The following is a 72089-nucleotide window of genomic DNA, read 5'->3' on the forward strand; positions in this document are numbered from 1 at the left end:
CTGATTAAGGAGATTTTCTTTTCTTTGATCTCCTCCTAAGTGAGAAGACTCTCTATGATAACTCTCCCCCTATTTTCTTGAGGGGTTGCCTTTTCTACTTTTCCCCCCCAAAGCATTATATGCATAATATCATTTTTATCATCAGGCTTAATTTCTCCTCCTTTTGGCATCAACATAAAGGAAAAGGAACAGGGGAAATTATTCATATACATCATAGATCAAAACTTATCAAGGCAAATTATTAACCACATATGAACAAATAACTATTAAGCACAAACCTGGGGGATCCACAAAACCATTTCATCAAAACCAACTCGTGGGCAAGTGAGGCCCATGGATATTTCATTAAAAACACATCATTTTTACAAGAAAACACATAGCTATGTTCAATCATTCCCTTCTCCCTTCTGATATTAGTAAATGCTTCAGCACCGATTGATTTGGTAAATATATTGGCTAGTTTATGCTTTGAATCAAGAAATACCAGCTTAATGTTTCCTCTTTGGATGTGATCCCTGATAAAATGATGTTTAATTTCAATATGTTTAGTTCTTGAATGTTGTATAGGGTTCTTGGATAGGTTTATTGCACTAGTATTATCACAATTAAAGGATAATTGTTTTTTCCTGATAGTAAAAGAATAAAACTTTATTAAAATAAAAAGAGGAGATGAATACAATCAACAACAGGTGTTAAGGCAACACCTGAACCAACCACACCCTAGACACTAGTCATCACCAAAATAAAAAGAAAAGAAGGTGAAAATTACACAAAATCCTTGATAAAATTCAAATGCCTTCACTGAGTTTCTATTTGAAAGATGCACAGACAGAACGACGACCCCACCCCTTCACTCAACAGAAACTTTAATCATCTCCCAAACGCTTCTCCCTACCTGTCTCCTTCCTTGTTCCACTTCTATCCTCCTTCCCCTACTATGATCTTCTTCAATCTTTCCTCCTCACTCTCTTCAAAAACTTCAGAACACTTTTTTAGCAACCTTCTCTCCACCCCAAAAGAACATACCTGAAGTCTTGCCAACTTTTACATCCCTGTCAATCAAACTCTCAAATTCCACAGCTCCTCCCTTCTCCTCTTTGCTAACTGAAAGAACCACAACTTGTCTCTTCTCTATAAAGCATCCATCCCCCTCTTCATTGTCCTCTAACCCAGCAATTTCTTCTGCAATTTTCTCATATGCAACAGATGATTGAGACTTCGCCCTACATGAAACTTTAAACCTGACGCTCCTCTTGATAATCTCCTTATTCTGACCTTTGATTTTTCTATCCCTGTTTCTTGAACACTCTTTTGTATTTGTTTGTGGACCATCCCCAACCAGGCCTTTAATAACATGGACTACCGACTGCACTCCACCCTGCCGTTTCAGTTCTTCCCTCGGCTTGCACACTTGATTCAACTTGAAACTCAAAATTGTCAGATCTTCAACCTTCTTCAGCGCTGTCTCGACCAACCTCTTTCTTCCGGTACTGTTGAATTTAGCGACCACCCGAACCCGCTTCTCACCCTTTCCTTTTTGAGCTTTGGAAAAAAACTCTTCTTCTCAAGTCTCAAACTTGAAGCCTTGACCTTAAAACCCCCACCCTTAACAACCTTCGTCTTCTTTAAATAATCACCTCTTTTATTATTCCAAAACTTCAACTTTAGGAAGTCATCCCCACTCCCAATACCCTTCTCAATTAAAGTAGTATGTGTCTCTTCGACAACCTCCTTTGACCACCCATCCTTATTAATTCAAGATTCCAGATCTCCCTCACCTTCTTCCACGTGTCTCCCTAAAAAAAGCCTCCTTCCCACCCGAAATTACCTCCATACCCCTTGCCTACCCCCCTCATCATCTTCAACCTCCGAACAACCTTTCATCTTCTCCAACTAAACAGAATTGTGAAAACGAGACACCATCCTCCTCTTGGCTTTCTGTTCTCCTCTACTTCTCTCCTATCAATACTCTTCTCTGCCCTAAAGAAAGCATGTTCCTCTCCCTCTACAAATATCCTCAAATCGTATTCTTCTCCTGCAAAGACAAACACCACCGAACTCAGATAACAGAAATATCTTCTATTTCCAAGAAAATTCTTGCAATATTATTTTCTCTCATATCCTATTCCTATCGTCAAAACTCAGAAACTTACCACACAAGTCCCCAATTGCTTTAAAAGTAAAGAAAGGTATTCCCAGAACCCCAATCGACATCGCTCTCCTTTTCTGCCCTTTCTTCATCAGACCTAATGCCAGAAACCACCAACTTAACCTTAAATTACTTATCTTACTCTTCTTTTCTTCTATCTCCAAAACCCACTCAGTATCTTTTCTGCTATGAAACATAAACAAGAATAAACCTCCATTCAACTTTCTGACACCCAGAACTCTTTCTTACCCCACTCAAATGTCACTCACTCTTCCACTTTCTCCTCTTCCAAATCCACTCCAACCTTCCAACCAGATTCACATTGAGAGCCCTCATTCGCTTGTCCATATTCCTCTGCTGCCTCGCACCAACCTGCAGTCTTTCCTTCTCAATCCTCAGTGTGTATTCAGACACTGGTGGTATCAAAGAACAAAGTTTAAATGAAAGCACAAAACACCAAATCCATCCTCATTGTGTATCAGACGCTAGTGGTATCAAAGAACAGAGTTTGCGTGAAAGCACAAAACACTAAACAATTCAAGTAAACCCAAAAAAAGGGTAATTGTTTTGAATAGCCTTGGGCCATGCAGTATCGATGGATGATCATTGGTCTTCTCAGGACTTCCCAATTTCAGTATACTATTTTATCATGTTTAAGTTTATTCCAATGTACCCCAGTGACATATCCATGATATATCCAACCTTCTCTATGAATGAATTATCCAAGAATATTAGAGTTTTTTATCCAACTCAAACTCATACGAAGTAGTTGCAGGTGGCCCTCAAATCTAGGATACATTTCCCTTGCTAAGTCTGAAGGCTTACACCTTCAAATCCCCAAATGAAACAATCTAAGGATCAGAAATATTTAAGTGGGAAAAAATACCTTTATGATGTGCATGAATTTTCTCATAGCTGTGATCCATGCTTGAAAATATATCATCATGACTGTTAGGGGATGTAAAATTGTGCCAAGCAGACAATTTCATTAAAACAATTATAATACAACAAAAATAATGGAAGATGCATGATCATATATTTCAACAAGTCAGTAAATTAAATTGTGCAGAATGGCAGTTAGTAACAATAACATCATAACCCTTCCAATATCCTGACTCTGTGCAGAAGAAAGATCATGTGCACCTATTAGATATACTGCTCCGGAATGTTCATCCTTAATTTTAACATTTGAAGAACCTGAAATCAAGTGCAACCCAATCAAGAAAAGCTATTTTTAGAATCCAAACAAGCATCCAGAAAACAAAATATTCTATTTCCTTTTTCCTTCATTAACTTAATAAAAGAACTAAGCCCTGAAATGCACAATTTACATGATACTTACAGTTGTACTCAGTCCACCCAATAGTCTGATTTTCAAGGTCATACAAAACTAGCTTGTTTGATAAAACTAAATCTGCAAGAAAAAACATGGGAATAAAGTGGCTGAATAAATAAATAAGTTAACTAAATTTCTTTTTCATTTTTCCCTGTTGAGTAGTTATGAGTTGAGTGTAAACTTTGGCTTTTTGTCATTAATCATAACCTACGGCAGATTAGCCTTTCTTTTCTCTTTATATTACATCAGTATTTAACAGAGTGGAGCATGCCTCCCAAGACATTTTCTTCTCTTTCTCCTTTCCTTCTTCGATGTCACTCTATTTTCTTTGAATTCAATCACAATCTCTAAACCTATTCGGTATCAAGCAGTACCGAAGATTCCCAAGGCCTGATATACCTCTCAAGATAGTATTGACATCACTGGCTAAATGGATGACTGTCTGTAGCGGTATGGTTGACTGTCCATCCCATCTAAAAACCCCAAATCCTAGTAGAGGATGATTTTAGTGTAACTTCCATGCATGATTCAATCCTTTTTCAAGACATATTACAATTACTTTTTATTTTATAGTGAAAAAATCAGAAAACCATAAATATGGTTCTTGTTGCCACAGCTACAAGGTTGATGATCTATGAATGGGACTTGTTTTATTTGATTCAAAACATATTTGTAGAGATAGGGAAAGTGGTCTAAGATCTAATTGGATGCCTGGAGAATATTTGGTGAAACCTTTTATAAGTATATATCGCCACCTAGCTCTATTTTTTACTGTTCATGTTTGAATTGTTATTGTAGACGACATAAGGTTTAAAATGTCAACAGTGGAAACAACAGCCATCCAAATATAGGAAACATATTTGGAATGTCAGATCAGAAACATTGAATAGGAAATATTCTAAAATTATAGACATGGTAAAAACACTGTGAAATATGCAAAACCATAGACTGCTAGATTCATCTGACGAAACGTTCAAACGTTCAGGATATTTTAATGTTTTGAAGATTCTTTTCCTGCTGTTCAAATGAATTTCTTCGAACGAAGGAGACAATTAATACAAACCATACTTATTTATCAATAAAACAATACTCTGAATGTTACAAGCTTTAAGCAGCCAACTAACAGAACTTCTGGACGTACTCATAAAAATCCTCCTCCAGTTTTTAAATTTCTGTAATTTACAAATTCTGAAGTGATCGATGGGAATAAATTTGTTTCAATTTTTCTTCTTTCTAGTTTCACGAGGTCTTTACCTTCGTAAAAGTCACTAATGGAATAAGAATGTTAATAAGCTGTTCAAGAAAATGCAGAACCTCAAAAGTATCAAAGCTTTATGATTTTTTCTTCCACATACCTCCCAAAAGGGTCATGTCCTTTCCATCTTTTGACTGTGCCCCACTATTTTGCCAACCAATACACCATATATCTTCCTGTGAAGATGCCAAAGAATGTCAAATAAAATAACTAAGTGAACCATGGTTACAAAGAACTTAACCAAACCGTGAAGATAGATCAAAAAGATTATTTTATAATTAACATTTTTGCAATCTGAAGACTTAAAACTCAATGTGCAGAACTTAAAGAATTAACCATTAAACCATATAGAGGAAAGGAATTGAAGACAAGGATGGCTTATGGCATATGCAATCTGAGGTGTTATTACTGGCAAGTTTATGCATCTTATCCCATTGCATGTCGAAAGGGATAATGACCACTAAAGTTTATTTCATTGCAAGCTCTTGCTTTAAGGTGGTTAATAGGGATAGGGTCAGATTTTGGAATGAAAGGTGATAGGAACTAGGAAGTACATAAACCACAAACAAAAAAAATCCCCAAAATGAAAATAAAAAATATATATATAAATAAATATTTATACTCCAGGTTACTTACACGAAGTTGGAACAGATAGTCATGAGGATAAACTACCAATGAAAGGGAGTTTTCAAAATGAAAAGTAACAACTGGAAATCCATCGTCCACACTGCAATTTTGATAAAGAGAAAATAGAATATTAGTAAGATGATTGTCTTCACTGCAATTTTGAGTAAGCTTTCTAATATTGTAGCAGAAAAGTTGGTATTTAATAGTAATAATCTGGGCAGGAATAGAAAAGACTGGCTCAGCAAAAACTATACATTACTTATGCTGAAAATTAGTGAAGAGCTACTACTGACATCCAAAAACTTGTATAACTTTGCAAAGCTAACTTATGGTTAATACAATAAGATATTTCTGGAATCACATGGAAAAGCTGAGGGTGACAAACATCCCAAAATATAATAAGAAGTTTCAACATCAAGTTCTTCAAAAAATAAAGTCCTTTTCCACAGTCCTGCATAGAAAGAAAGGGACACATTTCTAAAGAAAATAAGTGCTACATTTTACCTTTATTGTGTTTCTTTATTTATTTTCTTATCAGTGAAGAAAGTCCACCCAAGCGGCCAATCACATACTACACAAACAACAAACAACCCACTGGACCCAGCTCCCCAGCCCAACAGAACACAAGACAGAAACCCCATGAAAAAGCCACCAAAAATGCATGAAGAGCCTCAATGGAACACTTATATTAACTAAAATGCTTAACTTAAAAGGACCTAGTAAAGACCAACCACACCTCCCCATTTGCTTCTACTTACATCTTGAATTTCTCCCCCTTCCCTAGAAGTTCTAGTCCATGCCCCTAGACCAACATCTACAGTAAAGTTTACTCATCACTACACTTGGGCCCTGCTTATTTTTCAGGGCCCTACATTCCCGGGCAAGTGCACTTATCCATGTTCCTTTTTGTTTTATTTAATCGGGTAAATGTACCTTGTGGGGGAATTTTTTACCATTTTATTTTTTTTTTCATTTACCCTCTACTTGGGAAGCTCAACTTATCCAAATCTGAGAAGGGTATCACTAACCCGGGTATAAGTGGTACCTGGGAAAATCAATTTTTCCATGGGTCCCACATGTTTCTGAAATAAGAACATGGGTAAGTTGGTCAATGGGAACCACAATCCCATTGACCAACTCCCCCCCCCCCTTCAAAATCCCAAAAACAAATGGAGCCTTGATCTGAATTTTTATATTCACATTCACCTTCCTTTGGCTTGTCTGAAGCATTTTTTATCTTGATCCAAGACTACTTACCAGATGTGCTCATCACTATGGACAATTCAACATTAAGCTAAATCTTCAATTTTTATAGATCATGATTGGAAAGATTAAGATTCTGGAATTTTGGTGTGCCAAAGTCTCTCATAATTGATTGATTTAAGGACAACGTCTAATGAAAGCTGATAAAACCAAAACCAGTCTCCCTTTACCCTCAATTTATTAATCATGAATGCGTTACAGTCTGATTTGCAATGAAGACAGTACTCACCAAGTTGCAGGAGTTATGAGCAAAAGAATAGCATGAATTATTGTGGATTTTAAAATGTTAATCAAAATTAATTTCACATTTCACATTGGTTCAGAATTCAATAGCCTCTTGTAGAGACCCAGTTATCACATCAATAAATGCATGAATTTTGTTAAGAGGAAAGAAGTGATGAACGATAGTATGTCTTTAGGTGTGGTCATTGAAGGTGGAGGAAAGATTGTAGAATGACTACAGTTGTTAAGGGCTTGCTTAGTTGATAGATTCGTAAGATCAGATCCTGATGTTAGCGACGTTTACAAATGGGCTTCAATTGAATGGAACAGTTTGGTTTCGATAAAGTGAGAAGGTTAACCACAGGCTTCTTCCTTTACAAGGTGATCCTTTATGGTGTTCTCACTCTCTCTTTTCCATTTTAATAAAATTTTATCTTTGCTATTAAAAAAAGAAACAATGTTTGACCTATTTTGTAAAGCATTAAATATGAAACCTAACAATAGAATAATATAAATATAGAAATAGAATTGATTGAAATATCATACCTTTCTATGTAGTGGAAACAGGAAAATTGATCATCAACCATATGAAATGTCAGACCAGGCTGTTGAGAAGTTATCTGATAAAATAACAAACTAAATGTGTAAGAATTTTTCATAAATGTTCTAATTGAAAGAGTTCCAAGAACATTTCATACCTGAGTAATTAATGGGCTGTAAACCAGTTCTGGAAGATATGCCAAAGTTGTGCCACTATCAATTATTGTCCCCTTCCTGTCTCCGGTATCAAATACATCTGTTGGAAGTTGTAGAACAGCACCACCTACCTCAATTGCCTTTAAATTCACATTGTAATGTGGCCTAAGATAATGGAAAATCTATAAATACATTGATCTTAATAAACTAAGATCTATCCTGATTATAAAAGAAGGAAAGAAACTAAGGCCATGAAGAGAACATGCATGATGGTGCAGGAAGCAGAACAATTTGCATAATACTTTTCATTCTTAAGCAAGGGAATCAAGATATATTGAAGAAATCTGGTTTTAGTTATTTATAGCTTCCATTTTAGTTTGTAGTAATAATGTCATGGCAGTACATGCCCTAATTGTCACTTTTATATTTACATCTCTTATTATGCAATTAGAGCATCCAGTCCATCTGAACCCAAATGGAACAACTTCAATAGACATTCCAAAGGAAAGAGATCTCTCCGTAGAGAGAAGCTCTCAAGAATATCTTGAATATAAAAAACTTTGAAATGAAATGAAGGCCTCCAAACATTGATTGAGGGAAAGAGAAACGATGGGGGATTTCTCACTAGCTAGAAATAGGAGGAAGTTTCTAAGGACAAAGACAAAGATGTTTGTTTTGGAAGAAGTCGGGACAAGAAGAGTAACTGTCTTGAAGATCATAGAATTAAGGAAAGCTTCTCTGATACTAGCCGGAAGAGCTGTTTCATCATTTCATGGTTTCCAAGAATACTGGAAGGAGCAAAAGATGCAGAACCTAGGAAGCAGTGGAAGCACTGTCACAATGAAGAAGGTAGAAAATATTATGCAAAAAGCAAAGAAAACAGAAAGGCCAATTCATAGGTATTTATTAGTATTTTGGAGAAGGACTAACACAACAAACCTACTTTCCAGAAGGAAGAGATGCCTCTGGTTGAATGCTGTTACCAAAGGTGGTACAGGAATACTCAGACCAATTTAGTAATGCAAAACGATACAAAGAAGACATAAGGGCAATGGAGGCAGCAATTAGTACTGATTCTACTGAGAAGGCAAGGTTGCAAGAGGAGTTCAAGAAGGATATTTAGTGTGTGTTAAGCATAATGGCACCGAAAGCTTGGATTAATGGCTCTAAAGAAATCTAGCAAAATAGATTGATGATCTAGGTGCAAAAAGGGAGTCAAGGACTGGCAATTTGGTAGCAGAAATTAAAGGAGCTTTGAAGAGCTCAGGAGACTTAGAGATTGTTCCCTTCGAGACTAACAAGGCACTATTGATTCTCCTGAAGATTCCATTGGCGTTTGCTGCAACATCGGTGGAGACAAATCAGGGTTGGGTTACAACTCAACGATGGGGCTTGTCAAGAAATAAAAAGTCTCTGGAATCAACAATCCCTGTTGACCTAAGAATAGTGAGGCTTCAATTCCATCTCTGATCGGAAGAGGTTTTCTTTAAGACTTTAAAGTTTTGAGGAGATTAAATGGCTTCCTTCGATGCCTCAGACCTTCAAGCAGCTCATATGAAATTGGTAGAAGCTAAAACAGAGATGATACCGCATATGATAGAGGTATTCTCCAATGGAATTGCCTTCAAAGTGTGGATTGCTTCCTCCATTAAAGCTCAATGGTGGAGGGAAGGGAGTGCAGGTGGAGAAGAAGAACCTAATAGGGAAGGAAAAAGTACATGTGATGTGACATGAAAGGAGGAGTGGCAAGGAAAATCAAGTAGCATTTAAAGTGTCACGTGGATAGCAAGATTAAGGCAGGCGGCGCCGCGGCGGACAAACTGGTAGGGGTTGCATGGAGTCTTCTTTCGAACAGACCCAAGTTAGTTCAGGGCCGGCTCAACAACTTTTAGTTGGGCAAGAGAGCTTAAAAGATCCAAGGTCACGTGCCATTTAAGTGAGCATGTGACTTCTAAGAAGAGAGTAGGTGTGATAGACCAAAACTTAGGTCTTGAAGAAAACATTAAAAGACAATTTTGGGAAAACTTAGAAGGATTAATCCATGAAATTCCAAATGAAAAGAATATTTTTATAGGAGGAGACTTAAATGGGTATGTAGGGAAAAGAAGTGTAAGATATGATATGGTGCATGGAGGATTTGGGTTTAGGAAGAGGAATGAATCAGGAAGTACAATACTAGATTTTGCAGTAGCTTATGATATGGCAATTTTAAACACCTTTTTCCAAAAACAAAAATTATGAACCCTTAATAACATTTAAAAGTGGGTCAAACATAAGTCAAATAGATTTTTTCCTTACGAGGAGAACAGAGCAAATGATGTGTAAAGATTGCAAAGTTATTCCAGGAGAAAGCTTAATAACACAGCATAGACTAGTGGTAGTAGAGCACATTAGGAAATAGAAAAGAAGTAGGGTAGAAAATGTGTTCAAGAATTAGGTGGAAAAACCTGAAGGAGGAAAAACTAGATCAATTTAGTAACAGATTGATAATAGAAGGGAATTGGAATTAATATGGAAAGATTAATGATACTTGGATTGAAATGGCAAACAATATAAAGAAAGTAGCAAAGGATTTCTCAAGAGAATATAAGTGGCTAGGTACTAAAGAAACTTGGTCGAATGAAGAGGTTTAAAATATAATTAGATTAAAACGAGCATGCTACTAAGAATGGAAAAATGCTAGAGATGTAGAAAACTGGGAAAATATAAAACCATAAGAAAGAAAGTTGAAATGAAAGTGAATGAGTTAAATGTAAGGCTTATGATGAGCATTATTATAAATTAGGCACTAAAGAGAGAGAAAAAAGAATGTATAAACTAGCAAAGCTGAGAAAAAGATAAGGATTTAAACCACGTTAGGTACATTAAAGATGAAGATCAAAGAGTCCTAGAAAAAGATGAGAAAATCAAATAAAGATGGAAAAACTACTTTGAATTAAATGAACAGAAAGAAGAGACTGCTAATGGAAGAGAATCTAGCAATACTAGTAGTGTTAAAAAACACATACCTCCTTATTAGGCCTACTGAAGTAAAAGAGACATTAAATAAGATGGAGAAGGGAAAGGCATTATGACCTTATGGGATTCCATTATAAGTATGGAAAGGTATGGGAGAGGTAACAGTCCTTCACTTGCCGTTTGAAAAAGATTTCTGCGGGAGACAAAGGTTGGAAGACGCTCACTCCAAACAAGAAGCAGAACTACCAAATAAAGTTCACTACATTGCATGACAAAAACAAGTGAAGGACTGTTTCTTCCTCCAAGTTGTATAAGTAACAGTAGCTTGACAAATGTAAACCCCTAGACTTCAGGTGATCAGTAGTAAGATGTTGTCATGTGCTACCAGCCAAGCAAAGGCTTCTACCCTTGGGAGTAACAGTAGCTTGACAAATGTAAACCCCTAGACTTCAGGTGATCAGTAGTAAGATGTTGTCATGTGCTACCAGCCAAGCAAAGGCTTCTACCCTTGGGAGTACTGGGTTTCCCCACACACCTTTTATCTGATCTGCCTCCATACCTTCTCTTACTATTGCCTTGTAGAATGACTTCACTGAGAATCTTCCTTCTCTGCATTCTTTCCACCATAAGTCATGTTCTGTGGACCTAGAGATGCTGATGCCTTCTAACTTTTCCGGTAGCAAGATGCATTCTTCCACTTCTTGGTCAAGTAAAGGTCTTCTGAATTTCGGATTCCAAATCAACTGCTCCCCTCTCCACTCGTAGCACTGGTCAATAGTGATTTGGTGTTCAGTCAGCCCGTATAAATTTGGGCAGACATCACAAAGTTTCCCTATCCCAAGCCACTCATCTTCCCAAAACCTAACTCTGGAGCCATCTCCCACTTTGAACCTGACCAAACTCCTAAACTCCTCATTAAAACTCATGATTCCTTTCCAAACACTTACCCCATAAGAACTTCTTACATCCTTTAAACACTCACCATGAACCTCTCATTCTTACACTCCTTCCACCACAGTTCATCCCTTGAAGAACTTGACACATTTGAATTTTCCAAGACTTCCAACAACCTAACACATTCCTCCACGGCTCCACCTCCCATTCCCAAAGAGGCTTCCTGAGTTTAGGGCTCTAAATCACCTTATCCCCCCTCATCTCATAGCATTGGATAATGGAAACATCATGGTCAACCAATCTATACAATCTTGGACATATCACATTCGACCTACCCACTCCACACTAGTAGTCATTCTCCCAGAATTTTATTCTAGCTTCATCCCCAACCAAGAAACAAGTAAGATTTTTAAATTCTCAGTTAAACTTCATGATTCCTTTCCATACCCTCATCCCAAATGAAGTCGAGACTTCTCTTGATTCCCACCCAAATCCAACCAGCACCGTCCTCCATAAAGATTCCCTCCTGTTCTCTAAGCCAAACCTCCACAACCATTTAACCAGCAATGCCCTATTGAAAGTTCTCAATCTTCTAATCCTCAAGCCCCCATTCTTCTTCGGCCTACAAACCAATTCCCATCTCACTAGATGAAACTTCTTAGACACCCCCAATCCTTCCCACAAGAAATCCCTTTGTGATCTTTCAATCTTCTCAGCCACTTCAGCTGGAATTTTTAGAAGAGAGATGTAGACATGTAGTGTGTCAACAAACTAGAAAGGGCACTCTTTCAATAATTCTGCCTCCCAATGGCAATATTAGCCTTCCACCCATCAAGTTTTTTCTCCACACTTTCAATGATTGGCTTCCAAATAGAAACTGCAGAGGCCTTAGCCCCAACCAGCAAATCCAAGTACTGAAAAAGGGAGCTCTCCAACCTAACATTCAAATACTGAAGCACAGCTCCCCGAAATTTCTCTGCAAACTCCCCCAACTCCAGTAATGGTACTTTTTGCTAGGTAATCCTTTAAGTCTATCAACATCTCGAAATTGGCCAGAATAGCTCTCAGATTAAATACTTGGTCCACTGAGGCATCCAAAAAAATTAAGGTATCATCAGCATACCATAAATGAGAGATACAAGGACCTTCAACCCCTACTTTGAAGCCCTCAATCAGCCTAATCTGCACTCACTTACCAAGCAACAAGTCAAGGGTTTCCTTTACCAACACAACAGGCAGAGGAGAAATACGGTCTCCCTGCCTCAAACCCCTGGAGGCTTGAATAGATCTGATAAGACTTCATTCATCAGAATTGAAAATGAAACACAGGACACACACGCACAAATCCAACTTCTCCACTTTTTTCCCAAGCCCCATCAATCTCTAGATCTCCTCCATAAAGCCCCACTCCACATGGTCATAAGCCTTCTCAATATCAATCTTACAAACCAGACTCGGCTTCCCAGACCTAATTCTTGAATCTATACATTTTTTTATAAGTAAAAGAAAAAAATTATTAGAGGGAAAATAAAAATAAAAAAAAGATTACAAATGATGCAGGTGTTAAGATAACATCCCACAAGTCCCCCTTTAAGACCTCCAACCAAACTAAACAACAAACTTCAAAAGACAAGCTCAGAAGAAAAAAGATGGCACTTATACTCATATGCACAAAGTGGCATTGGAGCGCAATTACTCTTAAACTCTCCAAACTCTTCACAGCTTCCGTCCTCGTCCCAATTTTCTCCTTCAAGAACATCTGCAATTCTCCTTGCATTTTCTTTTTTCCGCTTCCTTTCAAAGGCTTCAAATGCTTTCCTAACACGAATTTCCCCTCCCAAGAAGAATAAGCCTAGTGACTTACCAATTTCCACTTCTCTATCAACTAAGCTCTTCAAATCCACGCTTCCTCTCTTTTTCTTCTCCATCTCCACATTTGACGACTCAATGCTCTTATTTTCATTCGAGCACACCAAACTCTGTTCCAAACCAAACTTTCTCAGACCCTTATCTTGGGAGATTTCTGAAAGAATCATGCTCCCGTCTTCCAAACCAAACTATACATTCACTTGCAACAAGAACACCATCCAAGATTTGTCTACCTTCAACAAATTCCATTAGAGTCTCTCCCACCACTTCATGAATCACCCCTCTCAACCTTCTCGATAAAACTTTTGCAACCAGCTTATAAGGGCTGCAAATCAAACTTATAGGACAGAAGTCCATAATGTCAAGAGCCCTATCCTTTTTAGGGTGAAGGTTATCTATTTACACTGATCATAGATGAATTGACTAAACATATTCAGAAGGAAGTTCCATGGTGCACATTGTTTGCTGATGACATTTTTTTTAATTGATGAAACTAATGAAGGATTTAATGCAAAATTAAGCTTATGGACAAATGCCTTAGAAACAAGAGGTTTTAAAGTAAGTAGGACTAAAACAAAGTATATGACATGTACAATTAGTAATAATAGAAATGTAAATCAAGACACTCTTGGGATTGGAGACCAAGAGATAACTCAATGTGACCATTTCCAGTACCTTGGTTCGAATCATTCAGTAATTCATAACAAGGGAGAGATTGAGGAGGATGTCACCCAAAGAATTAGAGCAGGATGGGAAAAATGGAGGGGTGCATCTGGAAAGAACAAGACCTGCATAGATGGAAGTAAGGAGATAGATAGGATGGGCAAAATGGAAGGATGAAGCTAAACCTAGGAGAGAGAAAGAGATTCAAAACCCAATCTTCAGCAAAAATCAAGGGATATGTAAGGAGATAGACAAGGATCTCCAAAGGCCAAACATTAACATATAGAGCAGGGGCGAACAAAAGAGGTATGGAAGTAATTAGCAGTTTACTGATAACATGGAAACTTCACTTAAAGACTACCCAAAAGGTCTGGAATATTGCCTATAGAAAGTCGAATCTCCCCATGGAAGGCCACCAATGCAATCTTACCATTGTTCCTCCCTCATATCAGGTACAATCTCTGTGGTGGTAATTGTATAAAATTTTGGGAGCACGTATGGTAGGGGACTTCCTCGCGAAAGGATCAATTTCCTTCCTTATAAGCCTTAACAAGCTTTAAAAATGAGCCAATCTCCAAGTTTCTTGTCCCATCAACTTCAAGTAATGGTGTTAGTTGGGAATTGGGCTTCCAAAGGGGTCTAAGAGATTCTGAACTTCAAAGTGTGGTTAATCTACTTCCAATTTTGGAAGGACTTTTCCTTGAACCATCTAAGCCAGATAACCGAATTTGGACTTGCACCTCTCCTGGTTTTTTCTCTTGTGCTTCCTTTTTCAAAGCCTTGTTACAACCCTCCATTAGCTCTCTGCCTTCTTTTTCCAGTGAAAAAGGTGTGCTGCAAGCCTATTCCTCCAAGGGTTGCAATCTTTTGTTGGGAAGTTGTACATGGAAAGATTAACACATGTGATCTTCAAAGAAAATTACCAAATTGATGTTTATCCCCTCATTGGTGTGTATTATGTAAGGCTGATGGTGAGAGTTGCTATCACTTACTTATTTCTTCTCCTTTTATTACTTCTATTTTGAAATGGTGTCTCTCTTTTTTGGGTGCAGATGGAATCCTCTGATGGATGTACAAAGCATGTTTGCTCCAACTACAATTTGGACAATACGGGAGGAGAGGAATTCAAGACTATTTCTGGAAAAAGAAAGAAATAAGGAAGACTTAGTGGAGTTAATAATGATTAAATGGTGCATTGGCTGAAATCCTTGGAAGGTTTCTCATGAGTATTAACAAATGAAGCGGCGAGTTCTTCTACAAACAAGACTGTCTTCAATCATCAAAGGTCTCCACCGGAAAGAGGGTTCATCATACTAAATTTTGATGGTAGCAGCTTGGGAAAGCCAGTACCATTAGGAATCGGAGGTGTCTTTAGAGATGAGGAGGGTATAATCATTGCTTTATACTCAGGACCATCTGGGGAGGGAGATTCTCTTAGAGCAGAAGTGATGACAGTGTTGGAAGGCATACAAAGAATGAAGTCACTGAACCTTCGTAAACTAATCATGTAGGGAGTTTAAAAACTGGTTGTGAACCGGATACAAAATGAGGAGATGAAGATGTGGATATATAGCAATGGAAGGAAGAAAATCATGTGGCTAACTAGAGACATGGAATTAAATTACAGTTGGGTTAAGCAGAGTGCTAACCCTGTAGCTGATGCTTTAACTAAACAAGGGGTGGGGAGAGATTCTTTATTCTGGGGACAGTTGTAAGGGTGAGAATATATCATAGGGAGAGATAAGAGGGTTTATCTCTCGTTGTTTGTTCTGTACTTACACTCACTGTACTTCTAAACTGTTCTTATTACTAATAAGAAGCAGTTATTGATAAAAAAAAAAAACAAAAAAAACAAAAAGAATAGATTGAGCTTGAATATGCCCCACATTCAAGTATGGCAGTGCAAACACCAGTTGAAAAAGGAAAAAACAGATTGTTTATCAAAAAAAGGAAAAACAGAAGATATTTCATCCCAAATCTCATATCCTGAGGATAAGGAACAAGAGGAATGCAAGGATCTTTAAGGATAAGGAAATAAGTAAAGAGGAAATTATTGAATGCATTACATATAGAGCTACTTCATCATTGAAGACTTTGCAGCTTTTTGCAGTTTCTTCTGTGGATGATATCATTAGAAGGTGGGCTGTGAAAGCAGGACCTTCCTCAAGGAATATGAAGAATATTAGTAAGTGGACTAAGCTGTATAGGGGCTTTAAAATTAAATCTTGATGCCAGCAGTATAGGAAACTAGGACCATCTAGATTCTAGAATAGGAGTTTTCAGGAATGAGGATGCAAATGCAGCCGCTATGTTTTCAGGCTCAATTGGGAATATGGATTCTATAAGAACTGAATTTGTGGAGGTTATATATGGAGTGCAAAAGGCTGTGGAATTGAAGGTGACTAAGTTAATTGTAAAGGGTGATTCAAAAGTTGTAAATAATTGGCTGTTGAGGGGAATGCTATTTGGACATACAGAAATCTGCCCAACAAATTCAAATTAGTGTTTTGAAAGAACAACAAGCAAAAAAAGAGCAAGGACCTTTTTGTGCCTGAGACACAAGGCACACAGCAAGACACGCCCTTTCTGAAGCAAGGCACAAAAAATTTAAAAATTCAAAACATGTAAAATATTCAAAATAAATTAAAAATAGTATTAACTTAGAAGATGCGAACTCAAGTTTTAAGCTAAATGTCATAAAAATTCTATTGGCTCAAATTAAAATATATAAACATAACACATGAAATATATTCAAAGTAAAAATGTAAAATAAAATCAAACATGACATATAAAACATATTCAAACATGTGAAATAGTCGATCTCTTTATTTTTTTTCCAGTCACATTACTTTAAGGCTGTGTTTAGTTTGAAAGAAAAGGTAGGGAAACCTGGTACAAGTTTCCCTACCTTTTCTTTTAAACCAAACACAGCCTAAATAGCTAATGTATTCTTCATTCTACAAGCCAACTTTGTACCAAGCCCCTTGAGGTAACCCCAAAGAAGCACATCTTAGGATCTTAAATTCTTAACCTATAGATTAAATATTGGTTTTGTAATTGTAATTATAGTTTTTATCTTTTGAAATTTTATTGTATTAAAAAGATGAATGAACCATATTAGCATTAAATGGGGTTCTTTTAGTACAATAAATTTTTCAAAGATAAGAAACGATAATTACAATTACAAAACCAATATTTTGTGTATGGGCTAAGAATTTAAGATCCTAACATAAGCTTCTTTGGGGTTGCCACTGAAAAAAAAATGGCAAAAGGTGCACAATTACAGAGGTGCACATTTGGTCTGAGGCACAAGGTGCATCAGGCACATGCCTTTCGAAAGGAGCTGCACCTAATCCTAGGCAAAGCATATGCCTCGAAATGTGCCTCGCCCGTGCGCACCTTTTAAATCACTGTTCAAATGGTTATGAGTTATCAAGGAATTTCCAAATCAAAGTATAGTGGGTTACTAAATCTGTCAAGGGTTTGGCTGAACTGTTAGCCAGGGGGTCAATAGAAACCAAACATTTTGGGTTGTATTGTAATACATTGTTATTAGGGCACGACAATGGGGGCTATGATCCTTTTTGTATTCATAAAACTGTATATTGTTGTACTTTTAATTTAGTTTAATAATTTTTTGTTGTTGCTGATTGTTGTAAGGCTTATTTAATTGTTACTTTAGTTGTTGTTAGTAGGCTAACTTCTTGAGATACTGTCAGTTAGTTACTTGTCTTTTTTTTTATTAGTTTGGTTCTAGGGTGTGCCGCCAGGGGCATACTTGTAATTTCTATTATCTTTTATTAAGTTAATATAAATAGAAAAGTAGCGGCTGCCAGAAGTATCTGTTTTTCCTCTCAATCGTATCTCCTTTTTTTCTTCTCTTTCTCTCCTCTTTCTCTCCCACTCTCCATGAATCATTCATAAAACTGTATATTGTTGTACTTTTAATTTAGTTTAATAATTTTTTGTTGTTGCTAATTGTTGTAAGGCTTATTTAATTGTTACTTTATAGTTGTTGTTAGTAGGCTGACTTCTTAAGATACTGTCAGTTAGTTACTTGTCTTTTTTTCTTATTAGTTTGGTTCTAGGGTGTGCCGCCAAGGGCATATTTGTAATTTCTATTATCTTTTATTAAGTTAATATAAATAAAAAACTGGCAGCTGCCAGAAGTATCTTTTTTTTCCTCTCAATCGTATCTCCTTTTTTTTCTTCTCTTTCTCTCTATCTCTCTTTCTCTCCCACTCTCCATGAATCATTACATGGTATCAGAGTAGGTTTTCTAGGCTGTAAAAGACCTACGATCCCTACTATTTTGAGCAAGGTTCCCTTCTTAAAAATCTTGGACGTGGAAGACAAGGAAACCCTAGTAGGTTACTAGAGGAAACCCTAGCAGATTTCTGGCGGAAACCCTAGTAGGTTACTGGCGGAAACCCTAGTAGGTTACTGGCGGCACTTCATGTGTTTTTTTCCTCGGTCATAATACCAAGAAAACCCTATTAGGAGAAGGGCGATGCTGATACAGACTCCTTGCTTTGAGTCTGAGCCATTCTTCCCTGCTTCTCCTCAGGGGGAGAGTAGTAGTGTGGAAGAGGAGAAGCAAGTCTAGGTATCTCTTCCTTCTATTCCGGACCTTGCTCCCTTCCGTGTCTTCCAACGTACACGCCGTAGAGATCAGCGGTGTGATAGAGATATGGAACAGTCAAACACTGAGCAACCGACACCATTAGACTCCCAAGAGGTAAGTCCACTCCCTAACCCTACTCCTATTGTGGATGACCTTGACATTCCTATTGCCCAACGAAAGGGAGTCAGGTCATGCACTACCAAACATCCCATTACCCATTTTGTCTCCTATGGTCACATTTCCCCCTCATACCGAGTCTTCCTATCTGCAGTTGATTGCATCCCTATTCCCAGAAATGTTGTAGAAGCCTTAAAATGCCCTGAATGGACAGATGCCATGAAGGAGGAGATTAATGCTCTTCACAAAAATCAAACTTGGGAATCGGTGGATCTTCCAAAGGGGAAAGACCCCATGGGGTGTAAATGGGTGTTCATGGTCAAGTACAAGGCAAATGGAACAGTTGAAAGGTACAAAGCAAGATTATTAGCCAAAGGGTACACACAAGTATACGGGGTTGACTATGATGAGACTTTTGGTCCAGTAGCTAAGAACTCAATTAGGGTTCTCCTATCCTTAACTACTAATCTTGATTGGGAATTGCATCAACTGGACATAAAGAATGCTTTTCTGAATGGTGACTTAGAGGAGGAAGTATACATGGTTCAACCCCCTGGATTCTATGCCAAAGGAAGTGGAAATAAGGTGTGCAAGCTGCGAAAGTCACTTTATGGCTTAAAACAGTCTCCTAGAGCCTAGTTCAGTAAGTTTCACATGGCAGTTCAACAAATGGGTTCAAACAATGTCAGTCTGATCATACACTTTTTGTGAAGAGATGTTAGGAACAGGTTGTTGTATTGATAGTGTATGTGGATGATATCATCATTACAGGATGTTGGAGCTCAGAGATACAGAACTTGAAACAATTACTTGCATCTAAATTTGAAGTGAAAGATCTAGGTCCCCTGAAGTATTTCCTTGCGATTGAAGTTGCCCGCTCAGAAAAGGGTATTTGTATCTCTCAAAGGAAATACACCCTTGATCTATTATAGGATACAGGCAAATTAGGTGCAAGGCCAGCAGATACTCCCATGGATATTGACCACAAGTTAGGTGACTGTGTTGGTAAACCTCTGAAAGATGTGAAACAGTTCCAAAGATTAGTGGGAAAGCTGATTTATTTGTCCATGACCCGTCCAGATATTGCCTATTCCGTTGGGGTCCTAAGCCAGTTCATGCACTCTCCTAAGAAACCACACATGGAGGCAGCAGAGAGAGTTCTTAGATACTTGAAGAAATATCCCGAGACAGGCCTACTATTCAGTAATATTCAGTAAACAAAATCACCTAAAGGTGGAAGTCTTTACAGATGCTGATTGGGCAAGGGCTGTGGATGACAAAATCCACAAGTTGGTATCGCACATTTGTGGGAGGAAATCTAGTGACCTGGAAAAGCAAGAAACAAAGTGTGGTAGCAAGGTCAAGCGCTGAAGCTGAATATAGAGCTATGGCACATGGGGTGGCTGAAGTCCTTTGGCTAAAGAATCTTCTAGGGGAGCTTGGAGTTGTTATTCATAGTCCTATGTCCCTTTACTGTGACAACAAGGCTGCAATAAACATCACCAGCAACCCTGTCCTACATGAGAGGACCAAGCACATTGAGGTGGACAAACACTTCATAAGGGAAAAATTGGAAAAAAGAGAGATTTGCATCCCTTATGTCAACTTCAAGGAACAACTTGCTGATGTCCTCAAAAAGGGACTTCATACTCGCGGCACAATGAATTATGTGACAAGTTGGGCATGATAGACATATTCAGCCCAACTTGAGGGGGAGTGTTGTAAGGCTTATTTAATTGTTACTTTATAGTTGTTGTTAGTAGGCTAACTCCTTAAGATACTATCAGTTAGTTACTTGTCTTTTTTTCTTATTAGTTTGGTTCTAGGGTGTTCCGCCAGGGGCATACTTGTAATTTCCATTCTCTTTTATTAAGTTAATATAAATAGAAAACTGGCGGCTGCCAGAAGTACCTTTTTTTCCTCTCAATCGTATCTCCTTTTTTTCTTCTCTCTCTCTCTCTTTCACTCCCACTCTCCATGAATCATTACACTGATAAAAAAACATTTCCTTCAAAATTTTACTAATTTCAAGGGATATCATGCCATCAATGATAACAGACCACATTCCTTTGGTAAAACTTGAATAAAATCAGTCTAAAATAATAAGGAGATTCTACACCAAAGTTTAACGTATTGATACGCACAAACAGGCATATCGGGTGTTTTGATACTTCATAACTTTTTTTTTGTTTTTTTTCTCAAAAATGTTTCAGGGGGTCGGTTTTATGCTTGCCTACCCCCTGAAAGTGTCCAAATCCCAAAACACCCCTTATTTGGGGTTTCAGGAAGCTACTGATACGATACGATAGGGTGTACCATATCGAAATTTTGAACCTTGGTCTACACAACAACAATAATAATAATAATAATAATAAACTTCTATACAAATCAAATCACTTACTGATTTGGTACTAATGGAGTAGTCTTAACTTTTGGCTGCACCACATGCCCAACTGCAAAGATTCCACCTCCATTCACATTATCTAAGCAGTGGGAAAACATCTTTTTCACTTTTCCTGTCGAAGCCAGCTGAGAAATCATGGATGCATTTGATTGCCCAAAACCAAGTATTCCATCAAGTGCTGCACTAGATGAACCTAGATCTCCAGATTGTTTAGCACCACACCTGTCCCAATAATATAGAAAAGATTTAGGAAGCCATGTACAAAGAGAACCTTATGCTATCAAAAAAAAGGACCAGTTCTACAAAAGAACTACAATTCAAACGAAGACAGAATGTGACCCCCAAAAGTACATAAATCAGAACAGCAAATCACAAATAGCAAAAAAAATTAGAAGTTGTAAATCACACCTGCAATAATCTGAATTAAAAGAAAAGAACAGGAGAAAAGGAGATTGAAAAGAGAGAAGTGATGGAGGAAGAAGAAGAGAAAGTAGTTCAAAACCTCTCTTCAGGCCCCAATGATCTCTTTTATTTTATTTTATTTTTTTTGTTGTAAAAAATAAGGACAATTACGTGAGTGCCCTTAATAGATGATATGGCTGAATCTTCACTTGCCATTGTTATGTCTCACCAAAGAGCATAAACATCACTAAATACAATAACCTATCAAAAAAAAAAAAAAAAACTTTGCTAAATAGAGTAGAAACATCAATCACACCAAACACCCAACCAGACAATAAAGAGAATTAAAATGCTTAACAAAGAAGTAGCTGCATAAAAAAGAAAACCCTTGTCAGACCAGCCAAGCAGGTCTGCCAACAACAAATAGCCTCCAAAAGCAACCAAAGATACACATGCATGCATCCAGCTTCTGCACCTCTCACTAAAACCCATTAGCCTCTGAATCTCCTCAAAAAAATCCCACTCCACATGTCCGTAAGCCTTTTCGATGTCAATCTTGCATACCAACCCTGCCCTCCCTCTTCTAATTCTTGAATCAACACCCCATCCAAGATCTGCCTTCTACAAAAGCCATTTGGGATTCCCCCACCACCTCATGTATCACACTTCTTAACCTTTTTGACAACTGTTGGAAAGGGATGACGAGGATTATTCCTTGTGGAATCCGAGTCAGAATCTTTCTTGTTTTTTTTAGTTATTTATTTTCTTATTTAGGCTGTGATTATTTTCCTTTTTTTAGGCTGTGATTTAGTTTCCTTTTTTTCTTTAGGCTAAATTAGTGGGTTAGTTTCCTAGAATAGCTCCTAGATTGATTCTTAGAAGTTTTGTACAGATCTTCTCAATGAAATTTGAACAGAGATCTTCAAACATTTGTTTCTGTTTTCATGGTATCAGAGCCTGCGACGATGTCTGGAACGAGCCATTCTTCATCAACAGTGGACTCGACAGCAGTAGGTTCAACCACGAATGCATCGAGATCCCTTGGAACCTCCTTCACCACCTCTGACATAAGCCATTCTCTGCAGATTACCCAACACAAATTAAATGGGCCCAATTTTCGGGAATGGTTTCAATCCGTTTTGTTAGTGATTCAAGGAAAAGGAAAAGTGGGTTACCTTACTGGTGAAATCCCTCCTCCAGCGAGCAGTGATGCGAGTTACAAGGCATGGGAAGCTGAAAATTCCATTGTCATGGCGTGGTTAATCAATTCCATGGAGCCGCAAATATGACGCACGTATCTGTTTTACAAGAATGCTCACGAAATATGGAAGGCTGTTCAGGAGATGTACTCAGATCTTGGAAACACGTCTCAGTGTTTTGAAATTCGTTCTCTCCTGCAAAACATAAGGCAGGGATCAATGTCAGTAACAGAGTACTACAATAGGCTGATTGATCTATGGCAAGAAATGGATTTGTTTTATACAATTCCATGGAAGTGTACTGATGATGGAATACTGTACAATCAAGTCCTTGAGAAAGATCGAGTATTTGATTTTCTTCAAGGACTCAATAAAGACCTGGATGAAGTACGAGGTCGTATTCTTGGAATCAAACCCCTTGCTTCACTTCGTGAGGTGTTCTCTAAGGTTCGACGAGAAGAAAGCAAGAGGAAAGTCATGCTGAACCCATCCTCACACGGAATCCTAGAGGAACAATCTCAAGGATCTGCACTTGCATCTACTCGGTCTCAACCACAGAAGATAAAAGAAAACCACCAGTGGTGTGAACACTGCAAAAAGCCGTATCACTCAAAGGAGACTTGCTGGGACATTCATGGAAAACCTCTAGATTGGAAACCACGGAATCAGAGGAAAGGCAACCCTTCAGCTCATGTAGCCGAATCTACTGAGACAAAGAAGCCTAACACAGCAGCTTTTACACCGAAACAAATGGAGATTTTAAGGTTTCTTCTTCACCAGCAACAAATTTCTGAGGCATCAGGTTCTACACTTATAGCAGCAATTGCACAACGAGGTAATATCTCATCATCTCTATTATCACGAAAAGATTATCTCAATGACTGGATTGTTGACACCGGTGCATCAGATCATATGACAGGACATCATACAGCTTTTTTGAATTATAAAAAATGTGATGGTGAGATAAAAGTCATAGTGGCAAATGGGAATACAATAATTGTGGCTGGAGTTGGAGATGTTTTTTACCAAGGACTTTATTTGAAATCTGTTCTTCATGTTCCGAGTTTAAGATATAATCTCCTTTCTGTTAGTAAGTTAACTAAGGATCAAAATTGTAAAGTAACATTTCTTTGTGATCATTGTATTTTTCAAGATCCGTCTTCGAGGAAGATGATTGGCAATGCTGAAGAACGACATGGTCTCTACTATCTCACTGATTCTTCTCCAAGGCCAAAACCACATCTATCTCTTTCTGCGTCTAGTTCGTTGAATTCAGATGTAATTCTATGGCATAAACACTTAGGACATCCTGGTTTTCAATATTTGAAACATTTGTATCCAAACTTATTTCTCAATAAAGATCCTTCTTCTTTCCATTGTGAGTCATGTATTCTTGCAAAACAGTCCAGAAAAAATTATCCTATTCACAATTACAAACCTTCCAAACCGTTCCATCTTGTTCACAATGATATTTGGGGAGCATCACGGGTTGTGGATTTAACAGGCAAGAGATGGTTCATCACCTTCATAGATGACCATACTCGTGCTTGCTGGGTCTATCTCTTGAAGAGCAAATCTAATGCCGGGTATGTGTTTCAACAGTTCCATAAAATGATAAAGAATGTGTTCCAATGCAACATTCACATACTCCGCATAGATAAAGGAGGAGAGTACTTTGCACAGATTCTTGGAGATTACCTCATTCAGAATGGCATATTTCATCAAAGCTCATGTACATCCACCCCACAACAAAATGGGGTTGCAGAACGAAAAAATCGTCATTTGTTGGAGGTAGCTCGATCACTCATGTTTTCTAGTGCTGTTCCACATCATTTTTGGGGAGAATTTGTATTAACTGCTGCCTATTTAATCAATAGACTTCCATCAAAACCCCTCAAATTCCGTACACCAGTCAATTGTCTCCAAAAAGAATTCCCTCGTATTCGTTTACTCAACCCTCTCCCACCAAAAATATTCGGGTGTTCTATGTTTGTCATAATACCAGTCCTACTCGGGGAAAACTTGATCCAAAGGCCATCAAATGTACCTTCATAGGATACTCTCCCACTAAAAAAGGATATAAATGTTACAATCCTGTCACAAAAAAATTCTATGTATCCTATGATGTCACATTCCTGGAAGATCAATCCTTCTATTCCCATGATTCTCTTCCGGGGGGGAACTTAATTGAAGATGATCATTGGGATCCTTCAATATCTCTTCCTGATTCTCTTTGCCCAGTCTCCACCAATGTCCACTTTACCATCCTCTGAGTCTCCACCATTACCCCTACCAGATACAACCACAGGTCTCGGTCAAGGGGTAAAATCAGTCCAACAACAAAGTGAACTAATTATTTACTCAAGGAGGCCCCATGTTACTCAGCAAAACCAATCATCGGAACCTATGGCAGATTCGCCACAAGATTCACAAAGAGGTGGTGTTACAATTGATGATCTGGATGTTCCCATTGCTATAAGAAAGGGGGTAAGATCTTGTACTCAACATCCGATTTCAAATCGTGTCTCATTTATCTAACACTCACAAGGCATTTGTATCTCAACTTGATAATGTAACAATTCCTGCAAATATATATGATGCCTTGAGAAATTCAAAATGGAAGGCTGCTGTTTTGGAAGAGATGAAGGCACTAAATGACAATAATACATGGGAAGTTGTAAACATGCCTAAAGGGAAGAAGTTAGTGGGCAGTAAGTGGATTTTTACGGTGAAAGTAGGCTTGGAAGGGAAAATAGAGAGATACAAGGCACGTTTGGTTGCTCAAGGGTAAATGCAAAAATACAGGCTTGACTACGAAGAAACTTTTGCACCAGTTGCAAAATTGAACTCTATACACGTTCTCTTGTCTATGGCAGCCAACTTGGATTGGGAATTGCACCAAATGGATGTTTCAAATGCTTTCCTGAATGGAACTCTTGATGAAGAAGTCTACATGAAGCTGCCTCCTGGCTTCGAAGACAAAGAAAAACCAGGATCAGTGTGTAAACTGAAGAAGTCTCTGTATGGGTTAAAACAATCTCCTAGGGCATGGTTCACTCGATTCAGCACAGTTATGAAAAGATTTGGTTACATACAAGGACAGGCATATCACATCCTATTCATAAAACAGTCAAGGAATGGAAAAAAATCAATCTTGATTGTGTATGTTGATGATATGGTAATCGCGGGTGATGACAATGATGAGATTACGAATCTCAAGGGCCTACTACAATCTGAGCTCAAAGTTAAGGATCTTGGAAAACTTCAGTATTTCCTTGGGATGGAAATTGCAAGAAGAAAAACTGGTATTTTCATTTCTCAAAGAAAATACATCCTAGATCTGTTGAAGGAAACCGGGAAGCTTGGTTGTCGTCCAGCTAGCACTCCACTGGAGAAGAATTGGAAGCATAAGATCTCTGAGAATGATCCTCCAGCTAACAAAGAGAGATATCAACGTCTTGTGGGAAAACTAATCTATCTATCACTTACTAGGCCCGATATTGCCTATAGTGTTAGCATAGTTAGTCAGTTTATGCATGCTCCAACCGAGAGGCATCAGTGTGTTGTTGATCAAATCCTTAGATATTTGAAAGGAACTCCTGGAAAGGGTATATTGTTCAAGAAAAGTGATAACCGGTTAGTTGAGGGATTTGTAGACGCTGATTGGGCTGGTTCGGTTGAAGACAATAAGTCTACTACAGGATATTGTACAAAGGTTTGGGGGAATGTTGTTACATGGCGAAGTAAGAAGCAAACTGTTGTGTTCAGAAGTAGTGCAGAAGCAGAATACAGGGCAATTGCACAAGGGATTTGTGAGTTAATATGGCTTGAACGACTACTATCATACTTAAATGTTCCACTTGATAGTCCAATGAAACTGTATAGTGACAGTAAGTCAGCAATAGCAATTGTACACAACCCTATTCAACATGATCGAATGAAGCATGTTCACATTGACAGAAATTTCATCAAATCAGAGATCGAAAGTGGAAAATTTTGTCTATCCTATGTGCCATCTGGATCACAGGAAGCAGACATCCTCACTAAACCATTACTTAGGGTCGGGTTTGAGACAAATGTATCCAAACTGGGAATGATTGATATACATTCACCAGCTTGACGGGGAGTGTTGGAAAGGGATGACGAGGATTATTCCTCGTGGAATCCGAGTCAGAATCTTTCCTTTTTTTTTAGTTATTTATTTTCTTATTTAGGCTGTGATTATTTTCCCTTTTTTTAGGCTGTGATTTAGTTTCCTTTTTTTCTTTAGGCTAAATTAGTGGGTTAGTTTCCTAGAATAGTTCCTAGATTGATTCTTAGAAGTTGTATATATTTGTACAGATCCTCTCAATGAAATTTGAACAGAGATCTTCAAACATCTGTTTCTGTTTTCAACAACACCTTTGCTAATAACTTATATGAGTTACTAATCAAGCTGATATGTTTGATCTAAAGTGTCTGATTTCATTTCTATAGCTCCAAACAGCTTTACTACCCCCTTCACTTGCCAACTGATAACCACTTTGGAATTGCCTTCAATAATCATTCTTTCAACTCCCATCTCCTTAGCCTTTTGCACTCTATACACTGCTGCCATAAGTTCTACCTTAACTGGATCTCCTTCACATATTGGACCTGAATATATAGCAAGTAAACCCCCCATGCTCATCCCTTATTACTACCCTATTCCAGATGGCCCTGGATTACCCAAACTACTTCCATCAAATCTCAGCTTCGACCACCCCCTATCTAGCAATGTCTAATCCCCCTTTAATTTTGGCTTTTTAGATGATGACCCTGCAACTACCCCCCAATTTCTAAAGACATCATCCATTGTGAAGTCTGAGAACAAGTTCATTATCATCACCCAATCTTCTACCATCACTATAATGCTTTCAACTATTGCCTCCTTACTTCTTTATTTTTACCCTCAAAGATTCTTCATTCTTGGATTGCTTTCCTCCTACAAGATCCAAATAACAATAACTTCTATGTTGGACCTCCTAATCGCCTCTGCTTGGAAGAATTGTTTTAAGTGCTGGTTCTTGCTGAACCTTGCTGCTAATGGTGCATCAGCAAAACTGCTGATCACTGCTGCTCCAGTGACATCGATGCGACCAGAGGGAGGGTGTGATGGGAGGGGACCGGTGTCTACCATGCTGCTGTTGTTGCCTTGTCCTTTCTCAGAGCGAACTAAATCTTCAAAGAACATTCTGAGTTTGTAGCAGTCCATTTGGTTGTGTGCTGTGGATTGGTGGAAGTCACAAAAGATGAGTCCTCTCTTCTCTTCTCTTCTTCTGTGGTTGGGCGATGGGCTGGGGTTGGTTGATTTTACCATCATCTATGCCTCCTCATAGTGAGGACTTCCTTTCTTGCATAAGGGAATGGGAGAGGGATTCTAAAATCCGGCCTTGTAGGCGAACCTTGCGGTGATCTTCCAGCTCCTCTGCCTTGTCCACCTCTGGAAAATCTCCCTCTTCAAGAGTCTACTGCATATGCCTCCCTTCTTTTCTCATTCTTCTTATCTTCTCTTTTCTTCCTCTCTTCTTTCGTCTGTTCATTTTCTTTGCTTTCTTTGTTTTCTTGCAGAAACTGCACCAGAGCACTGGCCAACAGTGAACAACACCAGCCATCTTGGTATCAGAGCAAGGTTTAAGGCCTGCTAGGGTTCTCATGTAGTCTTGTCCCAGCCAACTACATGAGGATAAACTAGGGGTGGATTTTTCAGTCAGATTTTCCTGATTCTTGGAGGTTTGTTGGAGGAATTTGTGCTGCCCAAGATCTGCAATCTTGGAGATCACCAATAACCAGGAAGGACCAGAGTTCCTTGGACCGGATTAAGGTTTAGCAGTTAAACCTTCAATTGGTGCCAGCGCCTAGGGTTTTCTGAGTAGAAACCAATTCTTTTCTGAGATTGACAGCTTGAAGAAGGAGATTGGGCTCTTCTGGAAGGAGCAGCTGAATCTTTTCTATTATCTCTAGAGTTAGTTCTAGGTTTTCTGCTGAGACCAGATCAGTTCTAGGGTTCTAGGTATTTCAGAACTGTTTTTTTCTTTTTTTTTGTGCTGGATTGCTATACAGGCTCTATTTCAGCGAAGATCAAGGAAAATACCTCATACAAATCCCCATTAAAACATAGACCATCAGCCTGTTAACTGACCAGAAACACAAACCCCTCCTCACAGCCAAGATTTCAGTCTTCATTCATCTATGAGTGTGTCATCCTGAGTTGACTCGTCCTCAACCCATACCTTGTCTTCCTTCCCGACAAACTTTTTGGTTCAATTCCTCTTCCTTTCTTCTCCTTTCAAAATCCTCGAAAGCCCTTCTAGCAAACTCCTCACCACCCCTGCTGGCAAGCAACCTAAGGCATATCAAAGGAGAACCAAAGCTGCTCCTATGCTCATTTGGCATCATTATGAATATGTGGAGCCCGCATGAGAGCTGGGTTAGCAGTGGATACACTTGGGAAGACCCTAGAGTCTTCAATCCACCTTAAGATGCTCTTTGTGTGGATGAATTTACTGCTGAACAGGACTAATTTGGTTTTCTTACATTTCTGGACAGCAAGGGTATTTTTGAAATTTTGCATATTTAGGGGTTATGTTTGGGAACAGATCTTAGTCTAGTAACTTCCCTTCATTTGGATTTATGTTTGTAATTGTTTGGGGCTGGTTTAGTCTAGCCTAGCTTCTGGGGCAAGTTTCTCCCTTTGAAAGCTTCTTTTTATTAACCTCGTATGGTTCATTTTGAAGACAGTTTTTTTTTCTTTTTGAAGAATCAAAATAAAATCTCATTAAAAATGAAAAGAAAGATAAAGTACAGCAGGAGGTGATAAGATATCACCAGAAGCAAGGAACATCCTCAGAAAACCCAAAAAATATCCTAATAAAACCACGCCTTAAAAATAGAAGAAACCCCAAATAACTCTGAAAAAAGATCACAGGACAGACCCATTACAAAATCCCCCAAAAAAGCTAGAAACCACCCCCCCCCAATCTAATCAGAAGCAAGAACCGTTCCAGATGCCAACATCAGTCTTCAACTGTGAACTCATCCTCTTGATTCGAGAATTCCTCATCCCATTCCTTGTTCCTTTTTTTCCATGCTTTTTTCTTTCAAATTCTTCGAACGCCCTCCTAGCAAATTCCTCACCACTCCAGAACACCAGGCCCACGCTTTCCCAACTGTGACCTCTCTATCCTCATTTCGAAGACAGTTTTTGCTAATGAAGAAAGAAAGTCCTCTACAGAATTTGGTGTGATTGCCAAGTTGGGGGTGTGGTTGCCTAGGGTTTTCATCTCATTTCCATCTCTTCTCTTCTTTCTCTGTTAGTTCTTTGTTTGTACTACACATCTAGGCCTAAGTTGGTTGCAAGTATACTGCTGAATCACAAAGATCCTGCATCAACCCAAAAAAAAAAAACTGACCCAAGCTTTTCCCAAGTGTATCCTCTGTATTCACAATTTCCTAGAGGGTCACCTCACTAGTTCACCATCATTACCATCATTATTTTGCAGCTCTTGTCTCGCATCGGATTCAGAGTCAACACCACTCACTTTGTTTTCCTGTTGCTCCTTCAGAAAAAGGGGGTCATGTTTCCTCATCAATCGGATGTCTATGTCCATCCTTGGAAGCCAATCACCTTTCTCAATCTTGTTCCCTACAGTGTTTTAAAAGGTGCGCTTGAGGCGCATTCCAGAGTAGGCGCCTCGCATGGGTCAAGGTGACCAGACTTTAGGAAGGCGCTCACCTCTGAGCGTAAGGTGTGCGCCTCAAGCCAAGCGACAGGCGGTCGAAGCGAGCGCCTATTAAAATTGCCCTTTTTTTTAATTTACTTTTACAGATGAGTATATATATATATATATATATATATTATTTATTTCCTTTTATGTACCAAAATATTGGGATATGGTATGGCAAATTTGAAAGAAGGAACTCACAATCCAATTGAGAGAGCAAAAACTTGCCATGCAAGGCTTTCACAAAAATCTTCTCAGATTCTCAGACTTCCAGTCTCAGTCAAAGTCTCGAACGACAAAGTTTAGAGCCCCTCTTCAACTCTTCGGGCCTTCAGCAGCTCGATCATCAAGTACTTCTTCTTCTTCTTCACAGAAAAACAGGGGCTCTGCCCAATCTTTTTTTGCATTGTGTTTCTTCACTTTTCTTCTTCTTTTGGAATTGTTTTACACTAAAACAAGGGCTCCACCCCCTTTTCTATTTTTCTATTTTTTTAGTTTTTTTTTATTTTGTGCGCCTTTTTTAAAAAGGCGTGCACTTCGCCTTCCGCCTTGTGCCTCAGGTGCATTTGGTACCTGTCGCTTTTTGTGCGCCTTTCGCTTTTAAAAAACTAGTTTCGTACTCTTTCTCCATTACCTCTTACTCCTAGAGTCTTTGGTTGTGTTTGCTTTGTTCAGAATTTAGGATCTGGTTTAGACAAGTTAGATGTGCATGCCACCAGGTGCATCTTCCTTGGATACTCCAAGACTCAAAAAGGGTATAAGTGTTATAACCCTAGCTCTCATTGGTCCTTTGTGTGCTCAGATGTCACTTTCTTTGAGTCCATTCCATTTTTCTCGAGTACTGATGCTCCTCCTCCTACTCCTATGGTTCCACTTCCAGTTCTAGTTGAGGGCCCCCATCCCGTGGTTCTTGTTCAAGTTCTATCCCCACCTTCTCCAGTGTAGGCTAATACTGAGAGGCCACCAATAACACAAGTGTATACTCATAGAAGAGCATCGGCCCCTCCTCCAGTTCAGCCCTCGTTGACAGATCCTGTGGTTGCACCTCCTCCTTCTGACCTTGATCTTCCTATTACATTGCGGAAAGGTAAACGTAGTTGTACATCTCATCCTATTTCTAATTATGTATCCGTTGCTCACCTTTCTACTTTCCATCGCCATTTTATATCTTTGCTATCCTCTGCTTCCACTCCTAAGACTATCCAGAAAGCCCTTACTTCTCTAGGGTGGCAACAAGCAATGGAAGAGGAATTGTCTGCTTTACAACACAATCACACGTGCGAACTTACTACTCTCCCTCCCAATAAGCATGTTGTTGGATGTAAGTGGGTCTACACAGTGAAGTATATTCCAGATGGCAGCGTGGAACGATTAAAGGCCAGGTTAGTGGCCAAGGGCTATTCTCAGTTATATGGTGTTGACTATACAGAGACATTCTCTCCTATGGCTAAAATTGGTTAAATTTGGGTATTAATTTCATTAGTAGCAATGTATGATTGGCCTCTCTTTCAGCTAGACATCAAGAATGCCTTCTTACATGGTGATCTAGTTGAGGAACTGAAGTATATATGGAGCAACCACCAGGGTTTGTTGCTCAAGGGGAGGATGGTAAAGTTTGTAGACTTAAAAAGGCAATCTATGGGTTGAAACAATCTCCACGTGCATGGTTTGGTAGATTCAATGAAGTAGTGAAGAACTTTGGCATGAAACAATGTCAAGTAGACCATTCTATGTTCAACCGTGACTCCAAAGATGGGAAAATCTTGCTAGTGGTGTATGTGGATGATATTGTCAAAGCTGACAGTGACATCAATGGGATTGACAGATTGAAAAACTTCCTACAGGATCACTTCCACACGAGGATCTTGGTAAGCTGAAATACTTCCTAGGAATAGAAATTGCAAGGTCAAAGCATGGAATTAACTTGTGTCAAAGGAAATATGTCCTTGACTTACTTGAATAAACAGGGTTGTTAGGTGCCAAACCAGCTGAAACACCCATGGAACCGAATGCTAAGTTGAGTATTGATGCAGGTGAAGAGTTTGATGATCCTAGAAGGTAATAGGAGGTTGGTGGGAAAATTGAACTATCTAACTATCACATGACTAGATATATCATTTGTTGTAAGTATGGTGAGTCAGTTTATGCAACATCCTCAGGTTCCACATTGGGAAGCAGTTTTAAGAATAGTCAGGTCAATGAAGGGTGCTCTAGATTGTGGTCTGTTATACAAAAGTGAAGGAACTCTTGAGAATAGAAGGGTATACAAATGCTGATTGGGCCAGATCTGTGTCAAACCAAAGGTCAATTACAGGATATTGTCTTCCTTAGTGGCAATCTAGTAACTTGGAAGAGCAAGAAACAAACAATGGTGGCAAGGAGCAGCGCAAAAGCTAAGTACAGGGCTATGGCTCATACTACATGTGAACTAGTATGGCTGAAAAATCTCTTACAAGAAATGGGGTTCTCAATTGACAAACCCATGAGGTTATGCTGTGATAATCAAGTTGTTGTACACATTTCTTCTAATCCAGTCTTCCATGAGAGAACAAAGCATATTAAAGTCGACTGCCACTTTGTAGGAGAAAAAGTTATCGATGGAGTGATAACTACAGCTCATGTGAGTTCAGTAAACCAATGGGCAGACCTATTTACAAAGGGACTATCTCGGGGCAGAGTGGATATGTGACAAGCTGGGACCATATGACATATTCTCCCGCTTGAGGGGGAGTGTTAGAGTCAACAGTGCAAGGGTATTTTGGTCTTTTGACTATCTAATTGAGATTGAATAGTCTATTTTGTCTGGGTTTAAGTTATTTGAGGGACAATACTAACTTTTGTAATTCAGTATATACAATATAAATACAAAGTGGGTCGGCTAGGAGAGAGGACTTACCAAGCCGATAGGATAGGCGGCGGGCCGGGCGTAGAAGCGAATCGCCAAAAGCTTTCGGTAGCTTAGCTTGCTTCCAAGCCGGCCCGGCCGCGAGGAATCAAGAGATCTTTGTCGGTGCTGACTTGGATCTCGAGTGACGGAATAAGACAGGGCTTCTTCCTCGAGTCCTGTCATGATCGCTTACTCGATGAAAGAGCTTTACAAGCGGCATTGCCCTTCTTCACTCACGTGATATTGTTGGATCGGGCTTTCGCCCATTGTCCAAGATTCCCCACGAAATGTCAATAAATGAATTGTCCCATTATTCATTATTTCCAGGTCTTTTCGTTGCATTCACTTACAACAAGAAACAATCGAACCTTTCTTCTTCTCTCTCTCTTTCTCTCTTCTTCTTCTCTTACATACTCCAGACCTAGAACTGAACTAGGGTTAATCAACCTATTCACAATTTTCATCATATATGTACATGTTTTTTATAAATAAATAAATAATATAACAAATTTATAAAAATATAATATAAAAAATATGTTTATAAATAAATAAATAACATTTATATGTATTATGTATATTTATATTTATAAATATAATATATATATCGGATCGGATCTTGTCGGATCGAATAGAGGTGATCCGAATCCGATCCGATTTCTAATCGGATCCTATTATCAGATCCAAAGATCCAAAAAGGGGTGATGCGAATTCAACCAAATAGGATTGGATCAGGTCAGATCATGATCTGATCCATTTGCACCCCTAGTCATCATCCTTCGACTTTTGGTGCCGCTACACACTATAGCTTCTAGAGCTTTTTTTTTTTAATTTCCCTTCTTTGAGTTCTCAGTATAGTTGTGTTTATCACAGACCTCTAGACCGTTGCCTTGTTTTGGATTCGGTCTTTCCTCCACCTTCAATAGAAACTCTTGTAATAAGTCTACAAGAATTCTCCATCCCGTTTTCTTTCTATCTTCCAGAACACATAACATCTGTTTTTTGTTATCACCAAGCATTTGCATGACCACTACAAACCAACCTTTCTCCTTTTTCCTCATCTCAACTTCAAACCTTTTCCCATCTGCTCACACTGCACTCTTCCAACCTTGTTTCTTAATAGAGAAAGTCATCCCGTCCATGAAGCCTTTCAGCCATCAAATCACCTCCTCAGCTGCGTAAATGGAAATGGTGGCTCTTTTTCTTCTCTAATCATTAATGACCACCTACCCTTGTTTTCTACCTTCTTCAAAATAGAACTTCTTAGCTTCAATATCCACTTCTCTTCTCCATTTCGCTGTTGATGAAAACTGAACTTCCCGTAATGATGCTTGTAACAAAGACATTTAATATCCACCCAGAACTTCTCTTCTCCAAATGGTCTGTCCTATATGGAAAAACCACCTTTGTCTCGCCCTAAACAGGTGTGTCCACCTAGAACTTCTCTTCTCCAAAATGCCTGTCCTATATGGACAAACCACCTTTGTCTCAGTTCTACAATCTTCAATGCAGCTGTTTTCCTGGTCCACACTTCTTCCAGAACGAATGTCCTTGCCTCCATATTCAGAACCTTTCTCCATCTCCTTGTTGGTACGAAGCCTTTCTCCATCTGTCTCTACAGTTTTGAATGTATTACTTTTTCTACTGATAGTTCCTTTGTTTTTCTTCTAGCTCCACTTCCTTTTACTAGAAGTTCATCTTCTATTGTTGTTCAACCTCCTAAGTCCTAAACCATCAAGTTGCAAAGTTGAACACACAACAATTTCAAAAACTAGAAACCATCAAGTTGCAAAATGAAGTGCTGGACTGCAAAGTTTCACTCCATCTATATAAACCCTTCAACAACAGCAGTACTAATGACACTTTCATAGGAACTCACCTACATTATAAATACTCCCACATTCCCCAACAGTCAATGATTCCCAAAGGACTCTTTGGCTAACACAATTAACAAGATGTTGACCATTTAATGCAGTCACAACTTACTATGACTCCAAAAATTACAAGACACGGGACTAAATGCATTCTCAACTACTAAGTTAGACATATATAGGATATTAATGACAATTTTGACTCCAGCAATGGATCATCTAATGGACCCAACCACTCCTCCAGTAGTCAAGCAAGAACAATCAAACAAACATACATATATACATATACATGGTAATAACGTAATTTAAGGTAAGGAGTAAAATACCCCATTTAAGTCGAGTCCAAACAATATGTATTTATCTTTTGATGATATCCCAGTTCCCAGCAAAAAGCCGAAACCTTTTGAGGAATAGGGCCCAACTATGTATCTTTAACCGAAAACTCCCTCTCTTGAGATTTTTTTACACAATTAACCCTTTTCTTTTCTGGTATAATAAAATTCCTTTGATTGTTAATGGAAAAATGCAAGCATATTAGATCTTACAAACTCATTACACACTTCTATTTAGAGGAAGGGAAAGACCAAAGCTATGGTCATTAATATCTGAAGCCATTATACTAAATATTGTCATTTACATACTTAGATAAAGATAACAGAAGTCTGACTTACCCAAATATAACACTTGCATTCGCTGGTTTTGTTTGTAGGTTTCCAGATACTTTAGCATATTCTACAAAATCTCTTACATAGTATCCAGTAGTTGTGCTCCCATCACCATACACCACACGGTATTGGCAGTAATCATTGGCAGTGCAGCCAGGAATATTTTGGAAATCATACATGGCAGAGCAAAAATCTTGATCACATGTAACCTCCCTTCCCGTCTGTGAGGCCTTTAAATCATACAGAGTGAGTTCTATCTGTATACAACAAGCACAAATCCCACAAACATTTCAGAAATGACAAATAATAACATTTTTTTTGGTAATCTACTAACATGAAGTTGACATAAAATAAGTGGGATGAAGAAGAAAAAGAGAATCAATGCATATAAATCAAAAGAACAAGCATACACCGATGTCGCTTTTCGTTGGACACCGGGTGCACTGAATACAGTTCACCCATAGAATGTCGCTTCCTGTATCAACTTGTACATAGTAGTCCTTTGGAGGAGTCCCAATTCCAATTTTAGCAAAGTAAAGCCTTAAACAAGCAGCCAAAACAAAATTTGGCTCATTTAGCAACGTAACTCAAAATGAGCTAAATCCATTAATCTACCAATTAGGCAATTATCCGGATCAATGTTAGAAAAGCACGGACTTGGAGAAAAAACAGCAACAATAACAAGAACAATTCTCAACTACAAAGGCAAGGCATCAAATTCTACATCAAACGGCCCAAACCCATCAAATAAAAGGCAGGAATTTCATCAAGAGAAATAAAAGTGAGCCCAGAAAATAAAGAACAAACCCAGTATCAGCAGGATGGCCATTTCCACCCAGAGGAAGGTCAATGCCGGAAAGAAGCCGACGGTGACGCCGCTCATCATGAGCTTTAATATCGCTCAACGACCGCTTCCGACCCGCGAATTTGTGCTGAACCCTGAATACCCCATTGGCAGATACACTTGTAGCAAGAAATAGAATCACAATACAAATAACATAGATCGAACTCCTGAGATCCATAAAAACAACAAATATTCCCAACTTTTCGTTCTTTTTATTCTATCTCTGCAACTGCAAAGAAATAGAGAAAGAAAAGAACAAGGGAGTGGGAGATGCAGGGGTCCCTGCCGGAGCAGCTAAAGTCGGTGGGCGGTAAAGACACGGAAGAACATTTCAGTAAGCTTCAACAACAAACTACAGTGCGAAAACTCTCTGTACCCACAAATAGAAGAACGCCACATCAGCTTAGCTTTTGAATCTCTCAACTTTCTGTACTCAAAACAATTCAATTTTGTTTATCCGCTTCAATTCCTCATCTCGGTCAATGATAAAAGTAAAAAGTGGGGTTTATAATTCATAATCATATCACAATCGTACAGTTTGGGTTAATATTAAAAAGAAAGACGTCAAATTCACGGGATGATGTTTATAGGAAGACTTAGGCATAAATACTTTTGGGAAAAAAATTTGACTGAAGTGGATGTAAAACTCTGAAAAAAAGGTCTCATACCCGAAAATCGGCGCCAGATCCCGTATCTGATCCAATTATTTTGCATTCTAATGACGTGTTTATGTAAATGGATCAGATTTAGATTTTTTATAATTTAATATTAAATATGTAATTGCATTTACATGTCTCCAAGATAAAACTATTTATAATTCATAGATAATTTTTGAACTAACTGACAGTTTTTGGAGTGAGAGTAAATGATATATATATTTTTTTTTATGACCATTGTATGTTGCTTAGATAAGGGGTAAAAATGTTTTATGAAAATTTCAAAAAATGAGGTTATTCACTCTTTTATTAGTAGTATAGATATTCGATTAATAATCAGATTATTTTTAGATTTTACTCGATCATATCTAATTAAAATCTAAATCTAATTATATATAATATTTATTGTTTTTTTATGTAGAGACACTTGGTGGGCCTCGAATTGTGCCACATGGCATCGATCAGATCAAATCCTGGCCACACATCACCAATTGCTTCCAACTATTCCAAGGCAATGTTAGCTATAAAAGGGGGTGTTCATTTCAAGGTAAAGACACTTACTCTCTTGCATTCTCGGCTATTAAGGATTAAGCTCTGAGCCCTCATCTCTAGCTTGGTTTGGCCCCTCTTAAGCTATCGGCTAACTTGACCGTCAAAGTCTCCGCCCCTGGGATAACACCCAAGGCCTTTGATGTGTACTTTTCTCTTATTTACAGGTCGAATCTGTTAGCTTCGGACACCAATGAAATCCCCTTGTTGCCCTCGGCCTCTTATTTGGCAACAACAATTGGCACCAACCTCCTCAAAGGCCCCTTAGCCGAGCCCTTCTTGGAGTTAACCATTGCCACCTATAGGAGCCTCTCCTTCAAGCCACCGTCCATATCTACAATAAAGAAAGGCAATCAACGTTAGAAGAAAGACAATGAAGGTTAAGCAAACAACACAAATAGCTAACAACAGGAATACCCATACCGGGGGGCCAAGGTTGAGGCCAACCCACACCAAGGCTTCCTCTATTATTAAGGATCCGATGTAAATTGTCCCAATCAGTCATATCCGATTCATCACGGCTGACTCCTCCTCGCTGTTGCACGGCCTGATCCTCTCAGCTAGCGAATCTGACGTCCCCAAGTCAGACTAGAAGGACCATCCCTATGGATAGCAAACAAAGAAAAACTTCTTCCAGTTGTGGATGGATGATGGGTTGTCCACTACCCTACCCCATCGACCTTAGAAGTACCATAGGCCATCACCATTGGGATGCTTCCTCAAGTCGAATAGACCCCAGAAGACTTTTAGGGTCACAGACACACCTCAGAGGCGAGCTATTACCAACACAACCACTATGGTCCTAACAACGTTCAAAGCAAGCTAACTAAGGGAAATGTTGTAAAGATTAAGGATTTCAGGGGCAAGAGGAGGCAAGGGAAAACAGAGGCCGAAGTGGAAGTAGTGCTCATGCACACACACTTCCCCCTCGGCGGGCTGCCACGGCCGGTCACCTATACATGGGACTCTAACCATATAGCCCCCTAGGATATGGCACATCTCGAAGAAATCCCTCACTTACTCTCTACCGAGTTCACTATCGAAGTCGGAGTGGGGGAAATGGATTAGCGTCACGCCTTAGCATTCAGCCTCGACGCACTCCTTAGGAGTAGGTTCTTTAGCTTCCTCCGGCTCCACCACTTCAAGAAGCACAAGGACGTTCCCCATGGCGTCAACCCTCAGCCTCGTGGAGCCAATACTTTTATCAGGAGAATCTACGACCCATCGGTCACACTTGTCTCCCTTTAGGGTGGTCCTCTCCCTTAGTACTTGGATGCCAAACGCTCGAGGGTAGCTCTCAGAGGCACTATTGTAGCTCCCATTATTAGTTGAGGTGGAAGAGGAGCTGCTAGGGTCACACAAGTCAGGATGTTCATAGTAGGGGTGAGCAAAAAGAAAAAGAAAAAGAAAATGAAAAACCAAACCGGTTGAAAAATCTGACTGAAATCGAACCGAAAAATCAGTTAACCGAACTAGTCGGTTCGGTTTCAATTCGATGTTTTTAAAAAACCAAAGGTATCGGTTCAGTTTTGGTTAACCAATTTAAAAAACCAGCAATTAACCGAACCGATCGGTATACATGTTTTTCTATATATTTATTTATATTATATATATTATATATTTTATATATTATAAATTAATAAGTACACATTATATATAAATATATTTATAATATTTTGTTATATATTTATATATATTTTTATAATAAATATTATAAAGAAAAAAAACCAACAAACCGAATCGCCGGTTAACCGACTAGTTTCGGTTACTGGTTTTCCAATAACTGGTACTACTAGTTTGGTTCACAATAAAGGCCCACGATTTGGGTAGCCCCTAGTTCATAGCACTCAGGTCTAGAGTTTGAAGCCAACATGATTGAAGACAAGTGTCCTTTACCTAATGTTTGTGTGAGAGAAGAAGGCTTAAGGAATCAGTGAAGGGATAGGATATCCATCACATGGACGCCCAAAGATTGCGGAATAAGGAGGCGAATTTCAAAAATTTTTCTCTCCCTTCAACTGGAATTGAATTCCCTATTTAGAAAATCATATTTTCAATGATCATTCTTGAACCATAAACTGAATCAGATATGAACCAAAAGGAGTAGGGAGGAATTATACATGATCCGGAGAAACAGTATCTACCAATGGAGGTGTTCACACCCAAGGAATGATCCAAAAACTGCTCCCACTGAAGATGGCGCAGTGCAGGGTGGAGTAGAATCAACAGTGTTCTTCCAAAAGAACTTGACCTTTCACAAGAATCAACTGGATGGGGTGTGAATACAGCTCCAACCAATATTTTCTCCAAAAGATTGGTATCAAGATCAAATCTTGATTTCTCCCAAAAACTGGAGATCGAACTGCTAGAGGCGGTGGCTGTAGGAAGGAAGCGGCAAGAGAGTATTTGTAGGGTGCAGAATTCTCTCTTCTTATGATCTCAGCTCTGAAGACAAGAGTGTGTTGGTTGCATGTCTAAAGGCTGCCGCCCCCTCCTCTTTTTATAGACTTAAAGGGATCAGCTCCTAATCCCATTAGGAGTTGCTGATCCAAATCAAAATTGGATTAGAAGTCCCTTTAAGTGATAAGGGATAACCCTTATCTTATCTGTAGATGAGATCAGCCATCTCCTAATTTGATTAGGAAGCTTCCAAATCTAAATCTTATTTAAATCTTGGACTCTCAAAGTGGATAGGGTCTGGGCCCAATCCTATCAGTTGATCCATCTCAGAATTCGCTCCTTTAATTGACTAATCCAATTAGCCCAGTTCGAATGGGCTTAAGGCCCATTTAAGGTTATGTATTCACTTAACCTTCCAAACTGCTGCCCAGTTGGGCTTTTTTGTATGGCGTGGGACCCTAACATTGATCCACACATTAGCCACATGGGCTCAGCCCAGCCTTTTTCACAAGGCCTGGCCGAATACACTGTTATGGACAGTGCACCCCCTGAAACCCATCTCATGGGCTCTATGGGCCCAACACTTACCCTAAGTGGTCCCTGTGCCAAGCCACCTTGTAACACCCAAAGACTGTGGGCAGATGCAAGATTAGCCCATTAGGTATTATCTTCAATGGTCTTACACTTAACCTCTCAGCCCATAATGATCATACACTGCCTGACAAGAGAGGACCTCTCCCTCGGCTGCAAGGAACAGTGTTGCACTCTTTGCTTATATGGATCCTGGCAGCTAAGACAGGCCACCCCAACCGACTTGGTGGCACCACAGTGTCAGCCTTGTCAAGATAGGTCTCCCCAGACCGACCCACTGGCTGTGAACATTCTAAACTAACACGAGTCTCATTATGTGTCCAGTTTAAGGGTATTACACAGAAACATACCAAGGGAACATGAATCAAATATGCAATATTATTCATTTACAATAAATTCATAAAGTACATCATCTTGATTGAAGCTAAGGGCATACAAAACTGTCTAACAACTCCCATTTGCACTTAGGTCCAATCAAATACAAGCCAGAGTCTCATGCTTTTCACGTGTTTCTCAAACACTTTCTGTGATTGTGGCTTTGTTAATGGGTGTACTACATTTTTCGCTGACGCTACCTTCTGAATCAGGATGTCCCCTCTACCAACAATCTCCCGTAGTACGTGGTACTTCCTCTCAATGTGCTTCGACTTCTACTGGGCTCGTGGCTCCTTAGCCTTAGCAATGGCTTCATTGTTGTCACACAACAATGGGATGGGTGATGTGCTGGACGGAACTACTCCCAACTCATGAACGAACTTCTTCATCCACACGACTTCTTTGGCAGCCTCACTTGCGGTAATGTACTCGGCCTCGGTCGTGGAGTCTGTAGTGGACCCCTGTTTGCTACTTTTCCAGCAAAGCGCACACGAACCTATCGTGAAAACATATATGGATGTAGACTTTCTATCATCTGGATCTGACTGGAAATCGACATCTGTATACCCTTGGATCTGTAGTGAGCTACCATCGAATACTAGACAAAACTCTTTTGTCCATCGAAGGTACTTAAGTATATTTTTCACAGCAGTCTAGTGCTCATGCCCTGGGGTGGCTTGAAATCTGCTTACTATACTCACTGCCTGAGCAATGTTAGGACGAGTGCACAGCATGGCATACATGATGCTCCCTACGGCAGAGGCATAGGGAACGTCTTTCATGCCATCAATCTCCTCAGAAATCTTGGGAGACATTTTATTGGAGAGAGTGACTCCGTGCCTGAAAGGAACATTTCCTTTCTTTGAGTTTTCCATGCTGTATCTTTTGACTATTTTGTTAATGTAGGCAAATTGGGATAATCCTATTATCCGCTTCGATCTATCTCTATAGAGTCGAAGATCCAGTATATAGGAGGTTTCTCCAAGATCTTTCATGGAGAATTGTTGTAAAAGCCATACTTTCACCGTAGTTAACATTCCTACATCATTCCCAACGAGTAGAATGTCATTTACATACAAAACCAAGAAGGTAACCTTATCTCCACTGTACTTCTTGTAGACACAGGGTTCATCCGGATTCTGCTCGAAATCAAATGATTTGACAGCAGAGTCAAAACGGATGTTCCAACTTCTAGAAGCTTGTTTAAGTCCATAAATGGATCTATTAAGTTTACATACCATGTTTTCCTGACCTGTAGCAATGAAGCCTTGTGGCTGCTGCATATAGATATCTTCAGTAAGATCTCCATTCAGAAAAGCAATTTTGGCATCCATCTGCCAAATCTCATAATCATGGTATGCTGTTACAACTAGCAGGATCCTAATGGATTTAAGCATGGCCATAGGTGAAAATGTTTCCTTATAATCGATGCCCTCTTTCTGAGTGTACCCTTTTGCCACCAGACGAGCTTTGAAGGTCTCAACCCTACCATCGGAGCCCTTCTTCCTCTTGTAAATCCATTTGCATCCAATTGCTTTTACCTCGGAGGGTGGATGTACGAGAGTCCAGACTCCATTGGTCTCCATTGAGTCCATCTCTGCTCTCATGTCCTCCACCCACTTCTGGGAATCTATGTCCAACATAGCTTCCGCGTAAGTCACGAGATCCTCCTCACTAGTCAAGGTTTCCACCAGGTAACTATCCTGGTCATAACCAAAATGGACTGGTGGCCTGGATACCCGACGATGGGTGTCCAGGATGTAATCGATTTCCAAGCTCTCCTCACCTACCTGGAATTTGTGGGACATCTCCCACTACTCCTAAGCTCTCCTCACCAAGAACCACTTCCTGACGATGGGTGTCCAGGATGTAATCGGTTTTCCAAGAATTGTGCATTTCGACTGCAGAACACTTTCTGCTCACTTGAGTCATAGAATAGGTAACCTATAGAGCCTTTTGGGTAGCGTAGAAATAGGCAACGGCTTGTTTTGGATTCCAACTTGTCTGCTCTCGTTCTTTTAACGTGTGCTAGACAATCCCAAATTTTCAAGTGTTTGACACTTGGTTTCTTTCCGGTCCAAAGTTCATATGGAGTATTCAGAACCGATTTGGTTGGAACCCGATTCAGCACATAAATTGCAGTCTCTAATGCGTAACCCCAAAAGGATGTGGGTAACTCTGAGTGTATGAGAAGCGATCGGACCATATCTAATAAGGTCCTATTCCTCCTCTTTGAAACACCGTTAAGTTGTGGTGTAGCAGGAGGAGCTAATTGTGATATTTTCCCATTGTCCTTTAAGTAGTCCATGAATTCGTCCATGAATTCGTCAGAGAGATACTTGCCACTTGATCTGATCGAAGGGCCTTAATTTTTCTCCCTAACTGTTTCTCGACCTCTTGTCTAAACTCTTTGAACTTTTCAAAGGATTCAGACTTGTGTCTCATTAGGTACACGTAACCATATCGTGAAAAATCATCTGTGAAGGTGATGAAATACACGTGTTGATTTCGTGTCCTAACACTCAGGGGACCACATACATCAGTATGTATTAGGTCAAGTGTGCCTGTACATCTTTCAGGCTTACCATTAAATGGTCGTTTCGTCATCTTGCCTTGCAGGCAAGGCTCACAGGTGGGAAGATCTTCTACAGTTAGAAAATCCAAAGGACCATCCTTTACCAACCTTGTGATTCGGTCAACACCGATGTGGCCAAGTCGGTAATGCCACAGGCATGTGGGATTAACTGTATCATAGGCTCTTTTCTTGGGGATTATAGCCGACGTAGTTTCGGTTATGCTAGTTTTAGAGAAGGATGTACAACATAGAGACCATTCTCCAGTTCCCCGTATGCGATGAATCTGCTATTTCTTTTAGTAGTAATCGTATTACTAAAGAAGACAGAATAACCATCTGCACACGGTTTTGAGATAGAAATCAAATTTCTCCTTAAATTTTGTACATAAAGACAATCTCTTAGTACAATTTTTCCTTCTCTAAAAATTAACTCCACGGTTCCTATTGCCGCGGCTGCAACAGTTGCAGTAGTCCCCAAGTAGAGTGTGACTTTTCCTTAACTCAGCCTTCTTTGAAGCCCTGGAGTCAATACACTAGGATGCAGAAGCTACCAATAAATTGGTTTCTATAACACAAGTTTCAAAATTACCATTCTTGGATGCAGGTAGGCAGGACAGTTTTTTTTCTAGTGGCCGGTCTTCTTGCAAAAGTGACAGGCATCCGATGCTTTGTCTTTCTTCTGATTCTTGGGTTTGGTAGCCTTCTTTTGGGGCTTTCTCTTTGCCTTCCTTTTCTTGCCTGATTTGCCAGTTTCAACAAGCATGGCAATGGGCTCATCCTTTTTAATCAATTTTTCGGCCCTTTGCAACATATTGCTATGTTCCTACAAGCTGACGTTCAACTTGTTCATGTTGTAGTTCATGATGAATGGATTAAAGGATGGAGGCTGAGAGTTGAGAATAGCGTCGATCTGTGTTACCAGATCTAACCCGGATCCAAGAGCCTCCAGTTCGTTGATATAACCCATCATCAGGAGACAATGGTTGTGAACTTGTTGGTTCTTGGACATCTGCGTGATCATGAACTGTTTCAAGACCTTCTGCCGAGTAGAACGATTCTGCACTTCGTACATTGTTTTGAGACTATCCAATACGTCCTCGGCAAGTTCGATCTGATCGAACTTCCTCTGAATTGGATTGTCCAAAGAGGCAATGATATAGCAGTGGGCAAGGGATTTTTTCTCCTTCCATTCTTGGTATTCTCTTCTACGGGCCTCAGATCCAACTTGTGCTCACCTCCCTTGCTCGATCCAAGTTGTTGGATTGTAGTTCTTGCTGATGGACCGCATTGCTGAACTTGTTTCATCTCAAGCTACACCATCTTCATTAGAAGCGGGTTATGGTATCCTCTTTGGGCGTTAGCACCTAATTTGGGAACTACACGTGTGGACTCCGTATCAATTATTCCTCTCCCTTTTTTTGGTTTCAGATATGGTTCGGTTTGGTGCAAGAATGATTCGTGAAAAATGTAGTTTTTCTAAAACTGGGAATATGATTCCTAGAAGGGAGAAAAAGAAATTTTTTAAATTTTGCCCAGCCACCCTACATGGTTCGGCCATCCATATGATGGATCTCCCTTCCCTTTAGTGGTATCAGAGCTAGGTTCAATCTTGAACCAAAATAAATCAGATCTAAAGCAAGAACCAAATTGGTAGAACTGTTATACCCAATTTGCGCAATTAGCAGTTTTCTCAGATTTTGGGTGTTTTGATATGAAATTAATTCTTTATTACTCTATAATGATTTTAGAATTGTTCTATTATTGTTTCTTGAATTCTTGGGCCGTTGGTGTGATGGAGATCAAATTTTTAATGGCTGCCAAGAATCGTGCACTCTAGAATTTTATTTATTCATTTTGGTCTATATATATATTTTTTAAACAAAATGTATAGGATTTATTCTGATGTAATTAATAGAAAATTAGGTTTTTCGATTTTTTTACATTGGAAGACTTGCTGGAAAATGTGGAGGAGAAGAAGAATTTTTGCAGAAAAGAAATCTGTAATCTGCGATTAACCCTTTTCTTGCGGGTTTGCAGTTCGTCTAGGTCAGATTTGGACCATCACACTTACAACCCTAAGTTATGTATTTTCTTGCTGTGATTGAATGTCAATTTCGGCTATTCATAATTTCATATCAATATCTTGAAAATTGTAACATGTTTTGGACACCAAACCCTAGGCCGAATTGACCCAATTTGGTCCAAACTGGTTGGACCGAACCCATGGTTCAATAGGGTTTGATCTCAGACCCGTGGGTCACATTTTAGGTGACTCAAATTTGGTAATGGGCCAAGGGTTTGATGGCCCATCACATAATACAATTTGGCCCTCCCTTGTAAGAACTAATTTCTGCTAAGTAAACAGCATCAACCCAACTGCTATATGGGCTGAACTACTTTTTGCAGTTTAGCTTATATACCTAGATGTTATTATTTGATAATAGATGGGCTCAATGGGCTGATTGTATGTTAAATTAATTAGGATCTTTATAAGTAATTAATTGATTAGATCAATTTGTGGATGTGAATATATGTGATGTGCTAAATGTGATTCGCACATGGGCCATAAGCACTTGGCCCATTTTTAATCGTATGTGGCTCTCTATGAACATCATGACTGAATGCACATCATTGCCATGATGCCTATCAGATCATTGGATGATTTCCCTTCTCAATAGGCCCCAGATTAATTCCTCCCCAAGAGGAACCTTGCGGAACCCTAGCCCATTTTGGGCCCATTTGAATATAACTTTATGAAAGTCAGTGGGAGCCACCTTGGTATGACCTAAATCAAACCTAGGGACAATTTTTATTTGTTCTCTCTAGTTAATATAAGTGTAGGTGATAGAGAATTTCATATGATGAATTCTCTAAAGGCATTCGGTCATTAGCCTGAAGGCGGGCTGAATCAGCAATGACGAGATGCACCATAAAATTGGGCTATCCATTTGCGTGTCCAGTTGGTTGGATTGCTTCATAAGATGAAAGGGGCATCATAGACCAATGTGGGAGAGACCTATCTTAAAAGGGAAGACTCTTTCATGGTACCTTGGGGTCCACGATATGATGGGTCAGCACTTACTAGACAGAAAGGTTTAACCTAAAATGGAAATGAACATTGTCTAATAGAGGCCAAAGGGAAAACTCATTTGATGAATGGATAGGATCCTTCACAGAAAGTGGTGGGGTTTTGTAGCTGAAACAGTTGGCTCCATGCACCTATGTGATTTTCCACATTTTTAGAGACATGTATCGTTTCTTCGTCACTAGGATAGGAGGGAAATATCAAAGATGATTAAATAGAGATGGAACATAGACAAAAGACCTTTCTATGTAATTAACATGAATTAATTTTAGGTCATGGACTAATGAGTGTTGCCTTTTATCATAAATGGCAAATGAATAATTAGCCAAATTGTTGAATGATAATAAGCTTAAGGGACCCAATTATGCTAACTAGTTTTGTAACCTTAACATGGTTCTAACATCCGATAAATTGGACAAGGTTGATAAGAACCTTGCTCCGGAATGTCTGGGTGATAGCGCTTCTAAGGCTTGTGGAAAAGAATATTAGGAATAGGAGGAGAAAAATTCTCTTGCCTGATGTTACATCATAGCATATTTAGATAATTCTATCCAGAGGCAATTTGATAAGATCGAAGTCTTTAAAGACATCTTAGATAGTCTAAAGACCATGTACAAGGAGCATAATCGTTCTACTCGTTAAAAGGTCCTTAAATTGTTGATGACCACCCAGATGATCGAGAGCCAACAGGTCCATGACCACTTTTTAAAAATGATGGGTTGTATTAACGAACTGGAGGCTCTTGGTTTTTAGCTAGATGAGGACACCAAAACTGATGAATCTTAAATTCTCTGCCTCCCTCATTCGATTAGTTTGTCATGAACTACAACACGAACAAACTAAAAGTTAGCCTTTAGGAACTCAACAATATGTTGAAGAGGTCCGAAGAACTAATAAAGAAGGATAAATTGTTAACCATGCTTGTTGAAGGTGGCAAGTTAGGCAAGAGAAAGAGGATGGTCAAGAAGAGGCCTCAGAAAAAAGCAGGCAAGCTGAAAAAGCAGAAGAAAGACAAGGCATCAGATGCATGTCACTTTTGCAAATAGACCGGGCATGGGAAGAGAAACAGTCCTCAGTATCTAAAACCAAGAACAAAGAAGGTAATTTTGAATCTCTTGTCATAGAAACCAATATGTTGGTCACTTCTGAATCCTGGTGTATTGACTCCAGGGCTTCTACTTAGGCATGTAACGCATTGAAGGGGTTCAAAGAAAGTAAAAGGCTGAGTAACGACGAGGTGATACTTTACTTGGAGACTCCTACAATTATTGCAGTTACAACTATAGGAATTGTAGAATTTGTTTTCAGAGAAGACAATATCAAACTTAAAGATTGTGTTTATGAACCAACTTTGAGAAGAAATTTGATTTTTGTTTCAAAATTATGCAAGGATGGTTATAATATTTTGTTTAGAAATAGATTACTATTAAATTGAAGAACAATTTCCTCACTTATGGAGAACTTGAGAATGGTCTCTATGTCCTTCGTCCTTCTCTAGAAACAAACATAACCGAAACTATGTCAAAAATTATCCCCAAGAAAAAAACATGTGATATAGTTAATCCCACGTGCTTGTGGCATTACCGACTTGGCCATATTAATATAGATAATATCACAAGGCTGGTAAAGGATGGTCCTTTGGATTTTATAAATGTAAAAGATCTTCCAACTTGTGAAATTTGCCTTTAGGGTAAGATGACGAAATGACCATTTGCGGAAAAGTCTGAAAGATCTACGGGCACACTTGAGCTGATACATACTGATTTATGTAGTCCCATAAATGTTAGGACATGTAACCAACACATTATTTCATAACTTTCACCGATGATTATTCTCGGTATGGTTACATGTACCTAATGAGACATCAGTCTGAATCATTTGAAAAGTTCAAAGAGTTCAGACAAGAGGTCGAGAAACAGTAGGGGAGACAAATCAAAGCCCTTCGTTAAGATCAATGAGGCGAATATCTCTCTGACGAATTCAATGACTACTTAAAGGACAATGAGATTGTTGTTGGACAGTTTTGTATGCCCTTAGCTCCAATCAGTTTTGATGTACTCTTGATATTTAATGTAAATAAATAAAGTACGTGTTTGATTCATGTTGTGTGATATGTTTTTGTGTAAGACCCTAAAACTGGACACTTAATGAGACTTGTGTTAGTTTTAAATGTTCACAGCCATTGGATAAGTCTGGGGAGATTTGTCCTACCAAGGCTGACACTGGTGTGCTGTCAACTATTGGGGTGGCTTGTCTCAGCCGCCAGGGTGAGACCCAAGGCACACACAGTGTAGGATTATTTGAACCCTTGAACTGGACCAGATTTCCAGTTTTGCCATGGACCTTGGAGATTGAAGGGCAAAACTGGAAAGTTACACCTGACCCCTAGACCCGATTATGGTGTTACACTAGATGTCGGATTGGGCTGTCTTTGATATGCCAATCAGTGAGATCCTTAGCGGGGGTCAAAACCTGGGTATGTTGGGATAGTCTGAGAATTCATCTAAGTGGGTGATCATAGTGACGGGATCAGCCATTTTGTCGGACAAAGGTAATGATCGGGGGTGCACTCTCTCTGATGGAAACCAAACTGCTGGTAGTTGATTTCAATCGTTGGAATTTTGTTTTGCAAAAATTATATATATGATATATAATTTACGGTTTCAAAATATTTGCAAATGGTTTTAATTCCCGGGATCCATGTGAGTAGAGAGTGCAACATGTTCATTGCAGCTGAGAGAGAGGTCCTCTCTTGTCGGGTAATGCTTGTCCATTATGGGTTGAGAGGTTAAGTGTAAGGCCATTTAGGATAATACCTGATGGGCTTCCCACAGTCCCTAGGTTTTTATGAGATGGCTTGGCCTAGAGACCACTTAGTGTAAGGAGTAGATCTTGGATCATTTTATGGGTGTGAACACTGGCGTTAGGAGATTTTGATTCTCCGTATCAGGTATAACCCTTTCCCCTGATCTTTGGTTCAGATCTGGTCTGGTTTGGTTCGAGTAGATCCTTGAATATTTGATTCTAAAATAAGGGAATGCGATTCCCAATTAAAAGAAAGGTAGAAAATTTTTGAAATTCGCCCACCCATTTTGCAATCTTTTTGGCATCCAATTTTTCAATTGTATCACAGTTATCTCCTCCCGCTATGCCACAATTAAATGGTGTGTCAGAGAGGAGAAACCAGACTCTATTAGATATGGTTCGTTTAGTTCTCGTCCACTCAGAACTACCTATATCCTTTTGGGGTACGCATTGGAGTCTACGATTTACATGTTGAACCAAGTTCCAAGCAAATCCATTCTCAAAACTCTCTATGAGCTTTGGACCACTAATATTCAGACTTTTATACTTATATAATGCCTAATTGGACTCACTATTCTTGTATTTCGATTTAGGGCACGAAAGAAGGCATTAGGTGAAAAACAAGGCTAATCAGGTAATTTTGCACAATTTCAGTGCTGTGTGGTAACTTGGGCATAACTCTCCCATCCAGAATTCGATTGAGATGAATCAAAATGCATTAGAAAGATAAGGAAAAAATCTACAATTTTCATGTTTTAAGTTTTGATAGATTCGGAATACATCGAGGTCAAAATTGGGCCCTAATTCTAAGCAACTCATAGAGAAGCCCAGTTCGCAGAAGCCCAATTCACAGAGAAGCCTTGCTGCGGCCCAAATCGTTGAGGAAGCCCAATACGAATTTAGCATGCAAGAGAATGGACCCACTCCATCTATCTTAATAAGAATTCGGCTGAAGCATCAAGGAGTTCAACTTTCTGTTTTATTTCTAGAAAGATAAGAGAAATTAAGATTACCAGTGAAGAGATAGGAGTAGATTAGATCTAATATAGGCATTATCTATTAGAGAACTGAACTCCGAATGGAGAAAGAACTCTTAAGAGGAGCAAGAGACAACTCCCTCCTAAGTCTATATAAAGGGGGCGGACTATCCTCCAAGAGGATGATCAAATCCTCCAAGAGGTCTTCAACTTTCAAAGAGAGCAATCAACAACCAAGGAGGAAGAGGCAGAGTTTGCCCCCTCTCATCTGGAAGCCACACAATTTCTACATGAAGTGTGTGTAAAGTTTTATTTTCTGGTTGAAAGGTTAGGGAAGCTTTGATTCTATAAACATTGTGAGATCTAATTGATTTTTATTTTAGTTCATTGTTTATGGGTATTCATATGTTTTCTGCGATTTCCTATGAAGATTATTTTTATTGATTAAGCAAGAAGGCGCCTTGCTCATTCAATAAGAATAATCTATGGCCGATTGAACCTCCAATTTCGTATATGATTGGTAGGTTTAATCATGGTGGCAACTAACATAATTGATTATAGAAAAATTTTTGATTTATGTTAGGAAGATATATGATCTGGTTTAAATGGTCCGAGCTTGTGAGATCGCTGACCAGAATTGGGTCTCTCCCCTCTTATTGCTATTAATAGATTAAATCCTAAGAGCTTGTTTAGGACTGTCTATTAATAAGAGAAGCAATCAAAGAGCTTGGTTTGGTTGCCGAATAATACGAGTAGAGGCTGGCTGTTAGAGCTTGTTAATGGCTATAACCAATTTATTCATAAATATATGAATTTATCCTTGCATTGATGATCAATGATAAGAGTCAAAGCTGAACTTGTCCCTTCAACCACAAGCTATCTCCCATCGATTTGATCATTGCTTTCTGTTGTTTTCTTTTATTTTATCTTATTTTCCTTATCTTTATAAACCCTACTTCGTTTACTTGGAAATAAATCCACCCAATCCCTGTGGAGACGACCTTGCTCATCACTATATATAAATATTTAATTTGAGCAGGACATTTATCTTTGGTTGGATTTGACACCCACCAGGTCCGTTAGTTCTTGTCCACTCAGAACTAGCTATGTTCTTTTGGGGTATGCATTGGAGTCTATGAATTACATGTTGAACCAAGGTCCAACCAAATCCATTCTCAAGACTCTCTATGAGCTTTGGACTAGTAAGAAACCAAGTGTGAGACACTTGAAAATTTGAGGTTGTCTGGAACATGTAAAAAGAGCAAGTGCTGACAAATTGGAATCCAAGACCAACCGTTGCCTATTTGTAGGTTACCCCAAAAGATCTGTAGAATACCTTTTCTATGACCCAAGAGAACAAAAAGTGTTTTGTAGTTGAAATGCCTATTTTTTTGGGGGAAGATTACATCTTAGACAATCATCGTCAAGAAGTTGTTCTTGATGAGGAGAGCTCAGGAATTGTGGGAGATGTCCCACACATTCCAGATAATACCCAACTTAGAAGATTTACTCGGGTTTCTAGACCTCTAGTTCATTACGGCTATGATCAAGAAAGTTACTTTGTGGAAGCCACGATCAGTGAGGAAGATCCCATGACTTATATGGAAGCTATGTTTGACATATATTCCTTGAAGTGGGTAGATGCCATGAAAGTCAAGATGAACTTAATGGAAACCAATAAGGTCTGGACTCTTGTAGACCCACCCCCTGGGGTGAAAGCAATTGGCTGCAAATTGATCTACAAGAGGAAGAAGGGTCCTGATGGGAAGGTTGAGACCTATAAAGCTCATCTTATAGCGAAGGGGTACACTTAGAAAGAGGGAATCAGTTATAAGGAAACCTTTTCGCCAGTGGCCATGCTTAAACCCATACGGATCCTGATAGGTGTAGCAGCACACTATGACTATGAGATTTGGAAAATAGATGTTTAAACCGTGTTCCTGAATGGAGATCTTACTGAAGATATCTATATCCAGCAACCGCAAGGTTTCATTTCTGCAGGTCAAGAACACCTGATGTGTAAACTTAACCGATCCATCTATGGACTTAAGCAAGCTTCAATAAGTTGGAACATCTGATTTGATTCTACTTTCAAATAGTTTGACTTTGAGCAGAATCCGGATGAACCCTGTGTTTATAAGAAAGCAGTGGGAGATAAGGTTACGCTCTTGGTTTGGTATGTAGACGACATTCTACTCATTGGGAATGATGTAGGAATGTTGACTACGATGAATGTATGACTTTCACAACAATTATCCTTGAAAGATCTTGGATAAGCCTCTCATATCTTGGGAATTTGACTCAATTGAGATAGATTGAAAAGGATAATAGGATTATCCCAGTTTACTTACAATGACAAGATTATCGAAAGATACAACATGGAGTCACTCTCTCTAAGGGAATGTCTCCCAAGACTCCTGAAGAGATTGAGAGCATGAAGGAAGTCCCTATGCTTCAGCCGTAAGGAGCATCATGCATGCCACGTTGTGCACTCGACCAAACATTGCTTAGGCCATGAGTGTGGTAAGTAGATGCCAATCAAACATAGGACAGGAGCACTAGATAGTTATGAAGAACATACTCAAATATTTTTGAAGGACAAAAGAGTTTTGTCTGGTATTCGATGGTAGTTCATTACAGATCCCAAGGTATACTGATGCCGACTTCCAATCAGATTCAAATGATAGAAAGTCTACATCTAGATACATCCTCATGATGAGGTCCTATGTAGTTAGCTAAAAAAACAGTAAACAAGGGTCCATAATAGATTCCACGACCGAGGCTAAGTACATTGCCGTAAGTGAAGCTGCCAAGAAAGCAGTATGGATGAAGAAGTTCATTCACGAATTAGGAGTAGTTCCATCCAATTAGTGTAATATTCCTTTTCACTAACATTCACCCTCCAATTTCAATTTCCTTAACCCATTTACATTTTGTTCTAAATCGAAATCCTCCCTAATCAATAAGAGAGCATGACACATAGTGATGAAAGATATGAAGAGCATTCCCTTGTTGGAAGGACTGAAATTCTAATATTTCATGTATGAACCTATCAGGGTTCTTGGCTGAATTTATATAAAAAAAACCAGTCCAGCCGAGGAACAAATTTCTTAGTATTTGGAAATCTGAATTTTATGGATCAAACTTGTGTTAAACTGCATTGCATTTGAAACCCAAAATAAATCTAAATATACCTGATACAGAGTCCAAAAATTGTAGCTCCCAAAGTGGTAGTTCAACCTAAAATTAGCCTAGATCAACCTCCCAAATAAAGATGACACAATTGAAAGTTTGAGGTCAATCCTTTAACACTACATTAGTCAAATTGCACCCCAACTAGTGAAATTCAATGTAGTCGTATGAACCACTTCTCTAATGTTTTTCTTCAAAACTTAGCACAAAGATGGTGAGGAATCAGTCTTTTGAACTAGGTTTTAGGAACAAGGGAGAAGAGAAAGAGAGCAAGAAAGGGTGTAGAGAATGCATGGTTTGATCTCTATTTAGAGCTCTCTCCTAATGAGATTAGGTCTTGATCCAAATCTTATTTGAATTAATAATGCCTATAATAGAATGAAGCATTATACCCATTTTTGTACCCATATTCAATCCATATCACATGACTTCCTAAGTTGTTATGTGACTTCATTAACTAGTCTTACTAGTAATGGGCTTATGCCTATTTCCTTTACTAATTCACATACATAGGTGTTGCATAGTTTCTTATACTCGACTATTGTACAGTATGGGACCCGTAGAGATCTCACACAAGTCCATATGGGATTAGACCATGTCTAGAAAGAGATAGGCCAAGTTCACTAAACAAGGGTAGTGAACCCTTGACCCAATCAAGTTGGGCTTAGTTTAGGCCCAATACTTAAGTCTATTTGATCCTTAGTTTTAGTCACCCTATGAAGCCCAAGGATAATGGACTGTTATGAGATAAAGCCCATCAGGTTATAAGTCCTATAATGGCCTTTTTCCCTTAGCCTCTCAACCCTAAATGATCAAAACACTACTCATAGGGAATGACCTCTTCCCAAACTGCAAAATGTAGTATCACACCCTTTGCTTAGATGGATTCTAGGATTAACATAATATAAGTATAAATACACTTTGCAAAACCGATTTCAAATACAATTGAAATTCACTAATGATAGTTTTAGGTTTCTATCAGAGAGAGTCTAAACCCTAACATTCACTTTGTCTTACAAAGGGGTTAATGCTATCACTATGATCACCCACTCAAATAAAATCCTAAACTACTCTAACATACCTAGGTATTTGACCCTAAGTGGATCCCATGGGTAGGAGTGGATTCGATCCGATTCGATTCGAAATGTCGGTTACTCGAGCTTGGCTCACCAAGACAGTATGAGGCTTGAGATTTTTCAAGCTAGAGACTTGAGTCAAAAGCTCATAAGCTCGAGCTCAATTGTGAGTTAAATACTTTATAAAAGTAAAAAAAATATTTTTTAAAAATTAATAATTGTAATAATTAGTTATTATTATTATATATAAATAAAAATATTGTGTATGTATGTATGTATGTATGTATATGTTTGTTTGTATGTATGCATGCATGCATGTATGATGTATGTATGTATGTATGTATGTATGTCTGTATGTATGTATGTATGTATGTATGTATGTATGTATGTATGTATGTATGACGGAGTGTGACAGAAAGTTAAAAGTAGAGGTGACCCCTAGTCACTCAGCCTTGTTGAAAAAACTTTTAATAATTTAGATTTTTTTAGTCTTCACATTTTCCAATCATATATTTGTTTCAAATTTCCAATTATTCAAATAACTGTTTAGTCCCCTTGGGCTCTCAACCTCGCTAAGAAAGTTTTTCAATCACTAATATTTTCAATCATTTTGCAAAAACTCCTAGGGCACTCAATCACATTAAGAAAGTTTCAATTGATTATATTTTCAATCATTTTGTAAAAGTCCTATTGGGCACTCAACCAGATTGAGAAAGTTTTCAATAATATATATTTTTTCAATTAATCGCATTTTCAATCATTTTGTATATTCTTCCATGGCACTCAACCATGTTATTTCAATCATCACCATTTCAATCATTTTGCAGAGTCCCCCAGGAATTTAGTGATGGTAAGAAAGTTTCAATCATCACTATTTTAACCAAATCACATTTTCCATCATTCTCAAAGTCTCCCTAAACACTTAGTACCCATTGAGAAAATCACTACAAATTTTCAATCATCACATTTTTTAATCATTGTTAAAGTCCCCCGAGGCACTCAACCCAATTGAAAAAGTTTTCAATCATATAATCATTCTCAAAGTCTGCTTAGGCACTTAGTCCCGGTGAGAAAGTTTTCATTCACCACACTTTTTAATCGTTCTCAAAGTCCTCTTGGGCACTCAACCCCGTTGAGAAAGTTTTCAATCACTAACACTTTCAATCCTTCATAAAGTTTCCTTAGGCACTCAACTCTCTTAAGAAAGTTTCAACCACTAAGAACCAATCACATAAATGTGTCAAAGTCCCCTGGGCACTAGCTCAACCTCATTAAGAAAGTTTCCAGTCTCTTGGAGTTTTAAATCATATAGTTGTTTTAAAGTCTCCTTAGGCATTTGACCTTGTCAAGATGATTTCAATCTTGGTCAAGATCTAAAAGTCCCCTTGGGCACTTAGGTTTACTTAGAGTCCTTATTTTAAGCCATTATGAAAAAATCGAACCTTGGCAACAATTAAAAATTTGTTGTCAATAAAAAGAAAAACATTGCCAAATGTTTTACTTAAAAGTGAGCTGTGGTTAAAGGTTTTTGGCAACAATCATGTGTTGCAAAATATTTTTTCTAATAACTATTGGATCAGTATCATATTGTTTTAATCAATTTTTGTCATTGCCAAAAATTTTGTTTCAGCAACAATTAGTGAATATTTTTCCTAATAACTATTGGATCAATATCATATTGTTTTAATCTGATTGGACCAAACCCATGGTTCGATGGGGTTAGTTTTCTGACCCAAATTCGGTTATGGACTAGTGGTTTGATGGCCCATCACAAGATGCAATTTGGCCCACCCCTATAAAACCCAGTTTTGGTGAATCAAAACTGCTTTAGCCCATTTTCAGCATAATTACTATATGGTCCGAACTACCTTTTGCAGTTCAGCCCATATACCTAGATAATGTTATTTGATAACATTATGGGCTTTAAGGGGCTGATAATGTTTTAGTTTTAATTAATTAGGGTTTTACAGTTTTTGTGATTGGTTGGATCAATTGTTATGCATATGGATGTATGTGATGTGTGATGTGCTGCGTACAAGGGCCATTAGCACTTGGCCTATGTTCATTCGTTAGTGGCTCTCTATGCACACCATGGTTGAATGCATATCATTGCCATGGTGTCCTAAAGATCATTAGATGATCTCCCGTTTAATAGGCCCCACATCAGCTTCCTCTCTAAGAGGAACCGTGCATTTACCCTAGCTGTTTTGGGCCCATTTGAATCTGGCTTTAAGAAAGTCAATGGAAGCCACTTTGGTTTGACCTAAATCAGATCTAGGGACGTAACAACTTGTTCCCTCTAGATATATAAGTGCATGTGATAGGGAGATTCATATAATGAACTCTCTAAAGGCCTTCTGTCATTATGGGCTTATCAGTAATGAGATGTTCCACAGGCTCTAGAAAATAACCAGCCTAAAAGGTCTACCTGGGTACACAGGCCTCCAATTCGTTACAACTATGATCCAAAAAGTTACTTAATGGAAGCCATGAATAGCGAGGAAAATCTCGTGACTTATACGAAAGCTATGTTGGACATAGATTCCTCGAAGTGAGTAGTTTCTATGAGAGCCGAGATGGAGTCGATGGAGACCAACAAGGTCTAGACTCTTGTAGACGTACCTCCTGGGGTGAAAGCAATTGGTTGCAAATGGATCTACAAGAGGAAGAAGGGTCCTAATGGTAAAATTAAGATCTATAAAGCTTGTCTTGTGGTGAAATGATAGAATCAGAAAGAGGGAATCAACTACGAGGAAACCTTTTCGCTAGTAGCCATGCTCAAGTCCATTAGGATCCTACTGGCTGTAGAAGTACACCACGATTATGAGATTTGGCAAACAGAGGTCTTATTGAAAATATCTACATGCAACAATCGTAAGGATTCATTCCTACAGGTCAGAACACATGGTGTGTAAGCTTAACTGATCCATATATGGACGGACTTAAGCAAGCTTCTAGGAGTTGGAACATCCAGTTTGACTCTACAATCAAACAGGTTGACTTTGAGCAAAATCTGGATGAGCCCTGTGTTTATAGGAATGATGTCATTCTAATCATTAGGAATGATGTGGGAATATTAACTACGGTGAAAGTGTGGCTTTCACAACAACTCTCCATGAAAGATCTTGAAGAAGCCTCCTACATCTTGAGACTTTGACTCTATACAGATAGATCAAAGAGGATAATGGAATTATCCCAGTCTACTTACATTAACAAAATTGTCAAGAGATACAACATGGAGAACTCCAAGAAAGGAAATGTTCCTTTTAGGCATGGAGTCACTCTCTCCAAGGGAATGTTTCCCAAGACTCTTGAGGAGATTGAGGGAATGAGAGAAAGTTTGATGATAGGGTATCCTAATACCGACATCTAGTCAGACTCAGATGATAGAAAGTCTACATGTGGTTACATCTTTATGATGGGGTCCTATGTAGTAAGAAAAATAGTCCACAACCCAAGCCAAGCACATTGCCGTAAGTGAGGTTGCATAAATGAATGAAGTTATTCATTATGGAATTTGGAAGTCTGCACATCACCCATTCAACTATTGTACGACAACATTGGATCTACGGGAGCTTGTTGTTAGAGGTAGCATCAGCAGAGAATGTGGCAGACCCATTGACTAAGCCACTAACACAGAAAGTGTTTAAGAAACACATGGGCAGTTTGAGACCGAGGCTTGTACCTGGTTGGACCTAAGTACAAATGGTTGCTGTTAGACAGTGTATACCCTTTGCTCCAATTAGATTGATGTACTTTTGACATTTATTATAAATGAATTAAGTGCATAATTGATTCTTGTTATCCATGGTGTGTTTCTATTCAATACCCTTGAACTTGACACTTATGAGACTCGTGTTAGTTTAGAATCATCACAGTCATTGGATAGACCTAGGGAGGTTTATCTTGCCAAGGTTGGCACTAATGTGCTGCAAAGTCGGTTGGGGTGACTTGTCTCAATTGCCAGTGTCAGACCTGAAGCACATGTAGTGTGGGTTTGTTTAAAATCCATAACCAAACCATTTTCCTATTATGCTTTGGACCTTAGAGACAGATGGGCAAAACTGGAAAGTTACACCTAACCCCTAGACTCGATTATGGTACTGCACTAGGTGTTGGATTGGGTTGTCTTTGATATGTCAATAAGTGAGATTCTTAGTGGGGGTCAAAACCTGGGTATGTTGGGGTAGTCTTAGAATTCACTTGAGTGGGTGATCATTGTGATGGAATCAGCTCCTTTGTCAAACAAAGTGAATGATTAGGGAATACACTCTCTCTGATGGAAACCTAAACTATCGGTAGTTGATTTCAAACTTGTTGAGATTTGTCTTTGAAAAATATATTTATATTAAGATATACATATATATTATGGTTTCACAAAATGTTTGCAAAGGGTTTTAATTCCCAGAATCCATGTGAGCAGAGAATGCAACATTATACCTTGCAGCCGAGGGAGAGGTCCTCTTTTGTCGGGCAGTATTTGATCATTATAGGCTAAGAGGTTAAGTGTAAGACCATTTAGGGTTTTTACCTGGTGGGCTAGTCTCACATAATTCCATAGTCCTTAGGCTTTCATAAGGTGGCTGGTCCCAGGGACAATTTAGTGTAAATGTTGGGTCTACTAAGAGCCCATACTGATGGACTCAGGGGTTCATTGTCTTCAACAGTGAATTCGGCCATGCCTTGTAAGACTCCTGAGGTGAGCTGGGGGCTCCATAAACAATAAGACTCCCGAGGTTGCCCATGCACTCATCGAGGAGATGGCAGCCAATAACTACCAATGGCATTCAGAAAGGACACCAGTTAGAAAGCAGCATGGCCTTCATAATGTGGATACATACACAGCTCTCTCTGCACAAATAGGAGCACTTAGCAAAAAATTTGATGAGATGCAGATGGCAGTTATGCATGTACAGTATGATAAGTGTGGAGGAGGCCATGATAGCACTGAATTCCAAGTTGGCAGTCAGTCTTTTCAGTCCACAGAACAAGTAGACTTTGTTGGCAACCTTACAAGACAGCCAGGAAATCAATACCATCATGCCCATAACCCCGGATGGAGAGGCCACCTGAATCAGCATGCACCTAAGCCTTTCCACCAAAACTTCTATCAGCCGGAACCGAAATCTAACTTGGAGGAGCTGATGACCAAGTTCATAGCTAGTGCGGAAAATAGATTTCAGAAAAATGAAACATCGATAAGGAACTTGGAAACTCAGGTTGGGCAGCTGGCACAGATGATTTCAGAAAGGGCTCCGGGTACCTTACCTAGTAACACCATGGTAAACCCAAGGGAACAAGAGGCTGTTGGGAGAATTCCCAATTCAGATACTTAGTCATAAACTGTCTTACTTGCTTTTTGTTTTTATTTTTCATAGCATTTAAGTTTAGTTAGTTTTTCTTAGAATTTAATTGAATAAAGATACTGATCTCCTCTTCTAGTTTGCAAGTGATTTCTAGCAGAAGAAATTTTCCACCGACAACATATTGCAGAATTTAAGAATGATCTTCAGGGAAGTCCTCTAAATACCTCATATTACTTGATGATGCTCTTGCTAGTTTTATTGTTACTGCCTAACACTATGAACATTGAGGACAATGTTCATCTTTAGTGTGGGGGAGTGAGCCCAAGGCTAGGGTATGGGGGCTGAAACCATGCACCCCAACACACATATGCAGGCAATGACATGACCAAAAAAAAAAAAGACTGGAACCCCTCAAGTTCATTACTATTTATTTGATGATATTTTTTTAAGAAGGAATTCAATGAGTTGAGGGAGACTGATGTACTTGTTAAGTTTTTATTCTTGTGAATGACCCAATTTGATATATGCATGAGAAAAGGGGAGCTGAATATGCCTTTCAGCATGACTAACCCTAACTTCCTTCATGTGTATGGAAGCCCTTGATTTCATTGTTAATGGTCAAGAAAGCTAGTGCACATCTGAAGTGTTGATTCTTGAGGTTCAATATTTGCAAAGAAGGACAAAAGCCCGAATTGACTCCGCTATTTTGAGCTGAATAGTAAAACTAGCAGCTCAGAACATGAGTCCTACCTCAAGTAAGTGACCAGTGTGAGATGGAGCATAAGATGCACTCACACAAAAAACAAAAAAAAAAAAAGTAAAAGAGAGAGAAAAGTGTGTGAGATGGAGCATAAAATGCACTCACACCGAAAAAAAAGAAAAGAAAAGAAAAGGGTGAGATGGAGCATAAGATGCACTCACCCTTAGAAATAAGTAATTGTGGTGACAACCGAGGTTCAAAGGGGCACTCTAAAGTTGAACTCTCATTGAGATTTAGTTACAGATGTGAAACTTAGTGAAATTTGATCATTAACCTTGACAATTAAGGAGCTGATTTATATATGAATTAGGAGTGAAGGCTAGACTATGAGGAAATTCATATTCTCCTTTCCTTGTATCTGATACTTATCTTAAATGGTAATTTACAAGAATAAGAGTTGAGCACTTACAAAAGTTCCCCGACTACTCAATGCATTTCTATCTTAAAAAGTTCACCAGGTAAATGGTGAGAACAGAAGGGGGAATGTTAAGTTTATGGCTGATGTCTTTGCTTGAGGACAAGCAAAAGCTTAAGTGTGGGGGTATTTGATGAACCTACAATTTATCTATATTTTATGAGGTTTTTGCATGAAATTTTATGCTGGTTTAATTAGATTTTGCCCTATTTTAGCTTGATTGCAAGAAAGATTTCAGGGGGAGCCAAATCAACAAAAAGAAGGCAAAAGCAAGAAAAGAAAGCCCAAAATTTATCAAGTTCAGCCTGGCCCAGCCATGAGAGCAAGAGAATTTCATTCGGCCCAAGAAGAGCAAGTGAAACTCTTTGGAAAATCCAAGGGAAGAAGCCTAGCAAAAAGGAAATTTTGGCCCAGCCCATTTTTAGCCCAAATAACAGCCTAGAGTGTAGCCCACATGAGGTCAAAAGCAAGCTAAGTTGTAGCCCAAATAGCAGCCCAAAGGGAGCTAGGGGCGGCAACTTCTAGGAGTTTCTTGAAGAGAAGGAGGGAGCACTCTAGAAGGTTCATGAGGGGTGTAATACACCCCATTCTAGAGGCTTCAAGAAGGGGCAAGAGCCCCCTTGAAAAAACTATATAAGGAGGCCTCTAGGAGGGGAGAAGGGTGTTCAATTGCTTGAGAGGAAGGCTCTCCCACTCTTAGAGGTTCGGCCACCTTGAGAGAAGAGAAGAGAAGAAGGCTAGGCGCAAGGAAGAAGAAGAAGAAGGACTGAAGGAAGTTCAAGACAAGCAAGCTAGAAGAAGAAGGTGAGTTCGAATTGAGGGTTTGTGATTCAAAGATTTTTTGTAATAAATCATTTGTAGTTTCATTCTCTTTTGATTTGAATTCAGTTTCTTAGTTATATTTTCTTTCTTCTTTCTCCTTGTTTCCATTCTTCCTTGATGTATTTCAGCTTGTAAAATTTCAGTTCAGCAATCTAATTCTTTTTGATTCATTCAAATGATCATGGATTGTACTTGAAGTTTCTTGAATAAGGGTGTTATTGCAGATCAATTCGGCCAACTAACCTTCAAAACTCATATCTGAATTCTCAGATCTGAGATTGCAAGATCTGAATTGCTTGAAAGAGAATTCAGATCTGCAAATTTTAGATTGGGTGAATTAATCTACAGCTTGGAATTCCTAGAGTGCTTGAGAGAGACTCTAGGAATTCAGATCTACTATTCAAGAACTGAATTGAGTGCAAGGTTAGAGATAATTTGCACAATTCAGTTGGTGATCAATTCAGATTTGAATTGATGCCTTAGAAGTGTTTGAAGAAATGCATGCATGGGGATTAGATTTTTGCTAGAGATAGAAGAACCATCACTCATGCATAGGATGAACATGCGCTTGAGAGAGGCTGTTCATGACCTTGGGGTTTCACCAAACCAAGGCTCAATCATGATTCATTCGAATGATCCAAATTGATAGATTGCTGAATTCTGAGATTGACATTTACTGCTTACTCTTCTAACCTGAATTGAAGGCAATTGGGCCAATGATTTAGATAGATTTTAATTTAGGATTTCTTAGCTTTCATTAGAGTTTTGATTTATTTGTTGATCAGATAAGAAGTGCTCAATTTAGTATTGGTAATTGTTTCCTAAATCCTCGTGGGAACGATACTTCACTCACTACTTTATTACTTGAACGGCTAGTGCACTTGCTAGTGTCACAATGAGCAACACATCAACAACCCCTTGCAAGATTGAAGAATTAAGGTTCTTGCTGAAGAACCTCGTTGCTGATCCTGCCTCATCATATGTTGTGTCATCTTCAATTGAGGTGGGTTTTGATGACCTCTTTGGGTGCGACCACCTATGTTGGGAGTTACTTACATTCCATATCAGGTATATCCCTCTCCCTCTTTTGGTTTTAGATCTGATCCGGTTTGTTTCAACAACGAATCTTGAAAAATGCAGTTTTTCTAAATTAGGGAATATGTTTCTCGGATTGGAGAAATAATTTTTTTGAGATTTCGCCCAACCATACCACCCTGCATGGTTCGGCCATCCGTATGATGGATCTCCTATCCCTTTAGTATATAACAATAATGAGCACAAATAATTGCTTAAAATAAATAACAACTAAAACAAAAAAAAAATAAACAAACTACTTTAAGGTTGGTAGTAAAGAATTTAAATAAAGAATGAATAATAAATGTATATAAATAAAAAAAAGTCAATGATAGTTGTTTTCTCTCCTTTAAAACTATTAAAACACAACAATCTTTTAAAAAATGACTCTTTTCAACTTACTCTCTTTGCGAAACAACTATACACTATGTACAAGGAAAGAACATGTTGTTTTCTCTTCATTTTCCTTGGTTTGAATCAAGCTAAACACCATTATTTATAGAAGAATTGAGTGCAAGTGATCATTTTTTAACTTATAAGGGGTTTTTTCCATTCTTGTAAATCATTCAAATTTTCTCTAACCTAATAGATTGCTTTCTAAAGATGCTAATAGCTGTTTGAACCTTCAAACAGAAAAAATATTTAAAGTAGTTAACTACCAAATTTTTAATAGTCAACTACAACATAAAAGAAGGAATTGTTTTTCTTTTCCACTTGGCTGATTCTTTCAATCAAGCGTCTAATATCAAATAGAACTACTCTTCAGTTGAATTTCTTCTCCAACAATTTTGGATTTGTGCAACTTTGAAAACCACTTGAAATCTAATACATTTCACTAGAAAACACAACAAAAAACATTGAAAGAATAAGGTCTCCCTAAGCTGGTGAGAACTATGGTTTATGGGAAGCAAGAGAGAAGAGAAAGAGTGCAAGAGAGTGACTAGACTAGTAATGGTCAAACTCTCCCTCTTGTCTCTTTAAATAGACTGTAATCCTAATGTAATTTGGATTAACATTAATTGATTTGAGTAGGTCTATAATTACATTAATAATATGGAGGTCCATACTTTTATTCAATCCAAATTACATGACAATCTAAGTTGTCATGTGACTAGTCTAATTTGTCTTATTAGTTAATGAGCTAAGGCCCATTTTTTTAAGTGGTTTACTTACATAACTATTGCAAGCCTTATTAGGCCTAAATAATATATGGTGTGGGATCCACAAAGGTCTCATATCGGTTCATATGAGTTCAGCCCTTGTTTGAAAATGCATGGGCTGAATTCACTGAACAAAGGTAGTGAACCCCTATCAAACTGAATTGGGTTCAGTTTGGTCCAACACTTGAGTTTAAGTGACCCTTTGTTTCGACCATCCTATGAAACCCAATGATATTGGACTGACAAGATGAAGCCAATTAAGTTTTAGCCTTGTAATGGTTTCTTTCTTTAAACCTCTCAGCCCTAAATGGTCAAAACACTACTCATAGAAAGAACCTCTCCCTAACTGCTAAATGCAGTGTCACACTCTTCGCATAGATGGATCCTAAGATTAAAATCTTTTGCAAACCTTTTCCATAAAATAATATATCATAAATATAAATAAATCTTGCATAGAAATTTCAAAAAAATTGAAATCCATTGTTGTCATTATTATGCTTCCCTAAGAGAAAGTGTAAACCCTAATCTTCCCTTTGTCTAACAAAGGGGATGATCCTATCACAATAATCACCTACTCAAATAGTATTCTAAATTGCCCAACATACCCAAGTATTTAACCCTAAGAGGATCTTAATAGTTGGTATATCAAAATCAGCTTAGTCCAAGACATAATGTAGTATCATTATCAAATTTGGGGTTAAGTGTAATTTTCCAGTTTTGCTCATATGTGTCCAAAGTACAAGGCATAATTGGAAATTGGTCCATATTCAGTGATTCTTAAAAACACCCACTAATTATAGTTTGGTAACACTTTTGCTTTTATATATTGTGGCTAGCGATACTTATTTAAGTTAATTACATATTTAATCACATCATTAATACTCTCAATGAGTTTGTTATCATCAAAACACATAGGGTGACAACTTATCCACTACATCAAAGTAAATTTATGGCATTATTGTATAAAAAACCAAGGAAAAACTATGACAAAGTTTAAAGTGTATACTTAACCCCCATTTACAAAGTAACTAAACTTAAGTTGGGGGCTATTGTATGATGGTGGTATTCTATAAGTACATAGATCCGATTAACTCATAGTTGAACATGGGTTGGACCGGTCCACTTTAACATGAATAAATCAAATGTTTATGTGTTGGACATTTCAACCCACTAAGTTGTGAATAATTTAGTAAGGTAAATAAACATGTGCATTAAATAATGAACAAAGAACATTCCAGATTAAATGTAAAATTAGAATGTAAAAATTATGGATAGTCTAGACTAAGAAACTTCTAGATTTTAGCCTACCCAAACTCTATAAATAGGGGCATGGATTCCCATGCTCCCTTGTTGTCCATTTTTTTTCACTTTCCTATCTTCCTCCTCTCATTCCCTTTGCAATCAGCAACTACTCCTCATCCATTGCCAAAATTCCATCTCTAATGAACTACATTGGCCTAACCCCACATTGGAGGGTATGTTGGCATCCCCTTCAGGGATTTGACCACCTCTATTTTCCTCCATTTTCCTCTCATTCCTTTGTTGAAATTATTAACCAATTCCTTAGATTATAGACCAGCACCAAGTCCATAGGCTTACACATATAAAGACACCCTTACTAAATTTTATAATGATAAAAAGCCCCATGGTTTTATTACTGATGATGTTTGAAAGTTGCAACTTGTATAAAAGAGATTTTACAACTTTTTTTATATCAAGTGTTTATTACCGAACATCTTGTATTTTAGTTAATCAATTCTTTATAATTAGTGGGTATTTTTGGTTCATAGCTAAAACCAGATTCAAAATTGGATTCAGATTGGTCTATTCCCATAAACTATTTGCTTCATATGAGAATCAGAATCAGAATTGGAATCAATGGAATGGGATCTCATTTCCAATTGAGGGGGAGGGAATGACCATTCCCTCATATTGGGGAATGCCATTCCACTAGGAATGGTAAGGGGATTCCGATTCAGCCCAACCAAACAGTAGTAATTAGAAAGGGCTACTTTGATTCCAATTCTATTCTCATGAACCAAACAAGACCTAAATGTTTTTTTTTTTTTTAAATATAGAATTGGTTTAAAGTTTGAAAGATATTGTTGACTTAATGCAAATTAAATTTAAAACATTTAAAAATATTTTTTCCTTTATATTGTTTAATAGCAATATTAGATCTTATGATTAGAAATGATGGTGTAGATGTTTCACTTCAATCTTATTATAAAAAAAAAAATGTGAATTGAAATTAAAACAAAAAGGACAAAGTCAAAAATCTATTATTTGAAATGTATAGTATATATGAATCACAAATATTAGGACATAGGAGAACTTGTACAACCTCCACTATTGGAAGTAGACTTGTTCATGGGTTGAGACGGGCTTTGCCTCTTTATTAACAAAAAATGTCTAGGCCTGAGCCCAAGCCCAATGCCTGATCTACACATAAAATGCCTTATTTTTTATGTAATTTAATAAACTAATATTATATTAATTTGGTAATAATTTAATAAATTAATACACTAATTCATATTTCCTAAATAGTAATTTAATATTTGATAATAACTATATATATAAATACATATTTATATATTTATTATATATAAATACATATTTATATATTTATTATATATAAATAATATATTTATATTATATGTAATAGTATCAAGTTGGGCTTATTTGAGAAAGCCTGAGCCTAGCCCAAAAAATAGTTAGGACTTGTATTTAAAGCCTGAGCCTACAGGCCTGAAATTTTGTCCAAGCCCAAAATATATCGGGTCAGGCCGGGCCAACCCATGAACAAGTCTAACTGGAACCACTAGTTCTAATAGTGCAAGAGATAGAGTTTGGTCATATATATACTAAAATAAGGATGGCCATGTCAGGTGGCCTCTCCTTGCTCCATTACCCCAATCCTACAATTCTAGAGGGGTGCATTATTTCCTTTCCAATTATGTGGAGTTGCTACCTTAGCATGCCATATCTCCATTTTTTCTCTCTTTTTTATTAGAAAACTAATAAAACACATATAGTGAGCACCTATTTTTTAGGAAAGATATAAGAGTACTTTCTAAAGCCAATCCTTGATCCAATTTGTTCCTACCCCCCACTAGCCACATGACAACACTATCCCCTGCTAGCCATGTGGCACCATCTCCCCCACTTTTCATTTATATCTACCTAAAGAAAAGTTGACTTAAAAAATTAACAATTATTTAAATATTATAATGAAATTATGTAATAAATTTAAAATATTTATTAAAAACACAAATAATAATAATAAATGATTTAATAATATTCATATTATTAATAATTTTAGATTCTTACAAAATTCATAATGAAATTATGCTAAAACAATATATATTATAATTTTTAGGATTATTCAATTTAATATCTGAATAAAATTTTAAAAAATTACGTAATAAAATTATTCAAATGCTATTAAAATAATAAAAATTGAAAACAAAAAAATAAATATCATTTAAATATTTTAATATCTAAATATTTTACATAAAAAAATTGAAAATATCTAAATAATTATCTAACAAAATATTTTATATTACATACTAACATTTAACAATAAAAATTTATATAACAAAATAATTGAAATATTTTACATATTACTTAAATATTTAATCTAAATAAAAATTATTTAATTTTTATTTAAATAATAAAAACTGAATTTAAAAATAAAATATTATTTAAATATTTAAATAATTAAATATTTTAAATAATGAAATTTAAAAGGTAACTATATTTTAAATAGTTAAGATAACAAAGTTATTTAATAAATTTAAAAATTTTCTTAAAAGTCGAAAAATAATTATTATAGATTTCATAATATTCAAATTAGTAATGATTTTATGTTTTGCAAAATTAACATTCTAATTATGTAATAATACTATAAATTATAACTTTATGGATTGCTAAATTTAATAAGTAATTAATATTTTCATATATAAATTATTATATTATTTAAATAACTAAGTAATGTTTTAAATATTATTAAAAATAAAAAAATATATTAAATAACGAAATTATGTAATAACTTTAAAAATTTTATCAAGAACACATGAACACTTATAACATATTTAATACTATTTGATAATAAGAATATAAAATATAAGTTATTTAAATAATAACTAAATCATGGTTTAAATAATATACTTAAAATCAATAAAAATTGATTAAATAACGAAATTATTAAATAAATTTAGAAAATTTATGTAAACCACAAAATAAATTCTAATAGATTTAATAATATTCGATAACAAGAATATAAAATGTAAATAATTTAAAAAGTTTGAATAGAATAATAATTGAAATTATTAATATACTAATAATAAAAAGATTATTTCACTTTTTGGAGATTATTTAACTTTTTAAATTAAATTTATTGTACTTATTGGATTTATCGCATTTTAGTTATAAATTTATTTTTAGTAATGATGTATTTTTTGTTATAATTTATTGATTAATATTTATTAGGGATTAAAATATTATTGGAGATTACACTATTTATTGTCTAATTTAATATATTTTTAGTATTTATTGTATTTTCCCATTTTCCCTTTAAATGTTCAATAATTATTGGAGATTAAACTATTATTATTTTTTTCGAGATTAGAGTATTAATTTAGCTGAAATTAGGAGTTTTCATTGGTTAGTTGGGTTGTAGATTGTTTGGCCAACCAAACTGACCTGGTTAGGTTGGAGAGTTGGCCACTCAAAATTGACTGACCGTTAGTGACAACTGGCCAACTCGAGTTGTATTGGTCAATGTTTTAAAAATTGATGTGCTTAGAAGACACTAGCAAGTGCATTAGCCGATCAAGTAATATAATGATGAGTAGAGTATCGTTCCCACGGGGATTGATCCAACAACTACTAGTATTGAATCAACCTTTTGTTATCTGATAAATTGAAAGATTAAACAAAGAAAATCCTAACTCCTAATTAGCAAACTACCCTAAGCAGTTTCGGATCAGACCACCTTTAATGATGAGAAGAATTACTGCGTGCAAGAACTAGCAGAACCGATTTAGCAATTAAATCATTAAGCTGTCCAATCGAAGTGAAATCAGTCTTGGGTTGGCAAAACCCTAATTGTATGAGCAGCCTCTCTCAAGCACAACCCACTCTATTTATGAGCAATAATTCCTATATCTCTATCAGAAATTTAATCCCCATAGATGCATTAAGAACAAAGATTCGAAGGTCATCGATTCAGGTATGAATGGATGCCAAACAAACCATGCAAATTATCTCTAAGATGCATTCAATCCATTTTCTTGATTAGATGATATGATTACCTAAACCCTTTCTCAAGCAATTCAAGCAATCCAAGAAACAAGAATAATTTGGCCAAGATTACTCTATTAATCGAAAACCCTAATCAAGAATCCCAATAATGAATCACAATCAATCGGATTTGCTTAAAATATTAATTACATATCAGAATTAAAATCCATCATGGTTTGCATAATAGAAAGAAGAGAAGAAAGATTCAATAAAGAAAAACCAAGAAACCTAATCGAATCTAGGTTTCCGAATTTGCATAATCAAATAAGAATACAACCTAAGATTTTTGCATCAACCTTCGATTTCCTCTTCAATTCGCCTTCAACAGCCTCCTCCCTCTTCTCTCCTTCACCAGCACTTCTTCTCTTCTATTTTATCTTCAGGGGTCCAAACCCTAATTCCTTCTTTTTCTTTTCTTTTTATACTATTCTTTTCAACCTCCCTTCAATTCTCAAAAGTCAGCTGCCTTTTGGAGCCTCCCTTAGGGCTGCGATTGGGCTGCTGTTCTTGGTAGGCCGTACTGCTGTTCTCCCATAGGGTTTCCGTTGGGTTGCAGTTGGACCTCTCTTCTTGGTTGGCCGAAGTGCTCTCCTTTTGATTTTCAGCTGGGCCTTTCTTCTAGGAGTCTCCCATAGGGTTTCAGCTGGGCCTTCTTCTTGATGGGTCAAAATGTTTCCCTTTCTGCCATATCAACATGTCTTCACACTCTCTTCACCCTAAACTGTCCCACACTCTTGGTTTCTTGAAATCTTTCTCAATTTGAGTAAAAATCATTGAAAATCATCATCAAAACTGTGTATAAAGCAATAAAAATGATGTGTAGCATGCGCACACATCAAAAACCAACCTAGAGGCCAACCCACTTTTGCCTCTAGGTTGCAATTTAGTAGTTCGTCCGTTCCACACAACATTCTATATATTTAAATAAACATATAGTTATATACATACATAATTGTGTATATATATGTGTGTGTGGGGGTGTGTGCAAATATATATTTTATTAATAAATAGTGTATAATTATGTTTTACATATAATATATGCACTATTTTATGTTTTTTTTTTCATTTTTTATTTATAAAAATATTAAAAATTACAATTTGAGGCCAAAAAGGGGGGTTTTTCATGAAAATAGAGGGGCAAAGTTATGGCCTTCAAAAGTTTGCACATATATTAAGTGTGCAACCTGCAACTTAGTGACAATATTAAATGGGTGAATGGTTGAACTGTTTACGTTTGGTGGTTTTTGATTGAAGGGTGGGTTTCAACAGAACCAAACTTGGAATTAAGGCCAGGTGGTGGTTTAAGACACTAGTATCCATTTGGATAAGTTTTCGGTTTGGTCAGTCAATTTAAAAGGTAAATTAAATTTAAATTTAAAAAGTTACAATGGTATTATTAAAAATTTAAATTTACAATATAAAATATTTGAGACTAAGAAATATATAGGAATTTCCCACTTTCCTCTATAAAAAATTATATTTAAAATATAAAATATAATATATATCTATGGTCTGCTCGGTTCAATTTTGGTTGGTTTACAAATGGCCAAACCGAAACTAACCAGACCGAGTCGGTTGGGAAATTGCTGAATTGAAGCTGACCAAAATTACTAGATAACCGACCAACTTGGGTTGAGTTGGGTTGGGTTGGTTGGTTTCATTGGTTTTGTGAATAACCCTAGCTAAAATTAATTATTGTATTTTTGTATTACAAAAAAAACTATTAAGGTAGTGTTTGAGAACACTTAAAAAGAAGTAGTTCTTTTAAGACATGGGACCATACATTAAGTGGTTTTTAAGTACTTATGGGTGTTGGGTAAAAAAGTGGGGAAGAAGTACTTCTTTTAAAAAGTGACTTCAAGTTGTTTTTTTTTTAAGAACTTCTTGAAAAAGTACTTCTCCAAAAAAATAAGACGAACTATTCTCTGATAAATTTTTATAATGCCTAAAATAACCCTACGCCCAAAAAGCATTGTTCATTGTCTTCTTCCCCTCGACTTCAACACATCGTTTACTTTCATTCTTCCTCTCTCATTCTCTCTTACCCATCTTGATCATCCCCCTCTCTTCCCTAACGAGATAAAAGGAGATTTTTACCCCTCTTCAGTGTCTTCTTGATGAGAATAAGGGAGTTGTAGCGGCAATAACCTCCCCCCTCTAATCTATTCTTCTAGTGGCGATTAGGGGAGTTGCAGAGAAAGTTTTACTACCCGTTGGGAAGAATGTCAACGAAAGTAAGGAGCATCTTAAGCTTGCTCCCGCCTTCGGATGCCAACCCAGCAT

General features: G+C 37.8%; 1 protein-coding gene across 1 annotated transcript; it reads right to left on the reverse strand.

Moving 5' to 3' along the window:
* Window positions 1-3115: 3115 nt before the first annotated feature.
* On the reverse strand, window positions 3116-37320 carry LOC148865427 (Eukaryotic aspartyl protease family protein). Its single transcript, XM_088979781.1, has 10 exons — window positions 36648-37320; window positions 36251-36380; window positions 35847-36097; window positions 21075-21299; window positions 7551-7713; window positions 7399-7472; window positions 5377-5467; window positions 4841-4916; window positions 3492-3563; window positions 3116-3346 (listed from the first exon to the last, which is right to left on the reverse strand). Exons 1-10 carry the CDS (start codon window positions 36860-36862, stop codon window positions 3198-3200), a joined length of 1446 nt encoding a protein of 481 aa, XP_088835907.1. The 5' UTR covers window positions 36863-37320; the 3' UTR covers window positions 3116-3197.
* Window positions 37321-72089: the final 34769 nt, after the last annotated feature.

Source organism: Nelumbo lutea, chromosome 3, assembly GCF_056320005.1.
Source record: "Nelumbo lutea isolate HS-2025 chromosome 3, American lotus-T2T, whole genome shotgun sequence".
Lineage (NCBI taxonomy): Eukaryota > Viridiplantae > Streptophyta > Magnoliopsida > Proteales > Nelumbonaceae > Nelumbo > Nelumbo lutea.

What these genes read in the sequence shown, in the direction of transcription:
- LOC148865427 (XM_088979781.1), bottom strand. Translation starts at nt 36,862, where the DNA reads ATGGATCTCAGGAGTTCGATCTATGTTATTTGTATTGTGATTCTATTT. An exon ending in CAACGAAAAGCGACATCGGT is followed by an intron (nt 36,098 to 36,250) that starts GTATGCTTGTTC and finishes TGTTGTATACAG; the next exon opens with ATAGAACTCACTCTGTATGA. An exon ending in ACTATCTGTTCCAACTTCGT is followed by an intron (nt 4,917 to 5,376) that starts GTAAGTAACCTG and finishes GCATCTTCACAG; the next exon opens with GAAGATATATGGTGTATTGG.